The 66,341-nt window shown below is 40.2% G+C and overlaps 1 protein-coding gene and 1 long non-coding RNA gene across 2 annotated transcripts in view; both read right to left on the reverse strand.

Moving 5' to 3' along the window:
* LOC126465568 (uncharacterized) overlaps positions 1-262 on the reverse strand; it is a 9,311-nt gene extending 9,049 nt beyond the window's left edge. The window contains exon 1 of the long non-coding RNA XR_007585978.1: positions 73-262. This is a non-coding gene — a long non-coding RNA (uncharacterized LOC126465568). The remainder of the gene's footprint in view (positions 1-72) is intronic.
* A 21,483-nt stretch (positions 263-21,745) lies between these two features.
* On the reverse strand, positions 21,746-49,951 carry LOC126465552 (microsomal glutathione S-transferase 1-like). The gene is made up of 3 exons (XM_050096314.1): positions 49,784-49,951; positions 24,612-24,694; positions 21,746-22,162 (listed from the first exon to the last, which is right to left on the reverse strand). The coding sequence occupies exons 1-3, from the start codon at positions 49,913-49,915 to the stop codon at positions 21,919-21,921; spliced, it is 459 nt and encodes a 152-aa protein (XP_049952271.1). The 5' UTR covers positions 49,916-49,951; the 3' UTR covers positions 21,746-21,918.
* Between the last annotated feature and the right edge of the window lie 16,390 nt (positions 49,952-66,341).

Below are 66,341 nucleotides of genomic sequence, written 5' to 3' on the forward strand. Positions count from 1 at the left end.
CCTACATCAATACAGAGGATGTTCAACTAACATGTTGGCCAGCTACTTCTTCTAATCTTTCTAATTTCTCACCACTGAAAACATGTTGTCATGTGTTGCTGAGAGACTTGCACACCACCTGTTGTCAGCCACAGCAATTGTGCACTTTGATGTAGAGTTGAAACAGCAATGGAGCTGTTGTTGCTGCTGTAAGAGGTGGCGACATTGTGTACTACCTGTAGACAAGCAAATAACCTACAAATTTAATAATATATTATCATTACTTCACTGTATCAGCACAATAAGTAAAATTTGTTATTTGGTATTCTCCTGGAGTTGTAGTTGTAATTTCCAGCAATCATCACAATCTGAAAAGAATAATATGGTCCATAGTTACAACAGTAAAAGAAAAAAAGGACCTTTATAACTTATCACTAAACTAGCCAGTGTCTCAGAGAATAGTTTAACATGCTCCCACAAAAATTTTCAAATAAAGTAAAATATCTGATAGGTAGCAAATCAAATATTAAATCTAATTTAAACTAAAATATAAAATCACCTCTGGTAGACAATTCCTACTCCACATATCAATTTTCAATTAAACACTCATATCAAATGTACTATACTGAACAAATACGATTACTTTGTTCAATTTATGTTTCACTTGTAACATTAGAAGTGACAAAGAGTGAGAAGCTAATTGTTATTAAATTTAAGCCATGATGTTATTTAGTTATGTGTGCATACAGACAAAAAGATAGCATACCTGACCCTTTCCACATCTTTTCAATATAAGTTGTACAAATGATCTATGAAGCATATCATTAAGGGTACTACTCATAGTTTCATGTCCAGTTTGAGTTCTTGTTCAGAACTTATTTGTAGCCTTTCACAAATATTTAAAGTAAGACATAAAGTGATGAGAAATGAGGTCTGTGTATTCACTTTGAATTTTCCAGCGGGTCCTACAATATCATCTCTGTACTAGCCATGTCTGTATGCTTGGAGACTCAACTCACCAGACTCTGCCATTGCGCACTGACTAAATACTCGTCACTTGTCTCTGTTGCCACATACAAGAGGAATACACCAGTGCAGAAAGAAGTGTGAGTACATGAGTTTGTGAGAAAAAGGAATGACTCATGCCACCTCTGCTTCATACACAACTGTTGCACATGGCAATTATTATCTACCAATAGAATGGCTGATCGTTTAACCAGCACACAAGTTGGAAAAGATGTAGCCCAAAGATTGATAGTAGGCACTGGATCAAGTGCGCCTACCACAAGAGAGGCCAGAGACACACCGACAAGCAACATGCCACCAACACCCTCTTGACAGCATGTATTTAGGCCACCACCGCTGATCAGAGGACTCCAGTGACTCACTCTTCTCATTTGGTGTCTGTCAATTATTTGCAGAGCAGGTCACTGGTTAGAATAGTACATAGCGAGCAGGATAGTGACTATAGCAGGACCTAGCAGTGAGACTAAAGTCTGTAATAACAAGATTACTGGTATTATCTGCAAGAGGACTAATACTGATGAGCTTGCACCACAACCCATGGACTCTATTCAAGATACATCTACATCTACATTTATACTCCGCAAGCCACCCAACGGTGTGTGGCGGAGGGCACTTTACGTGCCACTGTCATTACCTCCCTTTCCTGTTCCAGTCGCATATGGTTCGCGGGAAGAACGACTGTCTGAAAGCCTCCATGCACGCTCTAATCTCTCTAATTTTACATTCGTGATCTCCTCAGGAGGTATAAGCAGGGGGAAGCAATATATTCGATATCTCATCCAGAAACGCACCCTCTCGAAACCCGGCGAGCAAGCTACACAGCGATGCAGAGCGCCTCTCTTGCAGAGTCTACCACTTGAGTTTGTTAAACATCTCCGTAACGCTATCACAGTTACCAAATTACCCCATGACGAAACGTGCTGCTCTTCTTTGGATCTTCTCTATCTCCTCCGTCAACCCGATCTGGTACGGATCCCACACTGATGAGCAATACTCAAGTATAGGTCGAACGAGTGTTTTGTAAGCCACCTCCTTTGTTGATGGACTACATTTTCTAAGGACTCTCCCAATGAATCTCAGCCTGGTACCTGCCTTACCAACAATTAATTTTATATGATCATTCCACTTCAAATCGTTCCGCACGCATACTTCCAGATATTTTACAGAAGTAACTGCTACCAGTGTTTGTTCCGCTATCATATAATCATACAATAAAGGATCCTTCTTTCTATGTATTCGCAATACATTACATTTGTCTATGTTGAGGGTCAGTTGCCACTCCCTGCACCAAGTGCCTATCCACTGCAGATCTTCCTGCATTTCGCTACAATTTTCTAATGCTGCAACTTCTCTGTATACTACAGCATCATCTGCGAAAAGCCGCATGAAACTTCCGACACTATCTACTAGGTCATTTATATATATTGTGAAAAGCAATGGTCCCATAACACTCCCCTGTGGCACGCCAGAGGTTACTTTAATGTTTGTAGACGTCTCTCCATTGATAACAACATGCTGTGTTCTGTTTGCTAAAAACTCTTCAATCCAGCCACACAGCTGGTCTGATATTCCGTAGGCTCTTACTTTGTTTATCAGGCGACAGTGCGGAACTGTATCGAACGCCTTCCGGAAGTCAAGAAAAATAGCATCTACCTGGGAGCCTGTAAATGTTAATGTATATAAAGAGTAAGTAAATGTTAATGTATATAAAGAAACATATTAATTCATGTGTGCAATTGTGTTGTAGAAAAAGGATACTGGCCACCCATAAAAACATCCTCTCCCTTTCTTCCTTGCGGTACAAGACTCTACAGTGGCAATGAGGATTCTACACACAAATTATTACACTATCAGAAAAATTGGATGATTTATTCAGAGAAAGAGCTTCACAAATTGAGCAATTCAATAATGCATTGGTCCATCTCTGGTCCTTGTGCAAGCAGCTATTCTGCTTGGCATTGATTGACAGAGTTGTTGACTTTCCTCTTGAGGGATATCATGCATAATTCTGCCCACCTGGTGCATTACATCATCAGAATCCAAAGCCAATTGGAGGGCTGTGACCACAATGCTCCAAACATTCTCAACTTGGGAGAGATCCGGTGATCTTGCTGGTCAAGGCAGGATTTGGTAACCACAAAGACAAACATTAGAAACTCTTGGCAAGTACAGGCAGGCACAATCTTGCTGAAATGTGAGTCTAGGATGGCTTGTCATGAATGGCACTGTACCACTGTGCTGGAAGGGTGCTGTGGATAACAACTAATGGGGTCTAGCTACGAAGAGAAATGGCACCCTAGACTATCACTCCTAGCTGTCGGGCTATATGGGGATTGACAGTAAGGCTGTTATCCCACAGTTATCCAGGACATCTCCAGACACATTTTTGCTGGTCATTGGGGCTTAATTCAATGTGGAACTCACCACTGAAGACAATTTTACTCCAGTCAGTGACATTACAGTCCAAGGACATGTCTGGAGATGCCATGGACAGTGGTGTTGATGATCTAATGCACCATTTGGACAGAAAATCAAGCAGAATAACTGTTGCTGATTTCTGAAGCTCTTTCTCTAGAATAAATCATCCAATTTTTTGAAATTGTAAGTTTTTGTTTATCTGTTCATGTACATCACAATTACTGATTGCCATCCCATTCAGGTAATTCCTTTGAGGTGCATCTTCTTTTTGTCTTATAAAACTTTTTCAAAGACTGCTGTAAATTTGTTTCAGTATTTACTTTCTATTCAGAGAATATCTAACAATTAATCATTATTCTCTGAATGATGATTAAAAATTTATATAAATTTAAAGCAGTCTTTGAAAAAGGTATAGAAATGAATGATAAGCTACACAACTTGTTGTTAGCCCATTAATGCATAAATTCAAGTACCTATGACAAACAGAACACACAAACTGCCACCCATGGCTTACTAGTATAAATTAATAGTCTTGTTCCACTGACATCTTGCATAGCATTCTACCTTGCACAAATGTAGGTACCGCTTTAATATGCTTAAGTTGCATGGATTGAAAAACAGCCCTGTGTAATTTAATGAGAGTTTAAAGTGACAACTCTGTATCACAGGTTATCAGAACATTAGTTAATTACTGTGAGGCAATGGTCCACCACTTAGCATTTCTAGAAGGCCACTAGAAATGACTATTAAACTTAAATAACATTATATCATAATATGACTTTCAAATAGGAATAGTATCAACATTAATTGATGTAAGTCAAAAATATTTTATAGATCATTGTTTTGTGGGCCAATAAAATGACATTGAATTAAAGTCCAGATAACTACAATGCTCTGTAACAACCATATCTCCAGCACTGAAGTTTCCTCTTACTAGAACCACTTAGGCAGTAATATACAGCATGCTCTTATGGGCTAATATAACAATGAAAATAATCAATTATTGATACTATAATGTAAATAGATAGATAAAAAATCTACTCACCAAGCAGCGGCTGGCGAACACACACACACACACACACACACACACACACACACACACACACACAAAACAATTTAACTTTTACTAGCTTTTGGAGCCAGTGACTCCTTCTTCTGGTAGAAGAGTTGAAGGGGAACGAAAGGGGTGAAGGAAAAGGACTGGATCGATTTACAAAAAGGGGTACAGTTCAGGAAAGACAGCTAGAAGACTGTCTTTTGCTTCTCATCTCGTCCAGTAAATCTCCCCTGACCCAAGGTTCTGGGTGACTTTCCTGAGCAGTACACTCCTAGCTACACATCCCAGAGAAGGTATTGTCTTTCTGTGTTCTTTTCACCATGCATGGTTATTTTTCTGCCTGTGTATGCTTTTTGCAGCATTGATTGAAGGTCTATCTATATCCGGATCCTGTTGCAGCTACTGCTGGGTCTGGGCGCTGATGAGTCCTCTCCATTTGGCTCGTTCCTCCCACCACTTTTCTTCCTCTGCTTGCTGCCATGTCACACCTCTCCTTTCCACACATATTCTCACTCCTGTTTTCCATTGTGTTCTTGGGCACCCTCTAGGTCTTTTTCTATCCATCCTCAGTTCCTCCATAATTTTGGTGAGTCTCTGCCCACACATCCTCTTAACATGCCGGTACCATCTTAATCTCTTTTTTCGATTTATTTTCTCCTACTTTCTTGTTTAAAGTCCTTTCTAATATCTACATTCCTTACTTTGTCCATTCTTATTTTTCCCTTAACTGCTCTGAGAAATTTCATTTCCCCTGCTTACAGTATGCTCCAGTCCCTTTCTGTCATCGTCCATGTTTTTCTTCCACAGGTGACAATAGGGAAGTAATAACTCTTATACATAAAGAGTTTTGCTTATTCCAAATCAGGTGTTTTATTGTTTGGTAGAAATTGTCTCCCTTCTGTAACCTCCTATTAATTTCGTTGGTTATTCTTCTGTCACTAGATATTTCACTCCCTAAATAAGTGAAACTGTCTACCACTTTGAGGGGTTCTCCATTCAAAGTAATATTCCCATTGATCCCTTTGTCTCCTCCAAATATGATTACTTCACTCTTTTATTTATTTATTTTTAATCCATACCTTTTCATTATTTCCTTCTGCACATCTAGTTGTAGATGTACATCTATCTCTTTTCACCCCATATTACCATATCATCTGTAAAAACCATCTTTTTGTCTTTTTTTTTTTTTTACTATATCTTTAGTTGCCCTGTTCATTCTGTCCATCACAACATTAAAAAAGTGCAGGAGATAGAATACTTCCTTATTTAAGCCCTTGTCTTATTTCAAAGTACTCAGAGTTCCCCAATGGTGTTCTAGTTTTTCAATTGTGTCCTCTGTACATTGTCTTTATTACATTAATGTTTTCATCTATACCTATTTTCTTGATTTCTTCCCAGAGTCTTTCCCTGTTAACTGAATCATATGCCTTTTCTACGTCTATAAAAACCATTATCACCCTTTTGTTATACTCCCAACTTTTTTCCATCAGTTGATGGATAGAAAATATCAGGTTGATCATGCTTCTCCCTTTCCTTTCCTTTGGTTAGAGGGAAAACAGTATATTACTGTGTTTATCACATGGTTCACACTTCTTGTATACATCTGGAACTTCAATGGATATGGCAGTTTCAGTCGACCTGATGTACTTTTGTATGCACCACGAGTGGCTTGAAAAATGGTGCTTGCAGTTTATAGCAACATTAACATTTAATCACATTCTACGAACATATAATAACAGTCATATATAGTAGCTAACTCACCAACCTCTTTGAAAACATTACATGAAGACAAGTACTCGGAATTAAAAGATAATAATGTGTGGGTGCGGTAGCAGGTGGGGGGCCAGAAATGTTGCGATCATGCCGAAAATGTGTAGTTTAGTGTTCTAATTTCTTCTGCTCATATAAGTTCTGCATCTTAATTTTAAGTAAGCTATGGCATCATTGTCTAATTCATTAAGGATCAAGTGAACCTCCAAATTTTATGCTACCAGAAAAATACCAGCTGCAAAGTTGGATTGTTGTCCAATTGTAGATCACTACCATATACTGAAACCAGCATACCAAAAAAGTATTTCATTGGACTTGGACATGTAATTTAAGTTACTTTGTGAATCTCTTTGAGAGACTAACTCTCTTACAATATGTCAGTAGCGCATTACAAGAGTTTGTCTCTCCTAAACGAGTTAATTCTCTTTCAGGCAGTAAAAACTGTTTAACCATAGTGCTAAGACCATTACAAGTACAAGGAAGTCAAACAAAGTCCCTCTCTGAACTGCAGAATGTTAGAATCTTGATCTGTTATGAAGGGTGTTGACATCATGAAGTCCTCAGGAATTTGAAAGCAATCAAAACTGCAAACCAGCTACAATAAAACAATAGCTGTTTTCTGCTCTTTAGTAAATGAAGTGTAAATAGTACTCTCTTCTTTATATTCCATATTTCACTAATAGTGGACACAGACACTGTAGTCTAGGTTGTTTTGCATCCATCCATATACCACTTTGGAAAGAAATTTTTTTGTTGGTAACTGCGTAATTGCATCAGTATCTTGTGGTACTAGGATCTTTTAATGGTATCTGAAATGGAAATTACTCAATTCTTATCTGTAATCAGATGTGGTAGTATAGACTCCAGATCATGCAGTCCTGAAGCATCGGCTGCACACATGCCATAAAATGACATCAAGAAGGCATTCACTTGAGTGCCTATGGAAAGAGCAGGCAGCAGCACACCTCCAGGCAGACAGAGTTCATCACCCCCTGTCAATGTTGATTTAACCAGCCGCACATCCCTGGCTGGCCCAATTCTGTCGCAGAATTCAAGAGCATCTGTACTGAGTAATAGGAAGATGTTACTCATCCTGTATTCCGTGAGCAGTAGTGGATTGCCAATATAGTTGCATGTAGGCACAGGAAGTTATGTATTGTTTCTCCCATTAATAGAAGCAAACTTTTCTATTAATAAGAAAGCATTTAGTACAGACAATTTTGGATTCCTGCCACTGGCCATAACAACTGCTCTCCTTCCTTGTTTGTGTCAGTGCTGACACCTATAGTAGCCAACACAACAACTGGTGATAAGGATTCTAGAACCAATGCTGCCTTTGCTTTTCACTGCTCTGTCACATTACATCAATAATGTTTCTGTCGTTTGTTTCATTGGCACATTGATACTAATTGTGTTCTTTATTGCAGTTTAGCCACAATGCTTTCACTATTTGTTTCTAATTACTTTGGTGTGGTGCTCCTCTCATTAACGTGGCCTCTAACCCACCCCCTACATCACTTTCACCTTTGTCTCTGGTTGCTGTTGACTTTGATCTAATGCAGTTTATTCACTTTGAGAACCAGCAAATGTTGTAGTCATGTTGGCAGTCTAGCAGCTCATTAATGCACAAGCTGTTGCTGTATCAGCTCCACCACAAGAGCTGGGCACATTAACAGCACTGCCTCCATGCATTCCACCATTCCAAGCTTTCAATGAACAACAAGAGGAATGGAATGAGTACTATGCTCAGTTCAATGCTCATAGTGCTGCACATCAGGTGCAAGGTACTATGAAACTTTCTGATTTCTTGTCAATGGCCGGCACAGGAGTTTACCACCTCATTCAGAAGTTATTCTTGACTAGTAGGCTGGAGTTGCTAGTTTTTGAAGAATTAGTTTCCACCCTCACTAAGTATTAAAAGGACAAGGTACAGGTTGCTGCAGCTCATTACAAGTTCTTTTGACTGCAGAAAAAGCCAGAACAGACATACTGTCAGTGGGTCAGTGAACTTCAGGGTTTGACATGATAGTGCCATTTTCAATATAGCTGTACACAATATTACAGTGACACAATGATTATTGATGCATTTACATATGATTTGCCAGACAGTGGGAGTCATGAACAAATTCTCAAATAGTCTGATCCTACTTTGAAGCAAGTGTTACAAATTATTAATTGTCAGAACTCATGTGATAGAGCCATGGAAAAGTTTGATGTAGCTCCCATCTCCAGTGTAACACAAAGTGACAAACAGCCTTGCAACTGACCACTGCTTGCAAATTGGCCACTGTGCTGTAGCCAGAGTAAACAAGTGTCAACAAATGTGTCTGCTGTGAAATCATGTCCCTGCTGCTTTTCCATGTATAATAGACAAAATTACGCTTTGCGACTTGCTCTTCTTGTGGAAAGGCAGGTCATGTACAGTCTGTGTGCTTGCAACAGAGAAAGACCTCTACCCTTGTTCACTCTCATAACTCCGGAACACCTTCTCACATGATGAATGTAGTTTTTTCTAAACCTGCTACCTGTACTAGTAATGAATGAATACAGGATGTGCCCTCGCCCCTCCCCCATACCCCCTCCAAGTGCTGTACAATGACAATCAAACAAACTGTTTGTGAAATAAGTCATGCTGGATGCTGTGTGCAGCTTCAGTTAGACAGTAGGACTTCTGTTACATTGCATGATCTTGACACTTATGAATGGTTGAGCCCACCACAGTTGAAAAAATCTTGCATGCAACTTACTATGTATAGCAGTCCGGACATTCCAGTGCTTGGTACATGTAGTTTGCCAGCCACATTCCAGTCTCACACCAAAACAGTGACGTTTACAATTTTGCATTCAGTAAGCTGTGAAAATATTTTTGGGTTAGATTCTTTTAATTTGTTTACTTTTTGTATTCAGGACAATGTACTTTCTGTTTCTACTTTCCATCCAAAAGACAGTTTTACTCTGTTGATTGCAGAGTTTCCTGATTTATTTTCTGAAAGACTTGGCAGAGCAAATAATTTTGTGGCACATTTTACAATAAAGGACAATGCACACCCTAAGTTTTTTTGGGTGTGTCCTATCCCTCACGTACTTAGAGACAAAGTTGCTAGTGAACTTAAAGAATGGCAAGACAATGGTGTTATTCCTCCTATCCAGGCTGTTTGAAGGGTTTCTCCCTTAGTAATCTTACCATAGCCTTCTGGAAGATTTCATCTTTGTGTTGACTTTAAATCCTCTGTGAATCCACAAACAATAATTGATACTTACCCATTATCTCACCCTGAGGAATTAATGGAGAGGCTTGGTGCAGGCTGCTGTTTTTTAAAAAAATCTGACTTACATAATGTATATTTGCAAGGTCCACTGAATGAGGAGTCTGAGAAAGTGTTCACGCTAAATTCACACTAAGGGTTGTTAAAATTTTTGTGCATGCCCATTGGCAGCATTTCTGCACCTGCCACATTCCAATGCTACTTAGAACAGCTTACTGCAAAAGTTCCATTCCGTTCAAATTACTTTGACAATATTGTGGTGTCAGGATGTACACTGGAGGAACATCTCAGTACTCTTCATATACTTTTTCAAGTACTTTCAGCTGCAGGTTTGAAGTGTCGCATGGACAAATGTGCCTTTTTTCAGACTGAAATTCAGTACTTAGGCCATTTATTAATATCCAAGATGTTCATCTCCTTCAGTCACATTTTCTGGCCAGCTGAAACCTCCATACCCCACAGAATATGACAGAATTGCTGTCCGTTTTTGGGAAGTTAACATATTACATCCAGTTTATATCCAACACAGCCCAGACCATGGCTCTGTTGCATCATTTGTACCAGGAGAAAGTGCCTTTTTATTGGGCAAAAGAATGTCAGGATGCATCCAAGATACTGACCAAGACTCAAGGAAACTGTTCCAAAATCAAGAAGGAGGCACTCACTATTATCTATGGTGTGACAAAGTTGCACCATTATCTGTTTGGTCAGAAATTTACCTAACCACTGTAAGTGATTTCAGTCGTTGTTTCCCCTGTCCAAACCTGTTCCACCACACATGGCTCAGAAGCTGCAGTATTGGGCTTTATTATTGTCACAGCATCAGTACAAAATATTGTACTGGCCCAAGTCAAAGCATGCAATGCTGACGTCCTTTCTCACCTTTCTGTTGGTCCTGATTCTAAATTTGATGCTAATGCACATTTTGTTGTCAGATCAACATGTAGGACACTGAACTTTCACAGAATTTTCCACTGAACTAATGAAAAATTGCTCAGGCCATGGAAACAGACTCTGACTTGAACCTTTTGCTGCACTATATCCATACTGCTTGGCCTCATTCAGTGAAAAACATTCAGAATATTTTTGTATGCCAATATTTTGCTCATTGGCATAGCCTCTGCAAAAGATGTGTTGTATTTGCCCCACCAAGGACATTGGGGAATTGTACGAACAAAACACTTAGCGTATTGGCACTTTACTTGGCCAGGCATGGATGTCCACATTGAACAGACAATGTCACAATGTTGTGCTTGTGGTGAGAATCTATCAGCCCCACCACAAACATTTTTGGTTTGACCAAAGTCTCAATTGCTGTGACAATGAGTGGATATTGACTTTGCTTGTCCCTTTTGGAATGCTTGTTGGCTTATTGTTGTCGACTCTTTTTGCAGGGCCCATGAACTTGACTACATCGTATAGTACCATTCAGGATTTGTGAACTATTTTTTGCTTGGAAGGTTTGCCTGAAGTGTTGGTTACAGACAACAAACCACAGTTTATGGTTCAGGACTTTGAACATTTTGTACAGGCAATGGTATCACCCACATTACCAGTGCTCTGTTTCATCCTCAAGTGAATGGAAAAGCTGAACAATCTGTGCTTATGTTCAATCAACAGATGAACAAACTATGTGCCTCCACACATGGGAGCAAGGGCTACTCTTCCTCACAACATACCATTCCCAGCCCCATGACAGTCCCTAACCAGAGGAGCTTCTACATGGCTGGTGCCACTGCATGCTGCTCCAGTTGCTGCACCCAAAGCAGTGCACAGTGCCTCCCACATTCTGCAAGTATCGCTTTGCACCTAATGATTCTATTCTTCTTAGAGTTTCTGTCACACCAGGTGCTGGGAGAGAGAAATGATTCTTTGAAATTTGGGCACCTACATATATTTAATTCGATGTCCTGCTGAGTTGCTGCACTGCCATCAGAACCAGATTCATGTTTGACAATTGCAACTTTCTTCCACAGATTTTCTGTTCCCAGATTCACCTCCTACCAGGATCTATGGTTGACATGGCTGGCACCAGGTGTCTCTTCAGCATCATCCGCAGAACAAGTGGAGCTGAACGCATCACCTTCACTGGCATAGCAGCTCAGCTTCTCATCACTCATCCGGCATCATTGCCATCGTCATTGCCACCCTCTCTGTTTTTCGTTGGATAGGGTCAGGAAGAGGGTGGGTGCCTTATCAGTCCCAGCTGTGGTGCCTGGCTCCTCACACCAGCCAGTTTCCTGCCTCCCACCGTTATTGTAAGATGGCCCTATACAAGACAATGGTGCAACATGCATTTGGGGAGGGGGCAAGACTGCACACCAACCAGCACAGCACTGTGAAATGGCATCAAGAAGGTACATGCCAATGGAAAGAGTGGACTGTGCCACACCTCTAGGAAGATAGAGTTCGGTCCTCCCTGTCAATGCTGATTTAACCAGCTGCCTATGCTGGTCAGCTAGTTAGATTGTGGTCAGCCCAGTTGGATTGCAGACTTTGACAGCATCAGTACTGAGTAATAGGAAGATGTTACTTAGCCTGTTTTCTGGCAATGTAATTGCTTTTATGAGGCTTAGGAAGAACAGGAAGTTAAGTATTGTTTCTTCCTTTAATAAAAATAAAGTTTTCTATTAATTAGAAAGTGTTTTGTACAGATGATTTTGGATTTCTGGTATTGGGCATAACAACTTTTCTCCTTTCTTCTTTGTGTCAGTGCTGGCTCCCACAGTAGCTGACACAATACAGATCAACTTCACAACCCACATCAGTTCCTATATATGTGAGTGTTTGAACAACCTTTTTGAGACCAGAGCCATGAAGCAAACTGAATGATCTAAAATGTTTGCAGTTCATGAGTGCTACTGAATTATAAATAGGACACTTTTTGGTGACAGGGACATAACAGTGATGTTGCTCTGTGCCCTGTTTTTGTCTCACACATCACAAAACGCTTTCATGTAGTTGAGGTGGAATAAACATAATTACATCCTTTTTATTTGCATTGGACAAACTTTATACATTTTCTGTCTGAAGCATTAACTAGAACATCCAGCTCCTTCCAGGTTCTTCTTGTTTTGGAACACATTTGCAATTGTATACACTCCGTCAGTTAGTTTTCATCTTACACCCTTGACAGTCTCACAAAAACCAACATAAGAGGACATCTGACTCTGAAACGGGGTCATTTTCAACCTATCTATTCTACAATAATAGCAATATCATGCATTCAGCTTCCACACTGTGTCACAGGTAGTCTTACACTCCCAAATGCTTCATTACAAAGGAATGAGTCAACAACTACGAAGTGATTGCAGTCACCATTCTGTCTCTCATCATACTCACAGTGTTATAGTGGGAAGGAAGGAAGTCGGTATAGCACCTCCCCCCATGAACCATGGACCTTGCCGTTGGTGGGGAGGCTTGCGTGCCTCAACGGTACAGATAGCCGTACTGTAGGTGCAGCCACAACGGAGGGGTATCTGTTGAGAGGCCAGACAAACGTGTGGTTCCTGAAGAGGGGCAGCAGCCTTTTCAGTAGTTGCAGGGCAGCAGTCTGGATGATTGACTGATCTGGCCTTGTAACACTAACCAAAATGGCCTTGCTGTTTTGGTACTGCGAACGGCTGAAAGCAAGGGGAAACTACAGCCGTAATTTTTCCCGAGGGCATGCAGCTTTACTGTATGATTAAATGATGATGGCGTCCTCTTGGGTAAAATATTCCGGAGATAAAATAGTCCCCCATTTGGATCTCTGGGCGGGGACTACTCAAGAGGACGTTGTTATCAGGGGAAAGAAAACTGGTGTTCTACGGATTGGAGCGTGGAATGTCAGATCCCTTAATCAGGCAGGTAGGTTAGAAAATTTAAAAAGGGAAATGGATGGGTTAAAGTTAGATATAGTGGGAATTAGTGAAGTTCGGTAGCAGGAGGAACAAGACTTCTGGTCATGTGACTACAGGGTTATAACTACAAAATGAAATAGGGGTATTGCAGGAGTAAGTTTAATAATGAATAAAAAAATAGGAGTACGGGTAAGCTACTACAAACAGTATAGTCAACGCATTATTGTGGCCAAGATAGACACGAAGCCCATGCCTACTACAGTAGTACAAGTTTATACGACACCTAGCTCTGCAGATGATGAAGAAATTGATGAAATGTATGATGAGATAAAAGAAATTATTCAGGTAGTGAAGGCAAACGAAAATTTAATAGTCATGGGTGACTGGAATTCGAGATTAGGAAAAGGGAGAGAAGGAAATATAGTAGGTGAATATGGATTGGGGCTAAGAAATGAAAGAGGAAGCCACCTGGTAGAATTTTGCACAGAGTATAACTTAATCATAGCTAACACTTGGTTCAGGAATCATGAAAGAAGGTTGTATACATGGAAGAACCCTGGAGATACTAAAAGGTATCAGATAGATTATATAATGGTAAGACAGAGATTTAGGAACCAGGTTTTAAATTGTAAGACATTTTCAGGTGCAGATGTGGACTCAGATCACAATCTATTGGTTATGGACTGTAGATTAAAACTGAAGAAACTGCAAAAAGGTGGGAATTTAAGGAGATGGGACCTGGATAAACTGAAAGAACCAGAGGTTTTACAGAGTCTCAGGGAGACCATAAGGGAACAATTGACAGGAATGGGGGAAAGAAATACAGTAGAAGAAGAATGGGTAGCTTTGAGGGATGAAATAGTGAAGGCAGCAGAGGATCAAATAGGTAAAAAGATGAGGGCAAGTAGGAACCCTTGGGTAACAGAAGAAATATCGAATTTAATTGATGAAAGGAGAAAATATAAAAATGAAGCAAATGAAGCAGGCAAAAAGGAATACAAACGTCTCAAAAATGATATTGACAGGAAGTGCAAAATGTCTAAGCAGGGATGGCTAGAGGACAAATGTAAGGATGTAGAGGCTTATCTCACTAGGGGTAAGACAGATACTGCCTACAGGAAAATTAAAGAGACCTTTGGAGAAAAGAGTAGCACTTGTATGAATATCAAGAGCTCAGATGGAAACCTCGTTCTAAGCAAAGAAGGGAAAGCAGAAAGGTGGAAGGAGTATATAGAGGGTCTATACAAGGACAATGTAGTTGAGGACAATATTATAGAAACGGAAGAGGATGTAGATGAAGATGAAATGGGAGATATGATACTGCGTGAAGAGTTTGACAGAGCACTGAAAGACCTGAGTCGAAACAAGGCCCCCGGAGTAGACAACATTCCATTAGAACTACTGACAACCTTGGGATAGCCAGTCCTGACAAAAATTCTACCATCTGGTGAGCAAGATGTATGAGACAGGCGAAATACCCTCAGACTTCAAGAAGAATATAATAATTCCAATCCCAAAGAAAGCAGGTGTTGACAGATGTGAAAATTACCGAACTCTCAGTTTAATAAGTCACAGCTGCAAAATACTAACACGAATTCTTTACAGATGAATGTAAAAACTGGTAGAAGCCATTCTCAGGGAAGATCAGTTTGGATTCTGTAGAAATGTTGGAACACGTGAGGCAATACTGACCCTACGGCTTATCTTAGAAGAAAGATTAAGGAAAGGCAAACCTACGTTTCTAGCATTTGTAGACTTAGAGAAAGCAATGTTGATTGGAATACTCTCTTTCAAATTCTGAAGGTGGCAGGGGTAAAATACAGAGAGCGAAAGGCTATTTACAATTTGTACAGAAAGCAGATGGCAGTTATAAGAGTCGAGGGGTATGAAAGGGAAGCAGCGGTTGGGAAGGGAGTGGGAAAGGGTTGTAGCCTATCTCCGATGTTATTCAATCTGTATGTTGAGCAGGCAATAAAGGAAACAAAAGAAAAGTTCAGAGTGGGTATTAAAATCCATGAAGAAGAAATAAAAACTTTGAGGTTTGCTGATGACATTGTAATTCTATCAGAGAGAGCAAGGGACTTGGAAGAGCAGTTGAACAGAATGGACAGTGTCTTGAAAGGAGGGTATAAGATGAACATCAACAAAAGCAAAACAAGGATGCTGAGGGAATTAGATTAGGAAATGAGACACTTAAAGTAGTAAAGGAGTTCTGCTATTTGGGGAGCAAAATAACTGATGATGGTCGAAGTAGACAGGATATAAAATGTATACTGGCAATGGCAAGGAAAGCGTTTTTGAAGAAGAAATATTTGTTAACATCGAGTACAGATTTAAATGTCAGGAAGTCGTTTCTGAAAGTATTTGTATGGAGTGTAGCCATGTATGGTAGTGAAACGTGGACGATAAATGGTTTAGATAAGAAGAGGATAGAAGCTTTCGAAATGTGGTGCTACAGAAGAATGCTGAATGTTAGATGGGTAGATCACATAACTAATGAGGAGGTATTGAATAGAATTGGGGAGAAGAGGAGCTTGTGGCACAAGTTGACTAGAAGAAGGGATCGGTTGATAGGACATGTTCTGAGACATAGGGGGATCACCAATTTAGTATTAGAGGGCAGCGTGGAGGGTAAAAATCGTAGAGGGAGACCAAGAGATGAATACACTAAGCAGATTCAGAAGGATGTAGGCTGCAGTAGGTACTGGGAGATGAAGAAGCTTGCACAGGATAGAGTAGCTTGGAGAGCTGCATCAAACCAGTCTCAGGACTGAAGACCACAACAACAACAACAACAACAATAATGAAAGCACCTTGATTTCTAGTGTACGAAAGCTGTGGTATTGGACTCATACACACTCCATTTCTAGGGGAGAGTTGGGTTAATTAGGCCACTTAAAAAAAAAATAGTCTGAATCATTTTCTACGTATTTTACCTTGATTGAATATTATAGGAAGTCTGGGTTATATGTTCTTTTTTACAATGAGATGTCCAAGGACTCCGTATTCAATTTTTGTGAAATCTAAGCTAATTCATTCATTCACAATGTGATCACTTAACCTAACCAGTAAGATTAATTGGTCTGAACTAGTGAGGTTAAGTGGTCCAACAAGTAAAATCAGTTGAAATGCATTGAAGAAATTAAATTTTAGCTTCGAAACATTTTACAGGTGCACTGCAGAAACATTTCCTTGTTAGTTTTGATAAATCAAATATAAATGATCAAAATTTTAGAAGAAGACAGTCTTAGCAAATGCTGGGTTAATATAAATCAACATTAGAATAAATCATGTCTTCAAATCTTTGATGTGAGTCTACAACTGGATGAGGAAGTTTTGTAATAATATCAGTAGTAGCAACAAATACATATTCATCCATTATGGAAAATCTAATGGAAGGTGTGTACTGCTCATGGAAAGTCATTTGAACATCAGAATGAAGTGACTTCTTCATAACAGCTATAAAACTGCAACCAGCAGAGGTACCAGAAGTTGAAGGAATTGAATCACTAGCAGATGCCAGAGAAGGTGGAGGAACTGGACCAGCCCTGTAGTAGGGACATTAGTACTTCCTGAAACAACTCTCTAATTCTCAGATCACTCAAAAGGCTGGCCTGTTGCAGATGAACACAGAAAATATGCTTTGCCAAATGTTCCGTCATTGAAAGGCATTATTCCTGCAGCTTTGAAACCTTTGCTGATATTAGAGGGAGTGATAGCAGATAGGAATGCTTCACCCACTAAGCCCACTATGTCATAGATATAAAGTGTCTGACCAGGATGATTTAGTAGCCGCATGTCAAAAGCTTTGTTGTGGTAGGACTTCAAAGGCCCATCAATGGCAACGTCCGAAGGTTGCAGTTTATGGCTGCAGTGTGGTGGTATCATTAATGAAACTATGCGATTTTCTTTGACAAATCTTTTTACCTTTACTGACATGTGACTTTCATGGTTGTCAATGATAAGCGCTCTAGGCTTTTTCTTGCTTGGTCATTCATGTTTCACATGTGGTATCTGAAAGTAAAAACTTACAATTCAACTAAAATAGTTCTAAATTACATGTTATCACAATTTGTGCAGTTTGTGTGAAGTAAAACATTTTTGAAATTTAAAAAAAGATCTATAAATCATATATGGGGTTAAATTGACCAGAGCATGTAACTTAACTCCTTTGATGCCCAATTTACCTAACTGTCCTTTTTTCATTCTAACACAGTAAAACTGTTGTTTAACTAGAGTTAGTGGTAAACAAACAATCTGATATAAAGAGTAAACACTTAAATTTGCTGTTGTGTATTTGGCTTCTCCAATGGTCTTATTGAAATAACTAATAAACAATAAACAAAATGAGTGGGAAAAAAAGTCTGAACTCTGGAAACAAACAAAACCATTGCTTGCTGCTTTTCAACTGTTTCTAATAGCAGAAGTTATCTGATCTGAGGAGTTCATTGAGCCATCTGGTGGAAGACACAGGGAACAACTTACACTACAATTTACAAGCAAGGACAAGTTGATCTGACCTGTCCAGTTAACCTTACTCTCCCCTAATCTCTACAAAATAACAATGTTAGATAAAATAAAAAATTATATAATAAGAACACTCACGAAAATTAATAAATCTAAAGCAAAGTTGATGGCCTTTGACAAAGTATTAATAGGTGTAGATGATGAGCTACTTGAACAAATTGACCCATTTACTTAACAAAGCAAGATTACTGGAAATGCAAGCACCAACAAAGTAAGAGGTAGAGTAGTTCAAGCAAAAAATAATTTTAATAAAAGAGTAGCAGACTTCAGCCTCTAACAGCAACTGCTATGATTCAGTAAAGTTTCCTGAAAGTACTGCTGTTATTCATGAATTTGAAATGATAAGTATGTTTTGTAGAGTTAATAATAAAGGTGGTGGTATGTGCATATATGTTAGGACAGGTTTTGACGCTAAAGAAATTAAAGACAGTAATGTAAAATGCAAAGAAAAAGAATTTGAATACCGTGCATGTGAGTTAAAAAAACTGAAAATGTTTATTGTATGCATATATAGATCACCATCGGAAAATTTTACTTCTTTTCTCCACAACCTCGAAATGCTGCTAAATCAGCTCAAACAGCAATTAACAAATACAATTGTTCTTGGAGATTTTAATGTTAATTTTAAAACTAACTGCAGTAAACAACAACTGACCAATCTGTTCTTATCTTATAATAGGACAGCAACAGTAGCAGAGGACAATAGATGTTTAAATGGGTCTGAAACAATAACTCATCAAGTATTTGTCAGTAAGAATAAGTGTGAGCATATCACTGAAGTAATAGATATGGGATTCTCAGATCATAAGGCAGTCACGTTAACATTATATGATACATCCATTAAGGATCCAGTGGTATATGAAAAATACAGAGAGAAAAGATTTGTACATGAAGTCAGCATAAGGGTTTTTAATCATATGTTAAAAAATATAACCTGGGACATAGAATCAACCTGTGAAGTAGATAAAAAATCTGAGTCATTCCTAGCCAGTTATTGGCATTTTTATGATATTGCATTTCCTATTAAATGAGTCAAAATTAAAACCAAATCAAAGACATGGGTAACACAGGGAATAAAAAAAAATCTGCAGACACTTGGCAAAAGTTAAAAAAATCTGCAAAAAATACTGTTACATTAAAACCATATGTGAAAATTTACAGAAAAGTATATAAAAAGGTTATAATAGCAGCTAAGAAACTAAATAATGACTCATATATCAGGTAAGGTACTAACAAAATAAAATCAACCTGGGAGGTAATAAGTAGGAGCATAGGTAAACAAAAAAGTAAAAACAGCATTCTTGTAATTAAAAGTGAAGGGAAAACAGCTGAGGACCCACTACAGATAGCCAACATATTCAACACACATTAAACAAATATTGTAATAAAACTAATTCAAGGAAGATGTGATTTCTGCTCCAGAGTGCAACTACAAATGAATGATAAAACCATGTTTCTATACCCTGTTACTGCATTAATCAGTTAAAAAATAAAATGTCATGTGGTTGTGATGGTATTCCAGACAAAGTAATAAAGAACAGTGCAAGATACATAGATTCCCCATTTACTGACATGATTAACATGTCATTTAACACAGGAGTCTTCCCAGAAAAACTAAAGAAATCAATTGTCAAGCCTATTTAGGGGAAGGGTGACCAGTCTGGACTGTCTAAGGCATTTGATGTCAATGACCATAATTTACTGCTCAGGAAACTATATTGCTATGGGGTTTGTGGAGTAGCACATGATTGGTTCAAATCCTATCTTTCGAATAGGTATCAGAAGACAGAGATACAGCATGTGGGTAAAGTCTACTCATTGGCAGACCTAAGAGTCAGTTCCGGCATGCCGCAGAGCTCTGTACTGGGGCCATTGGTGTTCTTAATATTTATAAATGATATGCCAAGTCATATATCAACAGCAGATACAGTATTGTTTGCCACAGAAGAAGCAAACATGTGGTTTACAAACAACAAATTAATTGTGAATGACAAAAAAAAAGTTTGGATGAACTTCAGACATATAACAAACAAAGTAAAATCTGACCTAACTGTAGAACTTTGGCAGTGTAAGACAGAGCAAACCCCAATGCTAAATTTTTAGGATTATGACTAGATGAATACTTAATGTGGGAGAAACACGCAGAAAAGTTAAACAAAAAATTAAGCCGGTATTGTTATGTTCGTAGAATACCAAAAAATTCCTGTAGTGTTGATGCAGTGTTATGTTCATACTTTGTACTCATACATAGCACACTAAGATATGGTATCATATTTTGGAGGAATACTAGTTTGGCCAAATACTTTGTACTCATACATAGCCCACTAAGATATGGTATCATATTTTGGAGGAATACCAGTTTACTTTGTACTCATACATAGCACACTAAGATATGGTATCATATTTTGGAGGAATACCAGTTTAGCCAAATACTTGTTTGTGCTTCAAAAGAGGGCTATAAGGATAATCAGAGATATGACACACAGAGAATCATGTAAAAAAGTTTTCAAGGAACTACGGATCATGGCTCTACCATGTATCTATGTTTATGAATAATATGTGTTATGAAGGCACACCAGGAACATTCTTTGTTAAACAGTCAAGTTCATAACTACAAAACGAGAAATAGAGACAACTTTCATAGAGAAAGTCACACAAAAGCTGTGTATCAAAGAAGTATTCTTTATCAGCCAAAATTTTATTTAATGCACTACAAAAGGAAATCAAAAGTATACCATAATTTCCAAATGTTCAAAAAAGAACTTAAAAAAATATTAATTATCAAGAGTTTTTATAATGTCAAGGAATACTTAAATCACCAGCATTCAGTATACTGTACCTTATTTCCTTCATCATACTGGCCCAAAATGCTCATTGAAAACTAAATTGTATTCATTTATTATTCCAATTTAGTACATTATGAATGTTGTTATGCATATGGTTTCATGATATATGTAATAATATTTTACTTATGGACACATAATTGTAAATCTTTTCATGTCCTATTTTCTATGTAAGGCAATGTATGTCAATTCCTGTATCATTTTTATAATGATGAGATACAAGGATGCTAAGTAAATAAATAAATAAAAATATGTCTAGTGTTTGGCGTTGAATGTTTGTGAGATCTGGATTCTAGCCTTAGGAAGAACAAATGGCTGCATTTTTTAAGTTGTGGTTTGTGAGGAAAGACAGAAGTTTAAGGTTTATTTTCAGTCAACAATAAGGTGATTAAAGACAGAGTATAAGCTCAAATTGGATAAGGAACTAAATTTCATCCTTTAAAAGGAATCATTCTGATATTTGATTAAAATGTTGTGGGAATGTGACATGAACAATATAGCAACACCTAAATTTGGATGGTGGGTTACGAAAGTTGTCAGATGTAAGACCTATATAAAAATGGAAATGGTGACAGTAAGACATCCGCTCCTCAGGTAGAACATTAAAGGAAGGTATACTCACTTTGACAGGAGAAGCCTTCTAATATGGAAGCCACTCAAGTTGTAGGGCATTTTTCAGTAACTTACTGTACACATATAACACAAGCTAAGTTTTCTTCTGTGGTTTTGACATCACATGCATTCAGTTATGCAAAGAAAAAATAAAGTACATTGGCGAAACAAATGATAAGTTTCACATAACCTTGCAAGTTTCTACAACTGAATTTTTATCTCAATACAGGGCAAAGAGGTAAAGGATTTTGGGGCAGAGGTGCACAAGGAATCCAATTAACTTTCACTTTATGAAATATGTTTACATCAAGGAAATTCTTTTGATACTTCAAAAAATAAGGCATAAAATATCGATTTGCTTATAATGAAAATCACAGAATATGCCAGCAAAGAAAACTGCACTGCTTGTCAAACGGCATTTATTTCTTTGTTTATGTCTGTTTACCTCTTGACACAACAAAAACACAAGGCATCTCAGTTGTCAGATTTACCACAATTCATACAGAGTTAATAACAAATTTGTTTGAAATAAAATCTATTTACCATGACATTAAGAACTACATTTGTTATTTTCCATATCAAAGGCAGTAAAGTATCACACTGCCAGCCATGAAAATTGTGACAGCCCAACCAATGAAAAAAAATAAGAACCGAGAAGGTTGTGCAATTGGTATGATGCAGTATACAACTGTGTGGCCAATTCGTGCTGCAGTAAATGCTCGGAACAGATTGATGGCAAGGCCTGGAGATGGCTTTGTTAGCAGATATGCTAAGGCCACAATAAAGAACACTGTAATATTCTCCAAGTCATTTAAATGAGCCCTGAAAAGAATATTACAATTTTAGATTAGAAGTATCCATAAAAATCACCACATATATTTATCTATTAAAATTATTACATTACATTTAAAACATTAAAAATATATAAACAGCAATGGAAATTGCCACAGAAATCTACTGAGTCAAGAACTATTCTGTCAATGATCAAATAGGCATCTCAATGTATAATGTCTTCTGCTTGTTTTAGGGTTGTAATGTAGAAATACATGCTTTTGCAATTTGTGATGACCTGGAGATACAGATTGAGTGAATTATGTTCAATTAGTGAGGAATAGTTTGGATGCTTGTATGTGAAATTCAGCCACCTGGCTGAAATCTATAAGCAACAGACACCAACAACTTCCTTACCTTTTTAAGAAGGCACAAGTAGATGGACAATAATCCATGAGTCATCTAATGGATCTGATAAAGTATAACATATTGTATACCTTCATTCACTCTACTAGTGTTTCAATACCAAGGTAGACAGAGTTTAGTATCAGTTAAGGAAATGGAGCACTAGATCAGCTAAAGAACAGTGAGGGTGAGGGTGCAACTTTTGCTATGCAACCTGTGCAACAAACGTCTTACAAACAAAACTGCTTCTACTTTGTTCTTGTAAATCAGAACAGCTGAACAGAGATTTGAACCTCATATCTCCTGGTTATGAGGCCACACCACTAAACACACTCACTTGACCAACACTATGATAGGAGCACACAAAGAAAATGAACACTTGTCACAATAACTCATTGCCTATGTTTCCTGTATGCCTAAGTACATAGCAAAATGAGATTTTTCTGCTGTCTTCACTTGCGGGCATTGGCAGTTTGTGTATTTTGAGTGCTCCAGTCAGCTGTGTGCTACTGCTGGATAGCCTGAATGGTACTGAGGGCATCATAACAAAGAAGTAATTTGTGGCAAAACCACACAATGCAGTAAGTTTAGGAGTACATGAAATTTGACACCATACACAGCAGTATTTTTCTTAAGGGATCTCAAGGAGCATTTCTTGTAAATTAACTTCTTGTAGTATGGTTTGTAGTCTGTATGAACTGTTTAAAGCATGTCATTTTCCACTTATGGCTGTAGAAGTTATATATAAAAACTTCTACAGCCAAAAGCAAAAAATTGCACCCTTTAAACAGCTTTGATACTAAAACCCCACTTAAGAATTGTCAGTTGCATGCATACTGTACAGTCAAAAAGTTGTCTTTTAAGTTATCCAGACATTTCAGAATATGGAAATAAAGCTCCATAACAAATTAAGGATCAATGACACACTTGCTGTACCTTTATTTCTGTAGAAAAGAAAGGTATATACTGCAAAAATACTAAAATTCAATGCAAGAACTGATATTTCATGAAATGATCATCTGAGTTAGTCTGTAAATTAGTGTCAGATATTTTAAGTCATTGTTTTTCCACAATAGAATTATCTTATACCTTGATCAGAATAATAAAGTGATTAATATTTCAACACCACTGAGCATGGAAAGGAGTGATAGCAGTTCACCATCATCTGTGTAACACAACGTGTCTGTGCTAACTACTGCTGTGTGGTTCCTTCCCAGATACATTCACATGATCCTCTGTTGAGGAGGAGGAGATTAGTGTTTAATGTACCATCAACAATGAGGTCATTAGAGATGGAACACAAGCTTGGATTAGGGAAGGATGTGGAAGGAAAGTGGTCATACCCTTTTGAAGGAACTATCCCAGGATTTGCCCTAAGCAATTTAGGGAAATCACGGGAAGCCTAAATCAGGATGGTCAGACATGGGTCTGAACCATCACCCTCCCAAATGCAAGTCCCATGTGCTAACCACTGCGCTACCCCACGATGATCCTCTGTCAATATACATAATTGAATTCCTTTTGGAAGTTTGTAATAGCCTTATCACTTTTGAGTATACTTTAATTACTAGCTTCATACATACTACACAGAGAGACAATGATAAAAATCACAACAATTAGGTTACCAGCTACAAGCACAATCTGTAGTAAATGGCACCTGAGTAGCAGTATGATATGGCAATGATGGAAAACTGAAAAGAAGAGAAGGCATGACAAAGCTCATCCTCTGCTTTATTGTTGATGTGGTAGCTGTTGTATAAATTGTTGGCTGTCAATCATTTATTACTCAGATCCATGTACTGTACAAAGTTAATGTTACTAGCACATCACAAGATGTACTTTCAAAGTGATGGAGTTTTATCTCATATTTTACTGTAGCTCTATTCATGACTCAAATGATTTAGTAATTTGTGTAACAACATCAGGCAACAAAAATTCACAGAGGTAGATTATTATAATTGTTGCAATTTTAGATATTTATCTGATGATCAGTTTTAGCTAGAAGAAAAAAATTCAGATTAAATTATCTTGCATTTCTGAATTGAACTGAGAAGGCTTCTATCCACAAATAAATTTCTTTCTTTCATGTACCTACCTCCTGACTCGTTCAACATCAGGCTGATCGTATTTCACTTTGCTACCTTTCACAAATATAGTGTCTTCAGGATTTGAGAAACTCTGATGAAACATGAAAGCAATAATAGCAAATTATTATTTTATATCAGATTATGTCAATGACATGCAACACAGGGAATGGCATATGTTACTAGAAAACTGCAAATAAAGAAACTACTTCATAGGGCAACAAATAGAGTATATGAGATTGTGAAATTGTTCAGTCCTTTCTTGGTTATGCATTTAGTCCCAACAATTTTTTAAAATTTTTTTAGCTAACCGTAATATCTTTCCATGATATAACAGGCTCCATTTATTAGCAGAAGCTTTTAGCTCACTAGCCTTTTGCAATACTTGCCATCATTATTAGCAAAACATTATGGAATCAAAGATGCATGCACACACACACACACACACACACACACACACACACACACACACACACACACTAGATTATAATGTAAATAAACAGGAGAACTCACTGAGAAACATCCATTTTCCTTTTATAACACACTACTGAGAGTATTCAGGTATTTAGACATACTTATGATACAACAATTAATTCAGTCAGTCAATTTAATTGTAATTGCCTTGTTTTTAGCCACCTTCTAAGTTTATACTATCTACTACAGACATCAGTGTGAGAAGTGTTACTATAACTTCCACCAGTCTATCCAGCTCCCCATCCTCACATCTGTATCTGTCCATTTCCTCCTTCACACTCTCTCTGTATCTCCTACTCCTCCTCCTCCCCACTCTCTTTTTGCGTGTCCTCTATCTCCAGTCTCTGACCATATTTTACTCCCATCCCTCTGGCCATGTCCTCCTCCCCTTTTTCCTTTTCCATCAGCCCCTCTACCCATCTACATCTCCCACCTGTGTCCTTTTTGTCCCATTCTTGCCCCTTTCTCTGTTCAGGTCATTCTCTTCCCTCTGTCAACACCCATCTCCTCCTCCCCCCTCTCACATTACTGATCTCCTCCATCTCCTTCACTCTGCTCAGCTGTGCCCATCTGCACATACAGCCCCTGCAAAAAAGCAGGCTGATACTACTTCCACACCAAATACCTGATAAGCAAGGATAGCCTACATGCCCGTGGTGTGTAGACTGTCCTGTAAAGTAGGTCGATAAAGCAAGCCAAATCATTCCCACACAAAATGCCTGTCATGCAACCTATATGAAAAGGACTGTAAAAACAAGTTTTCCCCATATCTTTGGTCCTCTTGGAGCTAGGAGGTTATAGACCCCAAGGTAGTGATACTCACCAATTTTGGTGTTTGTGTTACATATTTGGTTGATATTGCTCCACAGGTTTAGGAGGAGATCCTGGATATACATATGTGCTGCTCTACACACACACACACACACACACACACACACGTTCCCCAGGGCTTCACTTGCGAATGCATTCAATATAGATATTAGACACATCTCCTCCTCCCTCTCTCAGTGTTCACCTATTTCTCAACCTGCCTCTCTGTCCACCTTACCTTCCCACCTGTATTTGTCCATCTCCTGCTTCCACTTTGTGTCTCTGTCTCCTACTTCCACTTTGTATCTCCATCTCCTACTTCCACCTCTATCTGTCCATCCCCTCCTCCCCCTCTCTTTCTGTTCATCTCCTGCTCCCCCTCTTCCTATTCACCTCCTCCTCTCCTCTCTCTGTCCCTCACCACCATCCCCCTCTCTCTGTTGATCCACTCCTCCTTCCTCTCTCTGTTCACTCCCTCTTGCCCCTCATCTCTCTGTCCATCTCAATCTTCCCACAGCCATGCCCAACTGCACTCATGACCCCAGCAAAATAGATCAATAAGGCAGATTGATACTACTCTCACAATATGCCTATTGTGCAGGGCAGCCTACACATCAGGAGCTTAAAAATCCTTCTTTGTACCTGACTTATGGACTGACATATAAAGCAGTTCAATAACACCACTTGAACACACACACAACCTACAATTCATAGGCTGTAAAACCGTTTCTCTTCCTTGACATGTAGGTTGCCCTGTGAAGCATGACAATAAGGCAGGCTGATACTAATCCCACACAACATGTATGTCAAGCAGAGCAGCCAGTCTGGCAGAGGCTGAAAAAACACAGCTTTGCCCATATCTCCACTCCTATTGAATTTAGGATGTTATAAACCTCACAATGCAGATACACATGAAGTTTGCTGTTAGTGTGCCAAATTTTTACTGAAATGGATCCAGGGGCTTGGGAGGAGATCCAAGACATACACATATCAAGAGAGAGAGAGAGAGAGAGAGAGACAGAGAGAGAAAGAAAGAGAGAGAGAGAGAGAGAGAGAGAGAGAGAGAGAGATGTGAGGTCAAGGTGGACAAGCACGAATAAAGTGCCAAATATGAATGTAGAGTCATTTATAGACTTTATAGCTTCAACTGATTAGCTGTGGCACCCTAGGGGATACTCACTGGACATGGAAATACAGTAGACCATACTCTTAAACATACATTATGGAATGCATAGCCATAATTGGGTAGCATTTGGAATATTAACTGTACTAACCATATTCCAATATTTGGAACATCTCATCTGAAGGTTCCCACAATGTGTGAACTACTTGGCTGACATGATAGTGATGGGGGCAACAGGAAAGCGATACTTGAAAAATGTGGAGCCTCTTTTCTTTAGAATCTGATCAAATAGTACATGAATCTGATTGGACAGATGTAGAAGTTGTTTTTTAGCTTAGTATTAAATTTCTATGCCACATCTTCCAGAATTAAGTCTTACTTGTGTTTTCCTGAGGATGTGTCCTAACACAGCCAAACAAAGATGCAACTGATAACCTTTCAGCTCTTAAAATTTTAAAAGACCTGCAGTCATTTTTGGATAATGTGATGTATACATAACAATCTCCAAATAGATAATACATTGTACAAACAGCATCAAAAAGGTACACTCTTTGAATAGTCTAATGCTGACATCATCAATGAACCAGTTTTGTGCACCTCAAAAAACTATCTCCAGAGGCTTTATTATTTATGCGGGTACAAAGTTCTGTGTATACCTCTATAGTACCAACTCCCACTCGATTATGGACCATAAGTTTCTAATTAATGTGTTTGATTTCTGGTCCAAAATTCCACAGAGAACGAAGCAGCAACTGCAATGAAGTGCAGTAATTTTCCTTATGGTATTCAGTAATAGCCCAACTCTCAGCTGGCCTACAGATGCATGTTGCCTCCTTACTCATATGACACAATAATGTTTTGACACACAAGAGACCCTATGTTTCCAAATAAATGAGAACTTGTGACTAACATCCCATCAGTTTCCCCTTACTTCCTGCAACATAGATCAATACAAGAAGCAAGATACTCTACCTCATGGCTTTAGCAATCAATTCAGCTGGGATGGTTACATTGTATGCCAAAATAATGGATGTGCCTGTTATACAGATGTTTCTTTTAAGAGCCAAATTAAAATTTTAACAGTGACATGATCTGATGACACTTTGATAAACTTTCCCACAAATTATAGATGAGCTGCAGCATCATGTGAGTGCAGCTGTGCATGCACATTCCGTAGTACTCCAGGTGGATGCAAAATGTCATCAGTAGCAATAGAGCTCCTCAGTTGTTTCAGCTGCAGCCCATCATGACCAGCTTCTCTGCCGTGGGAATCAGCTCTGGTAATGACACTAGGAAGAGCATCCTCTGCCAGAAACAATGACTCAAGACTGGAACAGCCCACTAAACTGATCTGCCACCAGGCATAAGACTAAGCTCCTACCCAGCCTCAGCCTTCTAATAGATAACATTTAAAAACCCCAGTGGCAACAGAAATGACACTGAGATGGGTAATTTGATGTGAGACACATGGAGTCACAAATGCTCGAGAAATACCCCAAAAGTGGATAGCAAATGGTGAGCATTTGACATCACCTGATGACTTACCTCATCACACATGCAGCAATTGGGCTTATCAATCCTATTCTTGCTAGTAGGGGCACAGCTACACATTACTCCAATAAGCTATTTTTTTGTAAATCTAAACCAATTCTCATAAGTATTGGATAACCACTACCACGTGCACTATCATATCACATTAGATAATGCAGAATGAATACAGAGTACCTTAGCGGAGCAATGAGTAACACTGCCTCCCTACCAGCAATGGTAATATTGACAACCACTGAACGTGCAGTGAGGTACATCGTTTGGTGATATGTTCATTATCTGTCATCTGTTTTTGGGGTATTTCCTGACATGTGCTATTTCATGTGTCTTATATCAAATTACTCACCTCAGTGTCATTCACAGCACTTCAGGGGTTCTTAAATGTTAATAAGAGTCATCCTGTGTCTTTTATCTATTGCAATTTATTGTGCTTCACACACCACAAATTACACATGACATCAGAGGCAGTAACAAGCATACAGCTCACTTAACAGTCAGGTCTTGTTGGAAGATGACATCAGTACAAGCAGCAAAGATTGTGTTAAAACACCGTCTAACAACTCTGGAATTTAACCTACTCACAATGCTCATGACACATATGTTCAATGATTTAATATTATCACACCATGACCATGGGCAAGCTGTTATTTAATGGATGAAGTGATATGAGACATGCCATATCAGTTGTCTGTTTATAATCCTGCTGTGTTATTTGCTTCTGTTATTTTTTGGACTTGTCTAGCTGCTCTAGCTTGTGACCTTGGCTATGGTTTTGCAGGTCTACATCTGATAACAGCTACATTACAACCAACTTCCACTTTTGCTATGAACTATCCTCTTGTGTAATGATTGACATAGTGTGTCATTTGACAGAACAGTTACGCTGACTTATAATTCAAAACTTAAACTCACCCAAGAGTCAGCATCTTCACAACTATCTGTCATAAACAGTGCCAGAGATACCCACATCAGTAGCTGAGGTTGCTAATGCATGACTGTGTGGTGGCCTTTGACTCTGTGATAAGCCGATTCAAATACTGGCAGTGGATGAACTTTCACTACCAGTTCTGGGCTGGTAAGGAGAAGAGATGTGTGGATTAAAGTTTCTGGTCACCAATCTTTGTGCCAATATCCTTGATTAATTTCCAGACAGGAACACTAAACTTGATGGGCTCCTTGGTGCTCCTTGAGAGAAATAGGCTAGGGAATGACACTGGGTTTCATCCTCTTCCTTCTTTCCTGACCTCATAATTAGGTCATTTACATTTTGGTTTACCACAGCTTCCATGAATCTTTCATATGAAATGTCTTGATTAGCTCTACAATTGCCTGAACCAGGCCCTAAGTAATTATAGCATACGAGTTCAACTGCTGTTAGGAAACAGATCATACACATAAAATGTTAACTTTGTATCCAGGTTAATAATCTTTGTAAACTGTAGTGAAGTTAAAGGCACATGTTGACAGAAAATGTTTTTCATTATAAGGAATGTTAAAGCATTTTAGTCCTGTTACACTGAAAATATTAAAGCAAGAAATTATATTTCTATTCTTAATGCCCCATTTGGGTGACGAGTGCAGAATGTATTCCTTAAAAAGTACCCTAATGAGTTCTCTAGAGATGGACATGATCATTGTCATTATCATCATCATCAGCATCAACAACATCATCATCACCATCAACATAATCTTGAACAGCTTCCAGCCCCAGGTTGGGTCTGTTTGGAACAAAAGCCTTGTCATGTAGTCCTGTATTATCACCATCTTTCTGTCTTTACTCTGGTCCAGCCCTCACCTCTTTTATCAACACACCCTCCACACCTCTCAGTCCTCCTTGGTCTTCCTCTTGGTCATTTCCTTTTCATCTCCATTTTGTGTATCTTCCTGGGATTCTCTGGTTTTCCATTCTTTTTAAGTGCCCATATCATCTTAGCTGTGATGTTTCTATCCTGCTTTGCAATGGTTGCTCTTTCAGTATTTCCATTAGCCTTTCATTATTTATCCTGTCTCTTCTTGTTACTTACTCCTACTTCTGAAGAACTCCTTTTTCATATTCCTGTAATCTGCTTACATGTCTTTATTCACTATTCATATTTCAGATGCAAAGGTCAGTACTGAGATGTAGTAACTTCTATGTATTACTTCTTTGATTTTCTGTGGAATGTCTTTGTTCCAAACCAAGCCCCTGACACTTTGCAGGAATGCTTCTGCCTGTCTACCACATCCACTGATCTCTCATTTCTTCCATTTTCCTCTGTCATCCTTCCCAATATTTTGTACTTTCCACCTTCTTTAGTTATTTGCCTTCATCTACTAATTGATCTATCTATCTTTCTAGTTTAGTTGTGGACAGGATCTCACATTTGTTGACATTAAATTTGATTCCATACTGTCTCACAGTTTCTCCCCAAGCATTCAGTTGTTGCTGAGTCTCTTCCTCCCTATTTCCCCAGATCATCAAGTCCTCCATGCACACCATTCCTTTCATCTTGTCTTCTTCAGTTTTTCCTGCCACTTTAGTTATTATCTCATCTTTGCTGGAATCAATCTGCCCTTTCATTCCCACTTTCAAACAATTCAGACTTCTTCAGTATATCATCATCACTGTGCTTATTACTCTTTTTTCCACTCCCTTCTTTTCTAGTGCTTCCTAGCTCTTTCTTCTACACTTGCCTTTTCTATAACAAGGAAGGCCTCGCAAGGTCTTTCCCAAATTTATAGTAGTGCCCCTGGAGCTGCATCACTGCAAATATGATCTCAGCAGTTGACCTCCCTGGGCTGATGTCATGATGAACTGAAACCTTAACAACAGCCTCACCAGAAGGGGTTTGCTGCATTATGATGTTAGTTCACATTCAAGTCACATGTGTGAAGGAAAGGGAATGATAGTGAACAGATACAACTAATGGATAAGAATACTATAAATGTTGGTTAAATTCTGTCCAGCAAGCTGCCTCAATCTCTGAATACCACAAAGAAAGTACATCTACATCTACATCTACATCTACTTATATACTCTGCTAGCCACCAAGCAGTGTGTGGCGGAGGGCACAATTCGTGCCAAAGTCATATTTCCCCTCCTCTGTTCCACTCGCGGATGGCGCGAGGGAAAAATGACTGTCTGAATGCCTCAGTACGAGCTCTTATTTCCCTTATCTTTGAATGGTGATCATTGCGTGATTTGAAAGTTGAGAACTAAATTTAAACTTTATAAAAATTTTTTGCTAATCAGTATGGTGTTAGGGAATACCTGGAATCTGAGTGCAAAGGCTACAAAATATTAATTGGTATGCTGTGACTTAAGCATGTAGAATCATATGAAGAATTTTGTCTAGGGACATTACTGCTGCTGAGATAATTTTTTTACATGGCATACTGTTAAACACTCTCTGAACATTAAATATCCAGAATTCTGATTTGGTATTTTAATGAAAAATGCTAGCATTGTACACATATTAGACAACATTCATTCAGTGTAAGTCATTTATGAATGGACATCTAGCACCTTTAATGCATCAGTACCATCAGTGATGCTGTGATGGTTCCTTTGAGAGGGCATGACCATTTTTCTTCTCCATCCTTCCCTAATTTGAGCTTGTACTAAAAAATCCCTTTAGGTTCCACTGTGCCCTCCAAACTGAATGATTGACACTCAGATCATTAGTGGCATGTCAGCTGCTACGTGCCACATATACACTGTCATTTTCCACATTTAATAGGGGAAGAGCAAATGACAAATTTTCCATCTTCTTCTTCTCCTGGAACATTTTTCATAAACAGTCTAATTTACCATTACTTCACTGGATGACTCATTTTCAAAACTTGTAACAAACCTGGTCATTTTCATAAAGCACTTGCACTTTTGGGATTGAAATATGACAGCAGAAAATGCAGTCAGCAAAAGGATGCATGTAGCTTGAGACTGTGCATAATTATAGATGGGACTTTATCCAGCTATAGATACCAAAGAAGACTGGAAGGTCCCTTTATTGAGGTCATTACAAACGGAGTTCAAGTTCAAATTAGGGAAGGATGGTGAAGGAAAATGGTCATGCCCTTTCGAAGGAACCATCCCAGCATCACTGATGGCGATGATGCCTTATAGGTGCTACATCCCCATAACATCTTGAGATCTTGTTTTAGCCACATATATTATTAGATGACACCAAGTATTAGGAACCATTACACCAATTGCTATAATAAATTAAGAAACATCACTGGATTACAAAATTTTTTGGTTTGATTTGACCTGCTGATTACAGGATGGCATGAATGAAAAGACAGTGCAGAAACGTCTTAAGAATTCAGAATGAACACTCTGCAGCAGATTGTACACTGATATGAAAATTCCTTCCAGGTTAAAACTGTGTATCAGACCTTTAGCTTTTGTGGGTAAGTGTTCTAACTACCAAGGGTGTCCACAGAAATTTTTCCAGGAGGGGGCAAGATTCAAAACTTGCCTGCTTTGATGTAATTGATTCAGTGAGTTTCAAAACATGTTGCATCCCAATAACTAAATTTGACAAGAACTTATAGTATCTCACAACACTGATAATTATCTACTTAGTGTTTTTAAGGTAGAACACTTTGGTACCTAAGCAGATTTCAATAGTACATACCAAGTACACTTTTTTATGTTCTTAATATGAATATGGAAGCCTCCTTTTTCAAGTCAAAGATAGGAAATTACACTCTCAATGATTAAATTCAGAGTATCCAAAGTGTTAATGTATTGATTTCATGGTTACTATTTTTTATTACTGACTGGCATAGTTGAACAATAGTCCACAAAATTCTTCAGAGAATGTGACCACATTGTCTATTATGCTAGGTTCCTCAAGAATTTTATGGACAATGACAGCACTTTGTTGCACCCATAAACTTCGAAAAGTTTCTAATCCTAGTAAGAACATTTTTTCAGCTTTGAAATTTCATACATTTTTCCCTTCTTCTAGCATGGAGAATGATCTTCCCTTTCTTCTACTAGTGTGTTTGTGACTAACCATGGATGTACACACCTACACCATGTTTATCTTCTCCTGACTGTACTACAAGACCTCTGCTATGTAGCAAGCTATCATCATGGATTTTCTGTTTCATCAAGCAAATGATAAGCTCCTTGTTTGATTTTACTGTGCATCAGTGGGATGGGCATCATTAAGGAAATTTGAGCTGGATGACTATGATGTATATTGCTGCCATGTTTATGTATTGGGAATTGGCAGTGGAATCTATTTGCCAGTGTGTTAGTCCAGCTAATTTCTGCAGCCCATTAAGCGTTGAATTAGGAAGCAACAAAAAAAGGATTGAAGACATTATTATGGTATGGTTATATAAACGTTTGTACTCTCATGACTCCACATTTGCTCTGAAACTGCACCAGCACCAGCACCAAGGAATTGGCATATTCCTCATGAATAGTGGAACAATGAAAAAAACTCATAATTTATAGTGATCGTCAAAACTGCAACATTTTTTGTCTGTGTCAGCAGCATTAAATCTGGAATTCCAGACAATGATTACTAGAAATTCAAGGGAATCCTGTAATGAAAAAAAGGCTGTATGAAGACTCCAGAAGGACCCGAGTAGCCCCTCTTGCTCTCCCCCCTTCCACACAAATGCTACAAATTGAGCTACAAAGCATTCTGAATACATTTCCAAGGCTGTAGCTAAGTCATATTTCCACAATATCATTTCTTCCAGGAGCACCAGTCCTGCAAGTTTTTCAGGAGGACTGTGAAATTTGGAAGGTAGGAGATGAAGTACTGGTGGAAGTAAAGCTGTGTGGATGGGTCGTGCTTGGGTGCCCAGCCAGTGGCACACTTGTTCACAAAAGGCGAAGGTCTCAAGGTCACGTATTGGTCCAGCATAAAGCTTTAATCTACTAGGAAGTTTCATAAGAATTGTTTTACGGAACGGAATTTTATAGTGCATAGCAGTACATGTGTAAATAATGAGGAATGTCTTTATTACCCTTAAGCACTACGGATCTTGACAGGAACACAATTACTATGAAGGGGTCTCAGATACAGTTTTTTTTTTTTTTATATATGTAAAACCATTCTTTTGGTGAATATATGTTTTCTTTACTTTCTGTTCTCTATTACAATTCTTGGAAGTAGACTTTATGGAAATTTTGGACTTTTTAAACACTGCAACATTTAAAACACTTGGACAACTAGAACACAGAAAAATTTGCCACTAAAATAACAGTACAAAGCAATGAATTTTCAAGCCATATTTTACTGGTTTGTTTAGCTTATACATTCTAAAGTGACACATTCCACAGAAAGGTACAAGTATTTCATCAACACAGACTCTAGGAACTACAGATTAATAAAGTTGACTGTTTGCAGTGAAATGCAGAAATATTTGTGTGATTGCTTGCTGTTTGTCTCTTTTTTTCATCCCAATAGTCTTTGTTATCAAATCACAATGCAGATAAGAAAAATAAAAATCTTTATTTACTGACAGTGTGTCTGAAAGCATCACAGCCTGTTCCATCGGTTGCAAACAAGCTGTAAACCAATTCATTTCCTGATCTGAAAATGACTGAATATACTGTACTGTAGTCCAGTTAGTGCCTTCAATTCAGTGATATCAATATTTTGTAGACAGGATTCATTAGCATACAGTGTTCTAAGCTTAGATATTTCCACGTACGTTCATAAAATGATTTCATCTAAAGTATCTTGCGTAAAAAACAAATTCCATTAAGCCGGTGGGTTTCTGGCACTAGGCAATATCGATTCTTACTTCCATCTTTGAGCATTGTCCCTGTGCCTTCTTCTCTTTGTGTCTTTGATGCAGGCTATTTATGGTGGTGCGCGTGCACAACTCGAGGAGAGTGGGTCCGCGCATGAGCCTAGTCAGTCTGTGATGTGACATGCTTTTGAGGTCACGTGGCACATCCATATGCCATGAGGACCAGTTGAGTTGGAGCAACGAAGAAGCATGGGCCACTGCCGGAAAGTATTAAAGATGTATTGACACAGCTGGCCAGTGGCAACCAGGATTTGCTAATACCTCAAGAGCTATGTGGATGGATGGCATGTGAATTTCACATGAAGAAGAAAAACTTAATGCCAAGCTTTCATGGTGGGTTCCTTCTTCTATATATAGTGAATATTATTGTGTACTTAAGGACTGTTGACTGTTGCAATTGCTCATGCTAGTGGCCAGCAAAACATTCACTGCAGTGGTTGCGAGGTGAGTTATGTTCTGGTCCAAAGCGAGGGGAAAGATCCACCGTGGTATAACAATCATGTACGAAAGGTACTACGGAAACAAAGAAAGCTTCATCATAGGTTTAAGAGTAGTCGAATCATAGCTGATAAGGAAAAGCTGAACGAAGCGAAAAAGAGCGTAAAGAGAGCAATGAGAGAAGCATTCAACGAATTCGAACATAAAACATTGGCAAACAATCTAAACAAGAACCCTAAAAAGTTTTGGTCATATGTAAAATCGGTAAGCGGATCTAAATCCCCTATTCAGTCACTCATTGACCACGATGGCACCGAAACAGAGGACGACCGAAGAAAGGCAGAAATACTGAATTCAGTGTTCCGAAACTGTTTCACTGCGGAAAATCGTAACACGGTCCCTGACTTCAGCCGTCGCACGGACGCCAAAATGGAAAATATTGAAATAAACGATATCGGAATTGAAAAACAACTGCTATCACTTAGTAGCGGAAAAGCATCCGGACCAGACGAGATACCCTTAAGATTCTACAGTGATTATGCTAAAGAACTTGCCCCCTTTCTATCAGCAATTTATCGTAGATCGCTGGAAGAACGTAAAGTACCTAGCGACTGGAAGAAAGCGCAGGTCGTTCCCATTTTCAAGAAGGGTCATAAATCAGATGCGAATAATTATAGGCCTATTTTGCTTACGTCAATCTGTTGTAGAATAATGGAACATGTTTTGTGTTCTCGTATTATGACATTCTTAGATAATACAAATCTCCTTCATCATAACCAACATGGATTCCGCAAACAGAGATCATGTGAAACTCAGCTCGCCCTATTTGCCCAAGAAATTCACAGTGCCGTAGACACTGGCAAGCAGATTGATGCCGTATTCCTGGACTTCAGGAAGGCATTTGATACGGTTCCGCACTTACGTTTAGTGAAAAAAATACGAGCTTACGGAATATCGGACCAGGTTTGTGATTGGATTCAGGATTTCCTAGAAGAAAGAACACAACATGTCATTCTTAACGGTTCAAAATCTGCAGATGTAGAGGTAATTTCGGGAGTACCGCAGGGAAGCGTGATAGGACCTTTATTGTTTACAATATACATAAATGACTTAGTTGACAACATCGGTAGCTCCGTGAGGCTATTTGCAGATGACACGGTTGTCTACAAGAAAGTAGCAACATCAGAAGACTCGTACGTACTCCAGGAGGACCTGCAGAGGATTAATGCATGGTGCGACAGCTGGCAGCTTTCCCTAAACGTAGATAAATGTAATATAATGCGCATACATAGGGGCAGAAATCCATTCCAGTACGATTATGCCATAGGTGGTAAATCATTGGAAGCGGTAACGACCGTAAAATACTTAGGAGTTACTATCCGGAGCGATCTGAAGTGGAATGATCACATAAAACAAATAGTGGGAAAAGCAGGCGCCAGGTTGAGATTCATAGGAAGAATTCTAAGAAAATGTGACTCATCGACGAAAGAAGTAGCTTACAAAATGCTTGTTCGTCCGATTCTTGAGTATTGCTCATCAGTATGGGACCCTTACCAGGTTGGATTAATAGAAGAGATAGACATGATCCAGCGAAAAGCAGCGCGATTCGTCATGGGGACATTTAGTCAGCGCGAGAGCGTTACGGAGATGCTGAACAAGCTCCAGTGGCGGACACTTCAAGAAAGGCGTTACGCAATACGGAGAGGTTTATTATCGAAATTACGAGAGAGCACATTCCGGGAAGAGATGGGCAACATATTACTACCGCCCACATATATCTCGCGTAATGATCACAACGAAAAGATCCGAGAAATTAGAGCAAATACGGAGACTTACAAGCAGTCGTTCTTCCCACGCACAATTCGTGAATGGAACAGGGAAGGGGGGATCAGATAGTGGTACAATAAGTACCCTCCGCCACACACCGTAAGGTGGCTCGTGGAGTATAGATGTAGATGTAGATGAATGGCCATGAAATTATGTTACTAAAGTGGCTAGAAATAGTGCCTCGCATTTGTAAGTTTGGATTTGGTGCTTAGTGGCACACTGAAGGTAGCTGGTTCACATGAACATCGTTTCCTAATTTAGTTATAGATTTAGAATTTTCTGGTTTGTGAATTAGTGGTAGTTGTTGTTTCTTAATAACTTCTTATTTGTATGGAAGGCAAGTGGCCATGATAAATATAGGTCACATTGTGTGTTATGGCCAGATAGAGGCCGTGTGTATTCTGGTCTGTGGCCATAGGGGCCATGCTTATTGCATTAGCGACCTATTGAAGTGGCATTAGTTTTCTATTGCAATTTCAAATACCTATCTGAAGGTTGATTCTCACGTTAGGTACTGCACATTTGATTTATGTGGTGTCAGCCATTCAGCAAAGACAGATTATCTTGTAAGGTGGACCTTAAGTTCATTAGGTGTGGACTGACATCTTTTCACGTAGTATCTAGATCTTTTCTTTTCTTTTTTTTTTTTTTTTTTATTTTGGATCAGAGGAAACTAAGCTCCTTAATTCTGTTCATTGGTTAACTTGTAATATGTTTATATTAAGGTATTGCTTTGTAATTTGTATATACTACAGTGTGTCTGCCACTCATGTTTTCCTGTTTTCAGAAGCGTGTATTGTGGTCGACACAAGCAAATCTCGCCCCACAAGCTTGCAGTGTGATGGAAATTTCAGGATTTGAACTCAGGGCTGGCCGGATCCTGTTAAAATGTGATTTCTCTATTCCATTCAACAAGAGGTTTGTTTTAGGCAGACGATTTCCTACTGCCTTGTTGAGTATAAGTTCACCCTTTGGATCGTATGTTTGTGAAATCATAATAGATTAATGTTTGCTCACGTCCATCACATGTTCATCAAATTGATGTTTTGCCTTAAGCTTGCATAAAGTCTAGAATCTTCTGGACGTTGAGTGTAGTAGAATGCTAAGTGTAAACAGAACAATTAATAGTACCCTTCAGGTCAGATAGCATCAAATTAATTTTACCTTTTCAGTGAGTGTAAAACTGAGTGAGAAAGGTGACAGCTGACATTGTAAACATTTGGTTATCTACTTCATCTATTATCTTGTTTGTTGTTACCAGCACCTAAAGGGGCCGTTGTCACAAGTGTGATGGTTAATATTTTAAGTACTAATTGTGGATAGGGCCTTGATATGCAAATGTTGTTAATTGATTATTAATTCTGATGAATTCATGTGTATGTGTAATCAATAAAGAAGTGTTGCAACTACAAAATGGTTGTGTTACTGGAATACAAGTTTAGAATGTGCAATCGCCACACCATCCATTACATCCAAAACAGAAGGGTTTTCTCTGAGACATTTTGCCATCTGTCACATTCCAGACAGCTGTAAGAAGATGGTGTGAAAAGCAGGACATGGCCGGTATGAGTACAGATAATGATCTTACCTCACAGTCACTTCTGGTGATAAGATAAGGCTTGATGTCGTGATGGAACCTGATACTAGTCACGTGATCATCCATCCCTGTAGAGCACTGTGTGTGTTTCAGTTAGGGTTGGTATGTAACCTGATGCACCATCAATGCATCTTGGGCAATTATGAAATTAGTAGGAAAATGTAAGTTGCCCTCCACTTCCCCTCCCCACTTCCCCCTCACCACCAACCGTTTTACCAGGATCAACAGGAAGTTTTTTTTTTTTTTTAAAGGCTCAAAATTTCTGGACCAATAGGAATAAGTTCCCTCTCCATTCACCTTTTTTATTACAAAAATCCGTGAACCTTGTCATTCAGGCTCTGTACACCATATTTAATGGATCGCCATGAAGTGTCAGAAGCAGCAGCAGTAGCAGCAGCAGCAGCAGCAGCAGCAGCAAGGATCAGTCAGCACTCCCAGGTAGCATAAGAAGAAGACTGTCAGATTTGAAATTATTATTGTTATTATTAAACTTGTGTGCTGGTCCGAGACTCAAACTCAGGATCTTTGCCTTTCGCGGGCAAGTGCTCTACCATCTGAGCTTCCCGAGCACAACTCACACCCCTTCCTGACAGCTTTACTTCTGCCAGTATCTCGTCTCCTACCTTCCAAACTTTACAGAAGCTCTCCTGTGAGAATGGGGCATATGAGCTGTGCTCGGGTAGCTCAGATGGCAGAGCACTTGCTCGCAAAAGGCAAAGGTCCCGAGTTTCAGCCTTGGTCTGGCACACAGTTTTAATCTGCCAGGAAGTTTCATATCAGTGCACACTCTGCTGCAGAGTTAAAATCTCATTTTGGATTATTATTATTATTATTATTCATTCAGTAATATATTCATTTATCCTTGTGTTTTGTTATTTATTTCCAACAAATCAATGTGCCCCTGATGTGGTATTATCAGAACTCTACCTGTATAGTCGTGTGCTGGACCTACCACTGTCTGTCTTGGTGGTCTTCCTGGTTCACTGAGCTATTCTGCACTGCCATCACAGCCACAGCAGCAGCAGCCACTGCTGCAACTTTCTCAACTCAATGAAACTCAGTTAAGTGTCACCAGAACAGTGCTATTTGACAATATGTATAATTTGACTGCAAGTGGCAGGTTTAGCACCTGACAGTGACTTCAATGTAGTAACTAAAATTTAGAAAGTCAAACATGTTGATGCTAGAGTGCAGTATTTGTGGTATGAATGGGACTGTCTGTGCAGTGTGATGGAGTACACTGAGAAAAGTTGAAGACTCAGTGTGATCCATCCTACACACGTATTGAAATCCATATATTTTGGAGTAAGGTAACAATAGTTAATATGAATGTAGAAGCAAGTCTGTAATTAGCTTCAGAGACACACACATTTATATAAAACATTGTAGCATTCTTAATTTACGTAATCTATACTGTGTGTTAATGATTGTTACAGACAGACTGAGCTGCAGGCGTCCATATGTTTTAGGTGCATACTATGATTTTGTGATCTATTTGTGTATTTCAAGGCATTGTAAATATCAGCTAATTACAATGGTGCATAAATCCATGTATCCATCCCATACCGAAGCCTAAAAATGTAGATCCGATAAGTATAAAGTCTGTAGAAGGCAACTTTATGGATAGAACGCCTGTGTGTCTAGTTGCTCCTATAGCACTCATTACTATACAGGCCAAATCTGAGATTTATCGAAAGTAATTATTTGCAAAATATTGCAGAATATAATGAGTGTAAAAATTGTGACAATGTATTTACATATATATAAATAAAAATAATATTTCCAATAAAATTGTTCTTATTTTCCACCCTGTCACTATTGTATCATAAAAATGCTTTATAGCTACAGCTCACTGGAGTGATGATGCTGATTTTCGTCCAAAGAATAAGCACAGATGTAAACTATTGCTACATACTGAGAGACAGTACTCACATGCACCGGCCTCCAGCCGCTGCCAACAATGCTGTTGCATTCGCCACAGTCGTTGCAGGCATCTCCACCTCTGCCACCACCACACCTGCTCCAAAGTGCCACTAGTGTCTCTCTAGCATAAGTAGGGCAGTGCCCATCTTTAGAGAGAAAGAGATACAACCATGCTTAAGTATCAATAAGCTGACAATGTTCATGAAGTGACACCACCCATGTCAGCACGCCTTTGTAACACTTCACATTAGAAAAACACACACACACACACACACACACACACACACACACACACAGTTTCAGTGCTTCCCCATTCCCCAATGACAGCTTAGCAAGTTGGTTGGATTATGGTAATGGGGAAACATTTCAATTTAGAAATCCAACACCTTACCCACTAAGCTATTACAAGTATTGATCAACTCTTTTCTCACATTTGAATGCTGGCTGCTGTTGGAGAATGAAAAAGCACTGTCACTGCATGTGAGTGCCTCATTCAAATGTGAGGCAACTGGTACGCCTTGGCTGTTTCGAAGGTATGCATACGTGGGCAGTGCTGCCTCGTGACCATTGTCAGCCTTTTGAGACTTATGCTTACCTGTACCTTCTTCTCTCTGTGGTTGACCACTGTTGTACATATGCTAGAGGGACACTGGTGTCCACATCAGTGGTGGTTGTGGCAGCAGCAACTGCTGTGGCTGCAATAGTGTTAGCAGCGACAGCCGGAGACTCGTGGCTGTGAGAGCTGACTCTTGGTAAGTAGTGATAGTTTATACCCATGCTTATTCTTTAGATAAAAATCAATATCATTGCTTTCCAGTGAGCAGTGGCTATAAAGCATTTTGATGACACAATGGGATGGAGTGGAAAATAAGAACAGTTGAGTAGAAAATACTATTTTTTATTTACATGTACATATATACACTCCTGGAAATGGAAAAAAGAACACATTGACACCGGTGTGTCAGACCCACCATACTTGCTCCGGACACTGCGAGAGGGCTGTACAAGCAATGATCACACGCACGGCACAGCGGACACACCAGGAACCGCGGTGTTGGCCGTCGAATGGCGCTAGCTGCGCAGCATTTGTGCACCGCCGCCGTCAGTGTCAGCCAGTTTGCCATGGCATACGGAGCTCCATCGCAGTCTTTAACACTGGTAGCATGCCGCGACAGCGTGGACGTGAACCGTATGTGCAGTTGACGGACTTTGAGCGAGGGCGTATAGTGGGCATGCGGGAGGCCGGGTGGACGTACCGCCGAATTGCTCAACACGTGGGGCGTGAGGTCTCCACAGTACATCGATGTTGTCGCCAGTGGTCGGCGGAAGGTGCACGTGCCTGTCGACCTGGGACCGGACCGCAGCGACGCACGGATGCACGCCAAGACCGTAGGATCCTACGCAGTGCCGTAGGGGACCGCACCGCCACTTCCCAGCAAATTAGGGACACTGTTACTCCTGGGGTATCGGCGAGGACCATTCGCAACCGTCTCCATGAAGCTGGGCTACGGTCCCGCACACCGTTAGGCCGTCTTCCGCTCACGCCCCAACATCGTGCAGCCCGCCTCCAGTGGTGTCGCGACAGGCGTGAATGGAGGGACGAATGGAGACGTGTCGTCTTCAGCGATGAGAGTCGCTTCTGCCTTGGTGCCAATGATGGTCGTATGTATGTTTGGCGCCGTGCAGGTGAGCGCCACAATCAGGACTGCATACGACCGAGGCACACAGGGGCAACACCCGGCATCATGGTGTGGGGAGCGATCTCCTACACTAGCCGTACACCACTGGTGATCGTCGAGGGGACACTGAAAAGTGCACGGTACATCCAAACCGTCATCGAACCCATCGTTCTACCATTCCTAGACCGGCAAGGGAACTTGCTGTTCCAACAGGACAATGCACGTCCGCATGTATCCCGTGCCACCCAACGTGCTCTAGAAGGTGTAAGTCAACTACCTTGGCCAGCAAGATCTCCGGATCTGTCCCCCATTGAGCATGTTTGGGACTGGATGAAGCGTCGTCTCACGCGGTCTGCACGTCCAGCAAGAACGCTGGTCCAACTGAGGCGCCAGGTGGAAATAGCATGGCAAGCCGTTCCACAGGACTACATCCAGCATCTCTACGATCGTCTCCATGGGAGAATCGCAGCCTGCATTGCTGCGAAAGGTGGATATACACTGTACTAGTGCCGACATTATGCATGCTCTGTTGCCTGTGTCTATGTGCCTGTGGTTCTGTCAGTGTGATCATGTGATGTATCTGACCCCAGGAATGTGTCAATAAAGTTTCCCCTTCCTGGGACAATGAATTCACGGTGTTCTTATTTCAATTTCCAGGAGTGTAAATTGTTAAAATTTTTTAGTCATTCTATTCTGAAATTTTTTGCAAATAATTGCTTTGTATATGTCTTAAATTAGGCTTGTATAACATTCAACCCAATAGGAGCAACTAGATAAGAAGGTACTCCATCCTTAAATTCAGCTTCTATGGACCTTATGCTTGTATGATCTACATATGTAGGCTTTGGTGCCACATGAATACAAGCATTTATAACCTGTTCTCATTGTTTCATATTGACACTATGTTCACACAGATGGTTCACAAAGTCATAGTATGCAACTCTAACATATGGATGCCGTCAGCTCACTCTGCCTGTAACAATCGTTAATGCACAGTATAGGATGTGAAAATTAAGAAAATTACAGTATTTTATGTGAATTCGCATGATGTCTGAAGTTGATTCCACTATTGCTTCTCCATACATATTGACTATTGATACTTTCCTTCCAAACATTTAGATGTCAATAGACGTATGGGATGAGGTGTAATCATTCATCATTTTAATGGTAATTAAATTGAAACCCTTAGCTGCTGACAGATGTTGTTGATATACATCAATGGGGACAGCTGAAAATGTATGCCCTGACTGGGACTCAAACTGGGGATCTCCTGCTTACATGGCAGATGCTCTATCCATCTTCATATAGTTAAAGGCTACCCAGCCATTGACCTTCTTCTGTGTGAATGCGCATGCTTTGTGTGAACTCTTACGGGACATGTCAGCTTAATCTGGTGTGAGTAATGAGTGAATGGGCAAATATCTATTAGGAACACTACAAATATAGATTGTGGACTGTTGGGAATGTGGGTCTCACAGGAAGCTTGCAAGGGATAGGTCGCTGCAGTCACACTATCCTCTGTGCCCTCGGTGGCTCAGATTGATAGAGTGTCTGCCATGTAAGCAGGAGATCCCCGGTTCGAGTCCCAGTCGAGGCATACATTTTCAGCTGTCTCCATTGATGTATATCAATAACACCTGTCGGCAGCTAAGGGTTTCGATTTGATTACCATTTCATTCTAGAGAAGCTTACCTGTTCTTTCGGGAACAGGTATCATCTTCATATACTCATCATTGTGTTATCCATGTACACCATCATACTGCATAGATAGTCCCAGTTTTAACAAAAATACTGCATTGTAGCACCTACATGTCACATTTTCTCAATTTCAATTGCTATATCAAAGTTACTGTTACGTGCTAGTCTCACATTCACTCATTTACATCCACTGGTAGTCAAATTATATGTGTTGGCAAATAGTTGTTTGGTGAGTTGTGGAAGTTGCAGCAGTAGCTTCTGCTGCTGCGGCTATGGTGGCAGTACAGAATAATCTGATTAATCAGAAAGATCACCAGGAGGCTGCTGTGTTAATGCAGACAATGGTATGTTGAACATACAAGTATCCTAGTCCGGCAGTTGTGCTAGTACAACATCAGGGGCGCATTGCAGTGTTGGAAACAGATGACAAAACATAAGTATAAACAAATATATTAATAAATGAATAAAACAATAATACTAATACTAATACTAATAATAATAATAATAATAATAATAATGTACTGGATAATGTAATGTACTGGAGAATGATGAATACAAATTATGGCTTTTGGAACAAATAAATGTAAGAAAAATAGCATAGTCAAGGGAAAACACACTAAACAAGAAGATTACATATTGGATAACCACAGCGACTGCATAGAAGCAATGGAAAAAACAGATGCCTATAAATATCTAGGATACAGACAAAAAATAGGAATAGATAATACAAATATTAAAGAAGAACTAAAAGAAAAATATAGACAGAGACTACAAAAATACTGAAAACAGAATTGACAGCAAGAAACAAGACAAAAGCTATAAATACTTATGCTATACCAATATTGACCTACTCATTTGGAGTAGTGAAATGGAGTAACACAGACCTAGAAGCATTCAATACACTTACAAGATCACAGTGCCACAAATATAGAATACATCACATACATTCAGCAACAGAAAGATTCACATTAAGCAGAAAGGAAGGAGGAAGGGGATTTATCGACATAAAAAACCTACATTATGGACAGGTAGACAATTTAAGAAAATTCTTTCCAGAACGAGCAGAAACTAGCAAAATACACAAAGCAATCACTCATATAAATACATCGGCTACACCACTGTAATTTCATAACCATTTCTACAACCCTTTAGATCACATAATATCAACAGATATGAAGAAAGTAAATTGGAAAAAGAAAACACTACATGGCAAGCACCCATATCATCTAACACAGCCACACATCGATCAAGACGCATCCAACACATGGCTAAGAAAAGACAATATATACAGTGAGATGGAAGGATTCATGATTGCAATACAGGATCAAACAATAAACACCAGATATTATAGCAAGCATATTATTAAAGATCCCAATACCACAACAGATAAATGCAGACTTTGCAAACAGCAAATAGAAACAGTAGATCACATCACAAGCGGATGTACAATACTAGCAAATACAGAATACCCCAGAAGACATGACAATGTAGCAAAAATAATACATTAACAGCTTGCCTTACGACATAAACTTATAAAACAACACGTTCCCACATACAAGTATGCACCACAAAATGTACTGGAGAATGATGAATACAAGTTATACTGGAACAGAACCATTATAACAGATAAAACAACGCCACATAACAAACCTGACATCATACTCACCAATAAAAAGAAGAAATTAACACAACTAATCGAAATATCCATACCCAATACAACAAATATACAAAAGAAAACAGGAGAAAAAAATTGAAAAATACATCCAACTGGCTGAAGAAGTCAAGGACATGTGGCATCAGGATAAAGTTGACATTATACCAATTATACTATCAACTACAGGAGTCATACCACACAATATCCACCAGTACATCAACGCAATACAGCTACATCCAAACTTATATATACAACTACAGAAATCCGTAATATTGATACATGTTCAATTACCCGAAAGTTCCTAAATGCAATATAACATATACCGTACAGTTAAAAGGAAGTCACGCTTGATCAAAGTCCGCGTCACTTTCCATTTTTGACCAGACATAACGTCTGAGAAAAGAAAGAAAGAAATAATAATAATAATAATGGATGGGCAAATACTTAGTTTCGAAACTGACAGTCTTCTCCTTCTTATTCTACTTCAGGGTACTGGATAATCCCTGCTGCTGCTACTAGCATTTCACAGCAATCCGTTCACTATCGTGTACCGAGCTTAAATGACAGGGGTCATGCAGTTGAATGTTTATATTAACAAAGGTGAGAGGAGTGAGAACTTGATGCCTATAGGTCCAGAAAAAGTTTTTCTGTTGGTGCTGATAGAAAGGGGAGGAGGAGGGTGACTTACGTTTTCACACCAATTTTATCACGCAATTGCACAAGCTGCAAGTTATATATTGCCCTTGATTGTACCATACACAAATGACCTACAGGCGTGGTCGATCAAGTGACCAGCATTGGGTTGTATCCTTGCCTTGAAATTAAGAAACCCAATTGCCTCAGGTGTGTTGGCAGATTGCCCAGAAGCCATATCTTATCACCAGAAATGTTGATAACGTGTCCTGCTTTCCTTGTCGTGGGGAAATGTACTGTGCAAGGAGAATATGGCACGCAAACACTATATGAAAGGTCTGTGAGAATTCTCTAGGATTAAAAACAACAAAGAACAATAAGAATGCATGAGTTTTGACGCATGTAGCTTGACATCCAACAGGAAGGTACACTGAAGAGTCCACTTTGCTTCACTGAAGTGTGTGAAATATGATGAGACAACAAATCTTAGCTATCTGTGAGATGGTCCATAGTACATAAATGTACACAGAGGAGGCAAAAGTCATGGGATACATCCTGGTATCTTATCGGGCCTCCTTTTGCCCAGTGTAGTGCAGTGGCTGGGACTAACATGGACTCAGCAAGTGGCTAGAAGTTCCCTGCAGGAATACTGAGCCATGCTGCCTCTGCAGCTGTCCATAATTGCGAAAGCATTGCCAGTGCAGGATGTTGTGCACGAACTGATCTCTCGATTATGTCCCATAAATGTTCAATGAGATTCATTTTGGGTAATTTGGGTGGCCAAACCATTCGCTCGTATTGTCCAGAATGTTCTTCAATCCAATCACAAACAGTTGTGGCCGGGTGATGTGGCATATTGTCATCCACAAAAATTCCATCGTTGTTGGGGAACATGAAGTCCACGAATGGTTGAAAATGGTATCCAAGTAGCTGAAATTAAGCAGGACCCAATCCGTTCCGTCTAAACACAGCCCCAGCCTGCACAGTGCCTTGTTGACTACTTGGATCCATGACTTCCTGAGCTCTGCACTACATTCGAACCCAACCATTAGCTCTTACCAACTGAAATCGGACTCATCTGACCAGGCCAAGGTTTTCCATTCGTCTCGGTCCGACCAATATGGTGACGGGCCCAGGAGAGGTACTGCAGGTGATGTCGCGCTGTTAGCAAAGGCATTCGATTCGGTCGCCTGCTACCATAACCCATTAACGCCAAATTTCGCCACACTATCCAAAGGGATACTTTCCTCGTGCGTCCTTCATTGATTTCTGCACTTATTTCACGCAGTGATGCTTGTCTGTTAGCGCTGACAACTCTTCGCAAACGCCGCTGCTCTCGGTCGTTAGTGTAGGCCGTCGGCCACTGCGTTGTACGTGGTGAGAGAAAATGCCTGGAATCTGGTATTCTCGGCACACCTCTGACACTGTGGATCTCGAAATATTGAATTCCCTAACGGTTCCCGACATGGAGTGTCCCATGCGTCTAGGTCCAGTTACCATTCCAGGTTCAAAGTCTGTCAGTTCTCGTCGTGCAGCCATAATAACGTCGGAAACCTTTTTACATGAATCACTCGAGTACAAATGCATTGCTCTTTTGTACCTTCTGTACGCGATATTACCGCTGTCTGTATGAGTGAATATCGTTATCCCATGGATTTTGTCACCTTAGAAAGAAAAATGCATGCAGCTTTAAAGTCGTACTTGCCAGTTTAATGTTTTAGTTTGTAGTACATGTGCTAAATATTGTAACACACTAGATTAACTTGATTTGTCCCGTGTCACAAGCACACACTCTGTACATAATGCAATCAAATGAGATCAAATAAAAAAAACAACGGGTACAGTAATTTATTTGTCATATCGCATTGCTTATGTACTGTAACGACGCTGTTGCCAATACTGGAATATTCTCAACGACTAGTCGACGATACAAATAAATAGATGAAGTTCCTTGCAATACTCGACGCCCAATTACATTTTATTAACAGCCCGAATGGAAGGAAAGTGGCAAATGGAAACAAGAACTGTGGTAGCGCCTCATGCGAGTAATGTACCAATTTCTTTTCTCAGTTCAGTGTCATATATAAGGCTAATGAAAAATGCCTCCTGTAATCGCTTTCGGAATTATGCTACTGTTTCATCGTGCAAATTAACGATGAAATTTGGCAAGCTGAACAATTTAATGCAAGTATGTAATAGAGAAGTTATCAGTGACACGGACGCACTTAATAATCCTTTAATTACTGCAACTCACTCAGTCTTTCTAAGGTAAAGTAATATCTGTGTCTTCCAACTGGGCATGGAATGTGGGAGAAGTTTTACGTTTGTCAGCATGTGATCCCACATTTTTGATCTGTAATTTACGGTGTGGATTAAGTGGAGTAAAAATCTGTCCACGGTTTCTTCCTGGCAGATTAAGACACATAATGCGGAAGAGAAATGGTTAGTAAGTTGCCAATGCGTTTCCTGAACGCGCTCAGCCGGTCCTCCGTATGATTTTGTGTTTTCCATATAGCTTTATGTTAAATTCGTGGTCAGAATTAGAAAACAGTCAGTGGCAGAAGCTTGGCGAAAAGGATGTTAGACACATTTATGACGAAGCAAAATATTATTCATTTCAAACATACACTCCTGCGACATGTGTTACGCACCTGCGAGTCCAATTGCCAATGCCCTAAGGAATGCCGCGCCGTTGAGCGGTATGTTACAGAAGAAGGTGAAAACGGATAATCTGGCACCAAGTACTTTTCTAAGAGAAATTATTAAGTTCTTCCTTTTTTGTACACTACGCAGCTAAATAACAGAAAACTTGAATGACCGTCTCTAGTTTTCTACTAACAGTGAGGAAATATCCACAATGGGCGCAAAAAATATTCGCAAGACACAACTACATAACGGCACCATTGACCAGTTCAGTTTCTTAAGCAAAATATAGATTTAATTTGTCGTCTTGAAACTCAAGCGCAATAATTGAAGTTGTAGAAAAGATATAAATTTGTGTTTCGTTACCGTACCTTATTTTTAAAACGCTGTCGTGCTGTGAGCGGAGACATCATCAGCATCTTGAGTGCAAGTACTGCTACATGGAAAAGGTATGCCTTAAACACAGGATTACTGACGGTCAGCAGAGCGTCCGCAGCAGCCATGCTTCGCAACTGAAACACTTCTCCCTACAGACTACAGAGGCGCTCCTGCGGCAGGCAGGTCTACGCTCCCAAGCTTCCGTGTCTCGCGTGCGGCCTTGACACTCATCCTACTCGCCGTGTCGGGCCGTCGTTCCGCCTGCAGTTGCCTTCGCACTACAAATGGAACACGATCAGTTAAATTAGCTTGGCTTCTCTTGTACACACGATTGAAGACAAGAAAAAGGCTGCATTGGGTTCATCCACCCAATATGAGAAGACACGAAGTGGGTGTATTCTTAATTCTTTTTGACGAATTGAAGGGAGGTGGAGAGAAATTTTTTAATTATTTTCGGGCGAGTTTATGGACTTTTGATGATGTACATGCACGAATGAAGAGTTCAATTTAGCACCGCAACACATTCTTCCGAAAATGTGCCCAACTGATACAAATGTTGGCAGGTTAGTGGGAAAAATAATAGTTAAAATATTTTTAAAATGTATTGTTCTAAAGGATGTACATTCTTGCAATCATGTTAAAAAAATTAAAACATAAGTAAAAAATTGATCGACCCAATACATAAATTTTCAGAGAAGGCGTATAGGACCTGAAACATGACCCTCAAAACTGCTCCACGACTTCTTCGTAACACTGTGTGTCGTTAATGAGTAGTCGACTATTTACTTCTGCCTCTGTGGGTGTTTGTTCCTGATAAAGGGGTAAACAGGAGGGGTATGCACGTGACGTACTGGGGTGAGCGGCAGTGTTAAGTTTATCTGCATAATCCTTAACTGAAACTCCGCTACCTCATCGTCGTCAAATGTTCCCAGAGATGGAACTATCCCGCTGGAAAAAAAGAGACATATAGCGATTGGATTTTCTCTGCAGTGTATTAATCAGCCGCGCGGGGTAGCCGTGCAGTCTAAGGCGCCTTGCCACGCTTCGCGGGGCTCCCCCCGGCGGAAGTTCGAGTCCTCCTTTGGGCATGGGCGTGTGTGTTGTCGTAGGCGTAAGTTAGTTTAAGTTAGAGTAAGTAGTGTGTAAGGCTAGGGACCGATGACCTTGGCAGTTTCGTCCCATAGAACTTACCACAAATTTCCAAAACTGTGTTAATCAGCTCTACCTCTACAGGGTCAAACTTCATTTCCTTATTACTGCGTGATTTCCGTGTTTCAAAGATGCGGACGTTCTCTGTGAGCGCCTCATTACAAAACTATTTTCTGGATCCTGAGCATCGTCAGTGACCAACAAATCTAATGGTAAAATGGTCTTTCCGTAGTCTCAACATTTTCAGTAAGCGAGAAACGGCCGGCAGTCGGACGTGCTTCTTTTGCGGTTTTCTTCAAAAATTGAAGCTGTTGGCTGTATACATACGTTCTTTGGAAATAATCGCGAATATTCGCTCACTTCTTGATAATAAATCTGCCTGAAACGAAAATACTATCTGAAGTGGTAAATCACACTAATGTCATTACAAAAATGAGTTTAATGTCTTTCAACCTGTCTTAAACAATAGCGTGATGAATAGCGCAAAATTAAAGTGTCCAGTGGTCTAGAAATTAACGTCTTCAGAAAACTAGTTTTGCCCACAATATGAAAAGTATTGGAAAGCAGTAGGAAAATGAAAATTTTCATTATTGATAAGTTATTACACACGAAGTTACAGTTTTATCGCGCAATTTCTTCCCGAGATGTGAAAAGCGAAACTTCACGCTTTTTCAAGTGGCAATTTTTTCGCCAATCTAGTTTCGAACCATCTGCATAAAAACTAGTAATGACATTTTTTTACTATTTCGCATAGAAAAGCGCAAAAAGTTGTACAATACGTGGTAGACTTGTTTCTTTCACAAATATGTCTCAACGTTGAAAACTAGGGGTACGCTGTGGAAAGCTGCACTACAGGGTCAAACAAGTGAGCATATTACCACAGGTACTTGCTTGGTGAAGGTAAAACAATTGCATTGATCATTGCGGATATGTGGGAAGGTTCGTACAAAATTTCATCAAAATCCGTGATGGTCATGTGGGAATTGTTTAAGATTTTAGATCAGTTGGCACGGATTGGTATTAGTGTAAGATCGTTCATTTTATTTATTCTAGTATTGTTTACATTACGGTACATACAATGGCCACTTCACTTTTCCAGAAATCTGCACAGAAATTCTACTATTACCGAAACTCTTTTCTTTTCAGATATCTGGCTAGTGGCTGTACGTTTACACTATAGTTGCAGACTTGGCATTTCCACCATCAGTACAATAGACAGATGTACGTGTCAAGCTTTTTGGTCTCTAAGTTGTGAATGTATGCCTCTAGCCTCCAAAGACGACTTCGAAAACATTGCTGCAAAATTTGAGCAAAGAGTAAATTTTCTTCACTGCATTGGAGCTGTAGATAGAAAGCACATTCGTAACGTTATCCATCTAACTCAGTGTATAAAGGATGTTCATCAATAGCGCTGTTGGCTGTGGCAGCGTCAGACTGTAATTTTATCTACGTACATGTCGGCTGTTACGGCAAAGAGGGTGAATGTTTTTTGTGGAATATTTTTTGCGGAAATCACTGATGGGAAAAAAGTTGGTAATTCCTGAAGACCTGTGTCTTCCTAGAAGACTAAGTTCGAAAGTACTTTATTTCTTTTTGTCGTTAATAAAGCGTTTGGGCTGCATCAACATCTTGTACGACCGGTCTCTGGACACAAAGTTACAGTTACTAAAAGAGTGATCAATTATCGCCCGTCCAGAATCCGGAGGTACGTAGAGTGTTCATTTGGGATACTGACTAATAAGTGGAAGATTTTCCAAAGAGCTGTAAATTTAAAACCCGATTTTGCTCTTGACGTTGTTAAAGCGCGTGTTGTGTTGCACAGTTGTGTTGTTAAACACTAATGCTACAACAACGTGCACTTGGGGGAATTTCTGACAACAGTGTACGAAAAATGATGACGGACTATTTTATGACACCTGAGGGATCTGTGAAATTGTAATTATCTAAAATTTAATGTGCTACTGATCGCAAAAAGGATTTGTTTTTAATGTAAAAAATACTGATAGATACTTACCATAGTTGTGTCTATCCTTGTCACACATCCGTCCGTAACCTTTGTTCAGTTCTGTGCAGACTTCGATCCATCAGAACAAAGCAAGACGCAACAGACCGGCAGACGACTGTTGCCGAGTACCTTGTGTTGCGTGTCCCTCCCCACTACACGCGCCGGCTGTTCCCCACGAGCCGGACGAAGTGGCCGCGCGGTTCTAGGCGGTACAGTCTGGAACCGCGAGACCGCTACGGTCGCAGGTTCGAATCCTGCCTCGGGCATGGATGTGTGTGATATCTTAGGTTAGTTAGGTTTATTAGGTTTAAGTAGTTGTAAGTTCTAGGGGACTGATGACCTCATAAGTTAAGTCCCATAGTGCTCAGAACCATTTGAACCGTTTTTTGTTCCCCACGACGGCCGACACCGGGACTACAAAGTGGGGGCCGCCGCGTCCCGCCGTCATCCTAGTGTCGGCTGTCAAATGGCTCTGAGCACTATGGGACTTAACATCTGTGGTCATCAGTCCCCTAGAACTTAGAACTAATTAAACCTAACTAACCTAAGGACATCACACACATCCTTGCCCGAGGCAGGATTCGAACCTTCGACCGTAGCGGCCACGTGGTTCCAGACTGAAGCGCCTTTAACCGCACGGCCACACAGGCCGGCCTGTCGGCTGTCGTTCGGTCGGTCATGAGTCGGACAGATGACTGTGTAAAGAAGTGCCGTTAGGTCTTCACGCTCACAACCGTGTAGGCGGTGTCGGCTGCCGGGTAGGTGTGAAATGAGCATATAAGCTAATCTGTCTCGAAAAGAACGTTTCGAATACTGTACACTCTGTCTTCAGTTATAGGAATAACCAGACAACTTTTACGAAATGCCCATGTCTCAGGAAAATATGAACTGATAGTTTCAGTGATACACAGCACTAAGGATCTCTCCAAAACATGCTGTTCAGAGTATGGTTTATGGTTTAATATGATACAGTGGCGACTTCCGTGTATAAAGCTTTTACCACTGAAGTTATGAGCAAATAACGGTTAACTTACGCGGTGAAAGTAGATGTTTCTGTTGTATGATGATTGGACAAAATTCGTGTGTGAGTAAGCAAGCATTATTTAATTAACGAAAAGTAGATTTGCGGTTTCACAACAGCTCACTTAATTCTAAAACAGGTGCAGTGCTGGCTGTACATATATTCAGATAATCAGATTCTAGTACTGGAAACTTCGCTGCGTTTTGAACACTTGCCCAGTGGATTTGAGAAAGTACGTAACAAGATTTCTGGTGGCAGTATTATTTCAGGTTCAGTGTAGCTTTCAATAGGGAAAATCACATATATTACTATGTCGTTTAGGGCACTTGTACGAAACGCAAAACTCGGTATAGAATAAATTAAAAAGTTCGTAGTACTTGCGGTACAAGAGTGACAATATTAGCTTTTAAGTTGGTATTTAGGGCATCGTAAGTAGCATTTAATATATCACACAAAAACTCTGAAACTGTACTTTTCAGTAAATCTCTGGAAAGATGTAATTATCAGATGTCAAATATCGAAGTATCACTAGTTTTACTTGATTCAGGATTGCATCTTTAATGTGAGTATCGGATTTTTTAACAGAGCTGAAATCGCACCTGCAGGCGAGCATTCGAAATCTGTTTTGCTGAATTTACGTGAAGTTGTGCAGACATACGTCAGTTAACCTGGAATCACCGTCATTCAGGCATCTGTGAAAGACAAACACAAAGTCTGGAGCAGGATACTTCGACTCCTAAAGCACTATACAGCAGAAATACGTACGTACACCACATTTACAAACCACTGTATGTGACAGCCTACTGATATAAAAACGAAAGTAAATATTAACAATAATATGTAGACAGCTAATTCCCACCTGCTACAACACAAAAAGATCCACTACAGTAACTTTACTCGTAAGATACATCATGCCTGTCAATTGAACAAAAGCCCGCATCTCGTGGTCGTGCGGTAGCGTTCTCGCTTCCCACGCCCGGGTTCCCGGGTTCGATTCCCGGCGGGGTCAGGGATTTTATCTGCCTCGTGATGGCTGGGTGTTGTGTGCTGTCCTTAGGTTAGTTAGGTTTAAGTTGTTCTAGGGGACTGATGACCATAGATGTTAAGTCCCATAGTGCTCAGAGCCATTTGAACCATTTTGAATTGAACAAATTATTTTTCGAGTCTACAATCTACATCTAAAATTTCTGATAAAGATTTTGCCTACTTGTGGTTTCCAGTGAACCTGCGATTTCAGTCCATAGACTCCGAAGTATATCCGGATTACGATATTTTTCATCCTCAGGATGCCAGAAACTACTCCTCTGACTGAACTTATCAGTTTCTCACAGTTCATGTTTTGTGTCGTGTCGGCCGTTATGACCGAAAAAAGCAAACTGATTTGAATTTCACCGACTGTCGTCAGAAACCAGTACGTTCTGGTGATGGGATCGGTTGCACTGTGACCGCACACGTAGTGACGTAATGGTTTGAAAAGATCGGCCGTCTCCGGAAGACGTCGGTCGTCGGTCGCCGGCGGAATCCACTGATGCAAGAGCCAGTGTGACGGCGGCGAATGCACGCCCAGCGGCAGAGTGGCGGAACACGTGGAAATCGCGGTGCCGCTTCAGGACTGCTTCACGTCGTTTTTTCTCGTTTCCCGCGACAGAAGCCGCTAGTCTCAGATCCCCATCGAAACGGGAAACATACTACATTACTGCGAACTATTTCAGAACGCCACCATCAAAATGAGGGAAAACACAGATCAAAATTTTATCGCAAGTGAAAGCATAAACCACAGGAGAGTTAACAGAGGCAGTTCGGAGTAGAGATGAATTTACGGTTTACGGAGAGTATTCTCCGACTGAATTCAGAAGCAGCGGAAGAACGCATGTCGAAATTCCGTTAGCTTAGAAAGAAATTGGTGATGTTTTTCTAAAATTAGAACAGGGATATTATGGAAGGCTGGCGAATTCAAGTGTGCAGAGGTAACAATACCTCCAGTCCATTCTTAGCAATCAACAGCCTATGGGGCAAATAGCAATCACTCATTCTCTTCCGGCTCTTCCTTTCTCTATATACTGCAACACTGTCAAACTGCCGTCCAAAAATCAGAGACCACTCATAAGTAAACTACACACATCAAAAAAAGTTTTGCATCACCTCGGTTCCGAGAGTTCCGGAACCTGTACAGAAAATTGGAACAGAGATCAACATAAACATCATTTCCGCCCTTTTTATTGCTCACGAAAAAAACACATTGCATGTTGTACCACCATACTGCGAGACCTTCAGAGGTGGTGGTCCAGTTTGCTGTGTACAACGGTATCTCTAATACCCATTAGCGCGTCCTCTTGCATTGATGCATGCCTGTAGTCTACTGTTGGTCCAGATTGTCGCACTCCTCAACGGCGATTCGGCGTAGATACCTCACAGGGGTTGGTGGGTCACGTCGTCCATAAACAGCCCTTTTAAATCTATTCCAGTTCGATAAGATTCATGTCTGGACAACATGCTGGCCATTCTAGGCGAGCGATGTCGTTATCATCAAGGAAGTCATTCAGAAGATGTGCACGTTGGGACGCGAATTGTCGTCCATGAAGACAAATGCCTCGCCAATATGCCGCCGATGTGGTTGCACTATCGGTCGGAGGATGGCATTCACGTATCGTACAACCGTTACTGCGGCTTCCATGACCACCAGTGGCGTACGTCGGTCCCACATAATGCCACTCGAAAACGCAGGAAACCTCCACCTTGCTGCACTCAACTGGCCAATGTGTCTATCGCGTTCAGCCTGATCGCGTTGCCTCCAAACACGACTCCGACGATTGTCTGGTTGAAGGCATATGCGACACTCATCGGTGAAGAGAACGTGATGCCAATCCTGAGCGGTCCATTCGGCATGTTGTTGGGCCCATCTGTACCGCTCTGCATTTTGTCGTGGTTGCAAAGATGCAACTCGTGCCACGCGGGATAGCCGCGCTGTCTAGGGGGCGTCTTGCCCCGGTTCGCGCCGCTCCCCCCGTCGGAGGTTCGAGTCCTCGGGCATGTGTGTTGTCCTTAGCGTAAGTGATTTTAAGTTAGATTAAGTAGTGTGTAAGCCTAGAGACCGATGACCTCAGCAATTTGATCCTATAAGAACTTACCACAAATATCGAAAAATTTGGACCTCACCATGTATGGCGGGAGTGTAGTTGCGCATCATACAGCCTATTGCGCACTGTTTGAGTCGTAACACGACGTCCTGTGACTGCACGAAAAGCATTATTCAACATGGTGGCGTTGCTGTCAGAGTTCCTCCGAGCCACAATCCATAGGTAGCAGTCATCCACTGCAGTGGTAGCCCTTGGGCGGCCTGAGCGAGGCATGTCATCGACAGTTCCTGTCTCACTGTATCTCCTCCATGTCCGAAGAACATTGCTTTGGTTCACTCCGAGACATCTGGACACTTCCCTTGTTGAGAGCCCTTCCTGGCACAAAGTAACGATGCGGACGCGATCGAACCGCAGTATTGCCGGTATAGGCATGGTTAACTAAAGACAACACGAGCCGTGTACCTCCTTTTTGGTGGAATGACTGGAACTGATCGGCTGTCGGACCCCCTCCGTCTAAAGAGCGCAGGTTGTTTACATCTGTGGGCGGGTTTAGCGACATCTACGAACAGTCAAAGGGACTGTGTCTGTGACACAATATCCACAGTCAACGTCTGTGTGCAGGAGTTCTGGAAACCGGGGTGATGCAAAATATCTTTTGATGTGTGTATATTAGTACTATTAGAGGAATTTTATAAATATAAATATAGACAACAAAGTTGTATTCTTTAAAAAATCATTGTTAAAATAAAATATACTGCCAATAAGAATAGTATTATTTCTTACTTTTACAAAGCCTTTCAGAGAATTAATTGCGAATTAACATGTTGCTTGAACGATACATGAGAACGCTTGTTTTGAAGTTCTAAATGCAAACATCAGCCTGGTGAATGATTCACTACTTTAAAGGAAGCGGAGAGTGACAGCTAGCTGGACTGAGACTGGAAGTACAGTGGAATCTTTCGAAGTCTTTTCTCCCACCATCTGCAGAAAGGTTTTAAAATAGGCAGGGTACATTCTTTAAACAAATCTGAAATCCATACCATCGTCTAGTTTTAACTTTCGAGAAGATTCATAGCAACAGCAATGTGTCCCGAAAATAGAGTTCCCCTCCAGTGACGTCTACGTTTTCTTTTTTTTTAATAATATTAAATTAGTTGGGCATGTGTCAGACGCACAGCGAGCAGTTTCTTGGGACATCACTTTCTGGCTTCTGGTGCGCAGCCGACTCTGAAGGTGTGGGCGCGCGGCTTTACGTACGAGTAGTGACTGTCGCGATACCATCTGTCGGGACTGTTCGTACACGACGACGCGCTGCTTTGTCGCTTGGTGTGCACATACCTTCACTGGGATCGTGACAGCGAGGATGTAGAGCGTCAACGATATATGTACGTGTGTTCTTGCCCTTCTCTCCCGCAATCAGGGCCGGTTTACAGCCAAGGCTTGAGGCGTCAAGCTACGGAGCACCGATGTGCAAAACTCGTATACATATAGGGTGTAGCGAAAACTGACACTGCAGAAAGTATCCGATAGTAGAAGCAGAAAAGTTAAGAGCCACCACTAATTTCAGTATCAAATATTCTCCTAGTTAGTACAAATGTATCTGAAGTGTAAAGTGTTCTGTTACGTCCCCATCTAATTGGGTTCTGTTTCTATACTTTCAGAAGTGCCAGTTGATTCACTCTGTATATATAAAACACTCTTTTTTAGCAAAATGTTTATAGATAAAAAATCTCGAGTGGCTCACAGGTTGACTCAAACATTTTCATCTGACACCCGAGTTGCGGTCATTGAAACAGAGGTTTTTCGTAGCGGCGAGACCTTTTCACGAAATTTCAATCTCCATCCTTTTCCACCGAGTGTGAAAATATTTTGTTGACACACACCTACATAGGGAGAACTGATCATTGTAATAAAATAAAAGTGACCGACCGAGATGATGCACTGGTTAGCACACTGGAATCTCATTCGGGAGGACGACGGTTCAAATCCACGTCCGGCCGTCCTGATTTAGATTTTCTGTGATTTCCCTAAATCTCTTCAGGCGAATGCCAGGATGATTGCTTCGATAGGGCACGGCTGACTTCCTTCCCTGTCCTTCTCTAATCCGATGGAGCCGATGACCTCGCTGTTCGCTGTTTGGCCCCCTCTCCCCAAACCAACCAATAAAACAAGAGAACCAAGAGCTCGCACCGACAGATCTAAGTGCGTTGTTCGAGAGTGGAACGGTAGAGAAATAGAAACCCTCTGCCAGGCACTTAAGTGTGAATTACAGTGACGTCGAGTGGAGGTAGGTGACGCCATTTCAGTGAGGGGCTGTATCAGTTTAAATGGGTGCTGTCGCCAATAATCGAAACCAGATAGACGTGCTACGTGGTGAACTGTTACGGTTATGTCATGATCCTTCTAGTTTTGTTATAAATCTCAGAGCATTTCGACTAATAAATTGCAATTGCTCTTCGCAGCAAAATATCGCGCGCTTCGCCAGTGACCAGTGACGGACAAACTGTGTTACGAACAAAAAATCACGGCACTCCACTGCTCTCATTCCCCAGCGCATAGAAGACAATGACGCCCAAACAATGATTAACAATATTTGATCCACACCGCGCCGCTTTGGTCTCGTTGAGTTCTCTACTACCGTGCTAGCACGCCGATGTGCGTAATGGGACAGCACTTTTACTGTCTTTATAACGGCGGAACAACTTCTGAAAATATGCATAAAAAACCAAGCAAAGGCAATGAAATTTTTTATGTGGCTTTTTACAACCAGCGGAAAATCGTTAAAGATGTTATTTCTGTAAATAGAAATACTGAGAACTTAGGTGAAGACCTCCTTACAGCTATAAGGGCCTCCCAAGGAGTTGAAACTTTACTGCAGCAAAAAACAGCTTATTTCACTTACTTGTTAGTTACAAAACCTAATTTATTGTGTCTAAAAAATGCGAATTTTTGTGAATAACTAGCTGACATACCCGGCATTGCCCGAGTATTCATTTTGCCAATTTCCTACTACAAACGAATGCAAAAAATGGACTGTCTTTGTAGTGTAATCTCGAAAAAATTTAATTTTCATGCATTCGTGAAACCACCTTTGAAATTATGCGGTAGACTCGGTATGAGATGCTCTCGGGCAGTTTCTGTGCGCTGAGCTCAGCTGCTCCGTGTGTGTACCAAACGTCTCTGCAGCTTCATAAGCTGTACAGACGGCTACTCCTTTCGCCTACATCCGTTTGCGCTTCACCGCTGAAAGCAGTCAAAAGCAATGCCAGGTGTCGGCATTTCCTTACGCTGACTCAACTGTTGGAGCGTGTTAATAGCAAAGAATGAATGTGTTAAAACTTCATGCATCACGCTGCATTTTTTCACGCATCTCCGTGTTTATAACATCGTATCTCCCGAACTGTGTGTCATACATAGACGTAATTTTACAGGTAAATTCAGCGGCATGTGTTGGATATCGTCCGCAAAATGTGTTGCGAATAATGTTGGTAGCAAATAAGTAATAAATTTGAACGTTATTCACGACGCGGCAGTTTTTCACACATATCGTTTTTTATAACGTCATATCTCCTGAACTAGGTGGAGTTCCGTGACATAGCGGCATATGTGGATGCTCTCGGCGGAATTTATTGCGAAAAGATTTAGTAGTAAAGAAGTAACAAATTAAAACGTTATGAATGATGCGGCAGTTTTTCAAGCATCTCATTGTTCATGACGTCATGTCTCGACATACATTCACAGATACATAAATCCATTGTTATGATATCTATGGATTAAATTTTATTAGATCAGTTCTTCATTATTACTATCAGCAGATAGATTTGTAATCAGAGAAGTAAAAATGGAATGATCTCCAAGAAAAATGAGCGAGTTGAGCACGCACTCTGATGGTTTGTAGAAGCTTCATTATGCATTTCCCCGTTATAAGGTAATCAAAGAGTTTAAGCAAATTCTCCCTGTGATGTCTAAAATTTATCAATATTAATAATCAGTGTGAAAATCAAAAGAAATCAATCTTTGAAAAAGTTTTGTATAAACTCTGAAACTAATATGGGCGTAGACATATTTACGTCGCCAACTGGTTTATGCTACTGCTGTGCGTCTGTCATAACGCTAGTTGATTATCTCACGAATCGTGATGAAGAATAAAATCACTTACATGATGATATGAAGCTGATTATGTGGATCATGGTATCAATTCTCATTAAATTACCTGATTTAGTCTATTTGGTATTAGCAATGTGGTTAATACCAAGTTAATTTGAACGCTGGAAACCTTGTAGCATCCGGGTAATTCAACATTTCTTGTTGAAAATGAAATATTTTACCCTGTACCAAATATATTCTGCGATGACTAACTTGTATCAGTTTCACACTGGGTGTACAACATGGAATCGAAACCAAGTATCTGTGGTACTTGGATAGTGAGTTATCAATCGCACGACCCGAAAGGTGAACGTTTGTCTACGTCTTCGAAGGGTGCTCTTGTGACTAAACACTATGCCGTCCGGTGACACCACAGTGGTGTCGTCTGCATAGTATCGCTCAGTGGCCGGCTACAGCACGTTAGTATCTTTTGCATTCTCTTGGTGTTTTGTTTAGGTAACAATACGTTACACACGTCAACAAGTACTTGTACCCTTTTATCATGGCGGACGGAAGAGACTATAGGATTATTTGCAAAGAATACGCGGACGTCTTGTCTGACGTTCCGGACGACTTGGCCGATTGTGAAGAAGACATTGGATATCACAAAAATTGAAGTGAAGCAGAATCGTAGGAAGATAGTGAAATACGCCCAAGAAGAATTCTGCGAACACTACGGTTGCCAACTGATTCGGTTGAATCTGACGAAGAAGACAGCGCACAGTGGTCAGACTTTGATTTACCGAGAACCAATAATAAATCTGAAGGATCCCGGGTCCAAACATATTTCCTAGAGATACACTGAGCGTCGAGGATATCGTAGAATTATATATTGAGAACGATCTATTTGATTATAGTAGCAACGAAACCAACAAGTACTACAGTCAAAATTGCAATAGAAGGAAACTGGATTTAAAAAATGCCAAATTTGTCGACGTTGCGGGATCCGAACTTAGAAAATGGTTTGGGCTTGCTATCCTTATGGGAATTGTAAAAAAAAAAATCAAGGATCGGTGATTATTAGTCAACGAATCCGTTGATAGACACACTGATATTTCGCAAAACGATGACCCACAACTGATTCATTTTTATATTTTTCCGATAGCAACAATAAACCGGATAATGCCGACCGGCTTGTCAAAGTGCAATTCGTAACTGATTATTTTTCCAAAAAGTTTAAAGAAATGTTTAATCCAAGTCAAATCGTTTTAACTGATGAAGGAATGATACAGTGGCGTGGACGGTTAAATTTTAAAGTTTACAATCCGTCGAAAATTACGAAATATGGCATACTCATTCGGATGCTATGTGATTCGAGTACGGGGTACATTTCCTCGTTCAAGATATATTCCAGCTGCACAGCCTTTAGCAAAAGCAGTGATAGAACTATTGACACCTTCTGATGGAAAGTGGCATCACCTCTTCATGGATAGTTATTATAACAGTGTAGAACTTGCAGAGAAGTTACTTGAAAAGAAAATTAAAGTTTGTGGAACGGCACAGCAAAATAGAGGGTTTCCGGAAAATTAAAGTGCGCATAAGTCAATGTGTTTGAAGCTTGTCATCAACGGAAAGGTGACAAGCGGCCGGCGACAAGCCAAGTAATCCGAATTATCGCTGCCGGAGCCAAGCGAATAAATTTGTACGAGACGTGCGGACAGCAAAGTAGTAATTGCGATTTCAGCTGTTTCTCAAGGAAGTATCCGCGCACACTGCGCGGTACTTAGCATCACTTACCAATCAAAGTGGCTAGCTACTGAAGTCATTGAACTTTTATTCGGGAATCGTGAGATTAAAATTCCCGTCTGACGATCCAGATTCAGTTTTTCCGTGCTTAGCCCGTACTCTTTAAAGAAGGCAGGCAATTTCTGTCATTGCCCTCGAGTAATCAGAGATAGTGCTCCTTACTCTGTACGTCCATCTTTTCAGAGATGATTCGGGACTCGGGTGTTCGATACAGGATGTCAAATTGAAAACCTTTCAGCATTCTAATCGGCTACCAGTTTCAGCACTTCACTGCGCCATCACCAGGCCCCTGACCGACGTATAGGAACATTCCACCTCGGTTCTGATCAAAACAGGTGCCAGCAATACTGGTATTAATCGATTTTTCCTGAAAGATGGCGTAGTAAAACGCTGAAACTGGTAGCCAAATAAAAAAATTTTGGAAACTAGACGGCTGAATTCGATATCCTATAGTGCTCCTTGTCTAATGACTAAGCCGTCGATGCCGAAATAAATACCCGAGGACAAAAACGCATTTCTATTACTAGAAATTGTGAATCTGTATGGGTTCAGGGTTTTACGGCGCCAATGAGTTTGGGTAAAGTCTCCTAGAAGCGTGACTGATTTATGGTTTAAATGCCTTTACGGCAAGTGAACTTCATGAGTATGGTGTTGTACAACACTGGTCCATTGTAAACACATTTCTGTATACACGCACTATTTCTGCATGGCTCTATTGCCACACGGCATCACGGAACTCATATTGGGACTCTTAATGTCACGAAGGAATAGGGCAGGGGGCATTTTGGCGGTTGAATTTTCAACACTGGCCAATTAAATGAAGTTTAACTGCAGTCAATAGAGTTGCAGATAGCAGTTCCGCGTCGTCATGTAGTGAACAAATTCACGCTTACGGAATACCTGAGGAAGTTGTAATTGGATACAAGACTTGTTAACAGATAGAAAATCCTAAGAAGGCCAGGTCATGTGCAGGGTCAATGACCAGATCCAAGTCTGCCATTTCAACCCTCGTTGATCCATCTTGCAAACCGTAAGCGCAAGTGAACAGGTAGACCCAATCTGGATGGCCAGGCGGAGCTAGGAAAATCGGTGCGCTGGAATGCCGGTCCAATTTGTTAGCCACTGCGCCACCCTAGACAGTTTGTGTATCGTAAGGTGACAAAGACCGGCGGCTGACCATTATCATTAGAAGGCACAGTGCGACGTGCATATATAAACCATCAGGTATTTGCATCATTCAGAGCCGTTAGCTAGCAAGAATATCGGTGTAAGGTGGAACTATCACATAATTGCATCCAGGGCAATAAAGAGCAGAGGCTGAATTTTACTAGAAGAACCCTAAGGAAGTGCAACTCCAATCCGTTCATTATCGGTTCGTGTATCATAAATCCCATCACGAAGGAGAGACTTCAGGATGTGGAACGACTCACGTTATACATTAACAGGCAGAACCAGATCCAACAGGACATTCCTGTAACGTATACTGGCAACAAATTGTGACTGCTGCTAATTACTCATACTGATATTTATGGCAATAACTTCTAAATTACTTCATATATACTTACGTGTGTTCTAGAAAAAGGTGGTGCTCCTCCTCGTAGCTGCTCTTAGCTAATATAGTACTTCAAACAAAGCGCTCATGTAACTTTGCACAGAACATTGTCAGCTCTCCACATACTAGCTCTATCAAGAGCTGCCTAATGTACAGCTTAGAATTATGCAGAATTTACATTCGTAAGTACAAATATCATGAAATATTGTACACAGATTTACATCATTTTTGAATTTAAAGGAATTTTAAATCTTGTGCCTGATGTCGGCTCATTAATCTGTAATACTCATTTGGACAAGAATATAAAACTTCGTTCTGAATCTTAGATAGACATACATACTGTATAAACAATATTCATACAGCATGCTTCTCTATAATAAGTTCTTTTTTACGTTGGATGCATAGCCCCGGTCATGCTATAGGACAGTAATGACTGAAAGCATGCTAGCAACTCTGCCTGTGAGCCAACAAACCCGGAGAGATTTCTGTGTGCAGAGCAGGCAAAGTCGCTGCACACGAGAGTGCTGGAGATGAATGTGAGGATTTTCTCAATCGAGCGCTGGCGAGCATACGAGGAGCATGGAACGCAAACTTGTACTTGATGTATCGAATAACTGAGCGCAATGGATGAGGCGCTAGACGCATTTATCTAGAACGCTTCCTAAACGGACATCAACCGCACGACAGTTCGTTTGCACTTCTGCACCGAAATGCGTGCGATTACGGCTCATTAAGAAACGGCTGGGCCCAGGCTTTTTTTTTTTTGTTTTTTTTTCATTCTTCTCCCAGAAGGAGTGAGGAGGTCACATGGAGAGCCTACTGCTCTTTTGTGCCTATATTATGTTATGCTGTTTTGACACATTTTATTTATAATAGGGGTATGATTTTTCTATTGTTATTTCGAGTGTCTACTCATATCTAATCGCTTTCTATCGCATGGGAGGGTGAAAAGATCCTGGCACCTGCCCGAGTGGTGAGGGAAACCACCCTAAAACCTCAGCAGGGAGCTGTTGAGTCTTCTGTATCTTGTGTCTATGTTATTTGTATTCTTCAGCGTCTGTTCGGTGTGTGGTCAATGTTTTTACTTTCTTGATTTTAAGTGTCGTCTTCGTCTTCAGGTTCGTCATATTGAAGGTGTTTTATCATGTCCTCTTGTACGTCAGTGTCGGTAACATTTGTTGCTGTTTTATTGCCTTTATGCTAGTTTTAATTATTATGGGTGGATAGGGGTATTTTGTTTTTGAGTGCCTTAGGACTGTGTAATTTCTTTGTAGGAGCTCCGTTGTTGCTGTAATGTTCTGAAGACGGTTGGCGCCAATTTTGGCGCTTAGCTGAACCCACCTTTTCCTGAAGGGTTGTACGTTTGTATATTGGTAGACTAATTCGTTTCGCGTCCTGGGATTCATTTGGGCTGCTATTATTAATATTTTCCTTTCTGTTGCCATTATCTTCCCTATTGCAGTTTTGTTTGCCATCCATACTGGAGCAGCATGTTCTAGTACGGACCGAACAAAATCTTTGTATGTGTATATCATTGTTTCGGTATTTTGCCCCGTTTGTACTGCTTCTAAATAGGCGGAGTGGTTTTAGCCTCGTCGTGATGTCCTTTCCATGTGGCTCCCATGACATGTATTTGTCTAGGGTGCTCCCCACATACTTTGCGCTGCCCTTCGATGTTATGGTGCGGCTCCGTGCCGCTAACGAAGTACCTCGTACGGAAAGAAAGAACCGCTGATGCTACTGAGGACTCGCCCGCGAGCGTTTCCAAAGACTTCTTGAGCTCTTATTCGTGACGGCATTCAGACAGTAAAGGGGGCTGTCGATTTTTGGATACGAATGCGAAATACCTGCATTC

Source organism: Schistocerca serialis, chromosome 1 (assembly GCF_023864345.2).
Source record: "Schistocerca serialis cubense isolate TAMUIC-IGC-003099 chromosome 1, iqSchSeri2.2, whole genome shotgun sequence".
Lineage (NCBI taxonomy): Eukaryota > Metazoa > Arthropoda > Insecta > Orthoptera > Acrididae > Schistocerca > Schistocerca serialis.

What these genes read in the sequence shown, in the direction of transcription:
- LOC126465552 (XM_050096314.1), bottom strand. Translation starts at nt 49,915, where the DNA reads ATGGCTGCTGCGGACGCTCTGCTGACCGTCAGTAATCCTGTGTTTAAG. An exon ending in GACAGCGTTTTAAAAATAAG is followed by an intron (nt 24,695 to 49,783) that starts GTACGGTAACGA and finishes ATGTTTCATCAG; the next exon opens with AGTTTCTCAAATCCTGAAGA. An exon ending in GATGTTGAACGAGTCAGGAG is followed by an intron (nt 22,163 to 24,611) that starts GTAGGTACATGA and finishes TATTCTTTTCAG; the next exon opens with GGCTCATTTAAATGACTTGG.